The 58,158-nt window shown below is 33.2% G+C and overlaps 6 protein-coding genes across 11 annotated transcripts; 2 read left to right on the forward strand and 4 right to left on the reverse strand.

Moving 5' to 3' along the window:
• Positions 1 to 2,359: 2,359 nt before the first annotated feature.
• On the reverse strand, positions 2,360 to 4,886 carry LOC119631374 (DNA-directed RNA polymerase III subunit RPC8). 4 transcript variants are annotated; one of them, XM_038023524.1, is made up of 4 exons: positions 4,463 to 4,886; positions 4,261 to 4,408; positions 3,926 to 4,182; positions 2,360 to 3,862 (listed from the first exon to the last, which is right to left on the reverse strand). In XM_038023524.1, exons 1-4 carry the CDS (start codon positions 4,571 to 4,573, stop codon positions 3,716 to 3,718), a joined length of 663 nt encoding a protein of 220 aa, XP_037879452.1. In that variant the 5' UTR covers positions 4,574 to 4,886; the 3' UTR covers positions 2,360 to 3,715. The 4 variants fall into 4 exon arrangements, 3 of the variants coding, with proteins under 3 accessions (XP_037879452.1, XP_037879451.1, XP_037879449.1); XM_038023523.1 differs by having other exon boundaries at positions 2,361 to 3,862; positions 4,234 to 4,408; positions 4,463 to 4,885; XR_005246651.1 differs by having other exon boundaries at positions 2,367 to 3,040; positions 3,102 to 3,862; positions 3,926 to 4,408; positions 4,463 to 4,878.
• Positions 4,887 to 5,799: 913 nt separating this feature from the next.
• LOC119631324 (cytochrome c1, heme protein, mitochondrial) lies at positions 5,800 to 7,799 on the reverse strand. Its single transcript, XM_038023432.1, has 6 exons — positions 7,622 to 7,799; positions 7,191 to 7,238; positions 6,872 to 7,020; positions 6,666 to 6,798; positions 6,303 to 6,596; positions 5,800 to 6,236 (listed from the first exon to the last, which is right to left on the reverse strand). Exons 1-6 carry the CDS (start codon positions 7,691 to 7,693, stop codon positions 6,009 to 6,011), a joined length of 924 nt encoding a protein of 307 aa, XP_037879360.1. The 5' UTR covers positions 7,694 to 7,799; the 3' UTR covers positions 5,800 to 6,008.
• A 2,089-nt stretch (positions 7,800 to 9,888) lies between these two features.
• Positions 9,889 to 11,453, reverse strand: LOC119631677 (prostaglandin E synthase 2). The gene is made up of 3 exons (XM_038024093.1): positions 10,575 to 11,453; positions 10,112 to 10,518; positions 9,889 to 10,054 (listed from the first exon to the last, which is right to left on the reverse strand). Exons 1-3 carry the CDS (start codon positions 11,306 to 11,308, stop codon positions 9,945 to 9,947), a joined length of 1,251 nt encoding a protein of 416 aa, XP_037880021.1. The 5' UTR covers positions 11,309 to 11,453; the 3' UTR covers positions 9,889 to 9,944.
• Positions 11,454 to 11,550: 97 nt separating this feature from the next.
• On the forward strand, positions 11,551 to 14,201 carry LOC119631301 (myosin-M heavy chain). Its single transcript, XM_038023381.1, has 4 exons — positions 11,551 to 11,600; positions 11,669 to 11,823; positions 12,297 to 13,411; positions 13,475 to 14,201. Exons 2-4 carry the CDS (start codon positions 11,676 to 11,678, stop codon positions 14,141 to 14,143), a joined length of 1,932 nt encoding a protein of 643 aa, XP_037879309.1. The 5' UTR covers positions 11,551 to 11,600; positions 11,669 to 11,675; the 3' UTR covers positions 14,144 to 14,201.
• Positions 14,202 to 14,276: 75 nt separating this feature from the next.
• On the reverse strand, positions 14,277 to 15,576 carry LOC119632173 (uncharacterized protein F13E9.13, mitochondrial). The gene is made up of 4 exons (XM_038024966.1): positions 15,484 to 15,576; positions 15,338 to 15,420; positions 14,588 to 15,014; positions 14,277 to 14,530 (listed from the first exon to the last, which is right to left on the reverse strand). The coding sequence occupies exons 1-4, from the start codon at positions 15,557 to 15,559 to the stop codon at positions 14,277 to 14,279; spliced, it is 840 nt and encodes a 279-aa protein (XP_037880894.1). The 5' UTR covers positions 15,560 to 15,576.
• Positions 15,577 to 15,586: 10 nt separating this feature from the next.
• On the forward strand, positions 15,587 to 46,363 carry LOC119631302 (multiple inositol polyphosphate phosphatase 1). 3 transcript variants are annotated; one of them, XM_038023383.1, is made up of 7 exons: positions 15,587 to 15,887; positions 43,065 to 43,336; positions 43,401 to 43,547; positions 44,734 to 44,823; positions 45,281 to 45,522; positions 45,587 to 45,686; positions 45,745 to 46,317. In XM_038023383.1, the coding sequence occupies exons 2-7, from the start codon at positions 43,067 to 43,069 to the stop codon at positions 46,315 to 46,317; spliced, it is 1,422 nt and encodes a 473-aa protein (XP_037879311.1). In that variant the 5' UTR covers positions 15,587 to 15,887; positions 43,065 to 43,066. The 3 variants fall into 3 exon arrangements, with proteins under 3 accessions (XP_037879311.1, XP_037879312.1, XP_037879310.1); XM_038023384.1 differs by lacking the exon at positions 15,587 to 15,887 and adding an exon at positions 19,745 to 19,904 and having other exon boundaries at positions 45,745 to 46,363; XM_038023382.1 differs by lacking the exon at positions 15,587 to 15,887 and adding an exon at positions 31,622 to 32,135.
• Positions 46,364 to 58,158: the final 11,795 nt, after the last annotated feature.

Genomic DNA, 58,158 nt, shown 5'->3' on the forward strand with positions numbered 1-58,158 from the left:
CCAGTAGAAGAGAGTTATGTGTGAAATAGCACTTCGGGCAAATGATCTCCACGGATTTGCTGGAGTATGAACGTTTTGCATAAATGTATTCAATCTTTTCTCTCTCTCTCTCTCTCTCTCTTTCTCTCTCTCTCTCTCTCTATCTATCTATCTATCTATCTATCTATCTATCTATCTATCTATCTATCTATCTATCTATATATCTATCTTTCTATCTATCTATCTCTCTCTCTCACTCAATGGGGAAGACATTCCTGTCCCGTATCTTGGAACACCACCCGACATAAGTCATATTCATCTTCAAGCGAATTAGGTGATTGTATAAAGTTAGAGGTTTTATCGTATAGTTCTCGATTTGCAAATTAGAACTAAGAATATGAATATTTATTGGTCAATAAAATATCAATAAATTACCGACGGTCCTTTATTAAATTGACTTACGACAATATTCAACGATATTTGCTTTGATAGCCATTCTCGACTATTTTTTATTCGTCATTACTAAATCAAAAGTAAAAATCAATTTCTATACACACTTTGAAGGTTAATGGAATTCCAAGCACAATACATTTCAATTATGGCATTGCTCGTATTATGTGTACGTCCTGAATCGTACAATTATAAAGCTGCAAAGATCGATCGATAGACTAATGCAACTAAACCTATTTGACTTTTATTCTGAGAGAGAACAACGCGAACTAATATACTCAATTTTATAGTGATGGGTACAAAGATTAAATTTAATAGAAAAAAATAAATAAATGAATAAATAAAAAATATTTTAACTACTGCTTATCTTCTCCTAGATATAAAAAAAGACTAAAAAAATCGGATATGTCATGTGATTGCCTATAAATAAGTTTATTCACTCATCTATGAAAAGAAATATATAAAAATTTATTTTTATAAGTTTTTTTCTTTTAACTTGAATTAACAAACAAAAAAAAAAAAAAAGACATTAATCTTTTATTCAATTATTTATAGAAAAACAAAAAAACCAAAAAAAAAACCAAGCTAATTTTCACAATAAAAAAAAAGAAAACTTGATACGATAAATTTATATAATAAAAAAAGAGGGAAAAATGAGAAAAACAAAATAAATAATTGAACAAATAAATCACAAGTTGATCAGCTTTAATCATAATGATAATTATTTATAAAATATTGCATAATAAAAATAAAAAATAATAATAATATTATAAAAATTGCCCAACTGCAAAAGCAACTTACACATCAAACCCGCCCTGAAACCAAATAAATACAAAAGAAAAGCTAAAACGCTACTAAAACATATGATGACGAACCTTCACATACATATTGTAACACTCACAATAACAGTAAAGAACAACCAAAAAGACGAAAAAAAAAAGTTAAAAGCCAGAGCAAAAGAAACTTACATTCGTCTCAAAGCGAATATTGTATATATTCACCACATCACCACCTCACCTCACTATCTCACCATCGCATTACCTCAAGCAATCATATAAATAAAATGGAAAGGTTTTTGGTCTTGATGACTGCCAGATTCTCGCAGTAAGTTTCACACTTGCTCCTCGTAAACATTATATTGGCAATCGGTTATCCAATGTCCAATAAGTTGGGAAACTTGGGAAATGCAATAATTAACGAAAACAATTTCTCAGTCTCAACGAATATTTATAACAAATTTCATATCGGTATCTATGCTATAAGTTAAATATTATTTGCAAAGATATTTTCACACTTTCACTTCACGAGAAATATTTGCATATTTTTTTTTTTTTTTTTTTTTGCTATTCACGTGGCGTAGCAATCATTTATTTATTCATTTTTTGTTTGCATTTGTCGCATTAAAATAGAACTAAGTAATGCATTGCAAAATTTTCTTCATCGATTTGCAGAGATTTTAAGCATATATGCAATTTATCGGATGTTTGAAACTGACAACTATATATCTTTCATAGAATCTCTGATACCTATTCCTAGCTATTGCGAGTCTTACAATAATTTTAATAGTCCATAAGCTTCTCAGTGGTGAATATAACAAATTAATAAAAATTTTCTAAACATTTTTAATGGCAAAAAAAAAAAACATTTTATTTATTTTTATCAATTTTTTTTTTTATCAAATACTCATGTCTCTCTCGCTCTATCTCTCTCTCTCTCTCTCTCTCCCTCTGCATTAAATTCTAATAAAATGAAAAATAACAATAATAAAATAAAAAATAAATTATTCATAAAAAAGACTTAAAATAAAAAAAAAATTGAAAAAAAAAAAAAAAAAAAAAAAAAAAATACAAAAAAAAATGAAAAAAAAAATAAGAAAATGAGAAAATAGAAGTTTTGTGAAACACGACCTAAAATTATATGAATAAAAATATTGAAAATATAAAAATTTTAACGTAAATAAAAATATTGTAAAAAAAAATGCTGAAGTTGTCGTGGTTTTAAATCGAAAATGGTGGAAACAAAGGCAAGAGTGCCGAACATCTCGATTCCAAATCGTAATAACATTTATTCGCTAAATTAAAAGCCTATTGCTTTGATTTGATTTCGATAATCACTTATGCACGGTTGGCGATTTTTTCTTTGCGGAGGTCCGCCAACGCTATAATCTTGACGGACGGCGTGTAAGCAGCTTGCAAAACAATGATTCATAACAATTGTTAGGTTTTTATACCCTACACACCACTTGTAGTATATAAGGCTATATTAAGTTTGAGCGTATGGAACGACCCACTTCTTACTATACCGATAAGAATCAATTCCTGAATCCTTTTAAGCTTTCCTTTTTTCTTGTGTTTCACCTAAAGGCCACAATTTTCAAGACATTTTGATAACATGTTACAGCCCGAATATGAATGCTATTGAAAATGGTTCGAATCTGATCATTTGCCATATAAAAGGCAGTATCTTGAGAAGTCGTCATGCGAATAGCTGTGGAGCAGGTGTATCTAACGATCTCTCCTGGTCCACTATAATGATTTTAGATTTTTTTTTTTTCTAATTTGACTACACTCGTTAATTCCATAAAATTCTGCTTTGCAAAAGCATAGATAGACTATAAAAATAGAAATTTACATTTTATCGTCACAACATTGAATACGCTATGTTATATTTACAATATATTAGCATTTTTATATTCATAATCGAAAAATTGCGCTGAGGTTCGCATTAGGGAACCGATTGAATGTGTGCGATATGATCCAATAATGTAGTATTCTCTATCGCGTTCGCACTCGATTACAAAAAATGTCGCTGAACTCATGTGCGTCTTGTTTGATGACTATAAATAAGCTCGCAGCGAAAGAGGACTTCATCCACTCAGCACTTTTGCCTGCATCAACAAACTATAACTGATAGATCTGCTGATAGCAGATAATGATCTAAGTATGACCAAAACGATGCCTGAAAAAATAACGAAACGCTTTGGAGCTTTTATGTTTGCTTTGAGTTGATGGGTTACAAATCAATTCATCTCACCATGAACGTGGCTTTCTAAAAGCTAAAGTAAAAACTAAAAAAAATTTATATTTAATGAGATAATAGCGAAAACAAATAGATTTATGACGAGAATGGCGCATTTGGAAGGATATCTGAAGAAGTTTGCATTTTTTGGATGTCGATCAAATTAATACTTCAATTTATTCGAAACGAAACAAGCTGGAACTTGATACAAAGAGTGGATTCGATTCGAAAAGAACTTTTCTTTTGTTTTTTATTTAATTATTAACCATCATTCTTCGTAAGCGCCTTCACCATTCTCATCATTATCATAATCTACGTTATTTTCCTCTGCTTCTTCTTCATTGTTTGTTTCCTCGGCTTGCTGTTGCTGATCCCACCACGACAAAACACCCAATCCCGATTCGTTAATAGCAGCCTGAATAAAAGAATTATCGAAATAAATATGATTTAATCAGCACTTCTACTTTTAGTAACTTACTATAATCTTATATGGAGTTCTAGCTTCATTTGTTTGTTGAGCTGCTGAAGTACAACCTTGAGCTGATGTTCCCGGTTGTAGTGTTTCATTTTTAGGTGGCCCTATTGGTGAACTTTCCTCAAATATTTCACGCGAGACGCGAAACTTTATGGGCTCTCCTATGTCCATGAAAAGATCATGTTTACCGCCATCATCTAAAGGATACTCCCAGACCCAAGCACGTTCAGTTTCATCAAAACGTGACGGATGCTGCAGAGCTGTTGGTGGTATTAGAATATCATCGAAAAATCCTAACGTCACATGCACACCCTCATGGCTGCAACTGCGTATTTTACCCGTCAGCACATTTCCCACGGGCGGCCGGAACACTATGTAACGAAACACGACCTCCGTATGTGACGCCCCATCCCCCGGCAATATAAAAGAGTCTTTCAAAGAGACTACATCCTTTAATGCTATACATAAACCAACGTTAAGCAATACCTAAAATTGATAGTAATCTTACGTATAGTTCGTGGAGAAAGTTCTGACGTTTACCTTGTTCGCCAATTTACGGTTTATTTCATCTCGTACGGCTTCCAATAGTTTTAAATTAAATTGATCAGGACTTATGCGTACAGTATCTTTAAGTTCAGCCAAAACAAACATTTTCTTTGAAAAAATCTAAAATTACAATAACAACATTATAAACATTTGGAGGCTGCTTTCAATAGCCTTCAATGTTAAACATATGTTTTGTCGGCAAACCAGTGTTAGTAAGTGATTTCGATTATGCAGAAAATTTCTGTTGTTACATAGATAAGAAAATGATGAATCAAACGATGTTGTGTAAAATAAATTGTAATTGTACGTGACAAAATGTATGAAAGAGATGAAATATTGAAGATGAGGGCGATAAAGAGATAAAGCGACTTTTCAATATATGAGCAAAAGTCCAAATAAATAAAAGTCGTTTTTTACTTTTTATTTAAATAGTATATGAGAGATGTGAAGCGCTATTTGCATTATTTACATAAATTTTACGTTCACGCATGCAAGGTAAGAAAATCTAACGAAAATGCTTGTCAAAATTAAATCTCTAGATTTGTATAAAGCTCGAGAAAAATTGGTTAAAGTTGCAAATCTCTATTTTACATATATTAGCATCGCATTGTTTTAATAAATATTTAGATAAAAATAAAAGATAAGGAGAGACGTCACTGACGCGTCCAATGCATCCAAGAAGCAATTTTCAAAAAAACCGACACAAATGACACGAATACAAATAATTTGTTTTTGACGTTAGATTGAAACAATGGCAAATTAAAATCTTACCTAAGTGGACAAATGAATATAAAATTGCTTCCAAGGGAAAGGCACAGTTTTATACTAAAGGTAGTTTCATAAAAAAAAATTCTATAAACAAGTAGCTTTAAAGATGTTAATAATTAAGAGATTGTCTCGCCAATTAACAGAGAGGTAATAATCGAGCAATGTGCAGTATAGAAATATTCTAGGAAAAGGAATTAATGAAAACGAAATTTTCGTTGCAGTTGCAATTGACCTCAGTCACATCATTTTCACAAACTTTATTAAACAATTTTCTGTTGAGTATAAACATACACACAATAATTACGATAAATACATTTTATAAAAAAAAATAAAATTAAAAAAATTAGATTGGGCTAAGAGGCGGGGAGTAGTAGTATAACATATTTATTAATAAATAAGGAAATCACAAAGTGAAGAGGGCACGTTATGAATTTATACTATCAATATCTTGTTCTTAATTAGCGCTGAACACGATCTCAATGCTTTCAGAATTATTTAATTATTTTATATTTCGTTTGTGTATTTTCTTTATTTAAGTTTTAAATTATAGTTTCTTTTTTAAAAGTAATCTTTATTTTTTAATTGTTTAGCTTTTCAATTATCGTATTTAACAAATGTGATAACATGTTGGATATATAAGGAAGTTCTCCTTAAAACATCCTCAATGAGTGGCTTTAGCTCTTGTTGCTTTTTCTACTGCTTTTTTGTTATTGTTGCGTAATTTAGCAAATTCTCGTTTTGTATTGACTTATTATGGCATTTGTGTTAGACTTTAATCCTTCTTAGGGACGAAGAAAATTTTTCGTGATTTTAAAGTCGACCACTTGTGTCTTTTAATATAGTAAGCGAGGATAGTTAAAATGGTCATAAGCCCGACAGTTTTGATAAGCATTTGTTTGCGTACATCGTGTTCGGGCTCTGAGGTCCACTTGAGGAAGGTGGACACATCTTTGGCTAGCTGACTTGCAGTTGGTGGTGTACCATCCTCGTATTCAATGACCTGATAAGTAAAAGAATTCATATATTTGTATTTGTTCTCTAAGATAGTATTTTAAAGGATATTTACTTCATTGTATAAAACTTGAGCCATAGAAATAGCACCTCCTGGGAAATAAGGATTGTAGTATTGACCATCACGCAACGCTACACCGGCCGGGGCGTCGAAGTAGCCAGTAAGCAGCGAAAAAATGTAATCCTCACCACCTTTGCGAGCCGATACTATGTAACTTAAATCTGGCGGATAAGCGCCGTTGTTGGCAGCGCGAGCAGCCTCTTCATTGGGATAAGGTGCTGGGAAGTAATCCGATAGCTTACCAGGACGATTATAATATTCTCCGTTATCATCAGGACCATCTTTTACCTAAAATTTATTTTAAAGCAGGCTAGCAAAAACTGAACAGAAACCTAATAAGACTGAAGTTTAACTTACGGTAATGGCAGCTGCCTCCGCTTTGGCTTCAGCCTCAGTATGTGAAACACCAATTAAATTACGATAAGCAATGTATTGCATAGAATGGCAGGCGGAACAAACCTGCTTGTACACTTCGTAACCACGACGGACACTATACAAAACATTGTTCACGATACCCGGTAATTCTTAAAAAAATTTCTTTCTAATGAATATGATTTGCTAACCTGGTGTGATCCAGCGAGGCAATTATACCACTGTGGCTCCATGGCATCTTAGGTGGATGCACCTCGGTGCCCGAAGCTTCGACAGATTGCTCCAAGGCATAAATAAGTGCACCAACACCTCCGGTTAAAGCACCAATGGTAGCAAAAAGCTACAAACACAAAATACAAACAATCATGTAATACAACAAAAATCAAAATAACGCATTGAGGTTATGCTAATTGCAAAGTTGACATTTGTGTTCAATTCATTTTCAAGTGTGTTACATACGTGTATGCGTATGCACTAATATGCACTCATATGTTTCTTCACAAAGCTTACCTTCTTTTGACCATTGGTCCAAGTTTTGGTAGTTGAGAGATTATTGGCCTAAAAAGTATACTTATTAATGGCAATATTCTTAAAAAACTATTTTATAGATTTTTGATTATTCAGGAAAAAGGCAAAGAGCAAAGAAAGAAAGAACAAAACCTCAATTATGGATTACATAATATCACGGCTAGGGAATTTTTCTTCAATCACTGCTATTATAACTTAACACTTCTTAGTAATTGAATAAACAATCTCAATGATAATTCTTCTTTGATTTTGTTTGGAATCGTAAGGGCAAGAGAACATTTTAATTGATTTTTTTCTTATTATATTACATATTATTTTGCTTGGGATCTTTATAAAGATTCATTTTTTGTGATGATTTAACACTCTTTATCTCTGATGATTTTGAATAAATATAGTTTATGCGTCCATCGTACCTGCTGTAGATTCAATGCAGGTGCAGATTTAAGCAGTTTTGAACCACAAATTCTTCCTAATGTAGCCGCCATAGTCTTGGTTAAAGAAGGTACAACACGACTTTTTGGAGGAGTGAAAGAAAATTCGAAAATGTATTACGAAAAAAGTGCACCAACACTCTCGCGACGCACAAACACTTTATCAAATGCGTTACACATAATTGAGCTAATGATGCCAGACTGCTCATCACCGTATGCCATCGCAAATTAGAAGGGCTTGTTTAAAGCGTAATTACGATAAAGCATAATAAACATTATAAATGTTACATTAATGTCCGTCACAATTTTAGAGAAGAAAACTGTTATCCACTCCTCATACCATGTTGTCCTAATTATGGAAAATGCTTATTCTTACGGTGTTGTTTTGCGCAGTTTTTTAATATATTTGGGAAAATGTGGATTTCATTATTTTTATGTGGAATGTATATTCGTCATTATATAAGGAGAGCGTTGTTCCTTTCTAATTTTAATGGATCAACTCCAAATGTTTAAATGTTATCAATAGCAATTAAACTCGTTGCTTTAGATATTATTTATAGATTTAGATATTATTTAGGCAATGACGATATTTCCTACGAATACCTACATGTGTTGCTAGAAGCATTTGGCTATGTTTTCATATACAGATCGCTCTTCCATTCTCCCTCTCTGTGCTTGTGTTGCCTATTCAGATATATTCATCAGGTTTGAAAAGTTCTCAAAAGTAGGAGTATGCAACATTAACTGCCTACATGGTCGCTGGAACTTTTTCATTTTGCTATGCCAACGGCTTTTGTTAAGTTGGTCCGTTAGATAATGTTATTTTACAGAGTTGGTCCGTTAGATAATGTTAAGTTTTTGTTTTGCCGACGGCTTTTGTTAATTTGGTGCGTTAGATAATGTTATTTTACAGAGTTGGTCCGTTAGATAGTGTTAATCCTAATGTTGGTCCTTTATTTTACAGAGTTGAACCTTCTGGTCTGTTAAGTTGCGCGTTTGTGTAGGCCTCCATCATATTGTTCATTCAACACGGATCCCTAAAATGACACCCATGGCTGAAATTGAAGTTTATTCGCAAAGATAAAGTTATGGTTGAATTCGTTCGCTCGTTCGTTCTTTCTTCTTTATGAAATGTTAAACCACGAATTCCGCAAAGTGGCAATACTACAAGCACATATGTTAACAAACTGCTAAAGATTTGATTTTCTGAACTATAATAAGACGTACGCCTAAAATATGATCATCATCCACGCAGAATCTCTGCTTTTAAAGAGAATTCTTTTAAGGGGGAGACAAATTATTGCTTAAGGTTTCGATAGTCATCATAATTACGATGATCTCATTACGTTTGCAAATGTTCGCAAATTTGTTTCACATGTATTTTATTTTGAATCAGGATAAAATCAGGATTAAAATGTTTCTTTTACAGTATAAAAATCTTCAAAATAATTCAAATTGCAATAAAGGCACAAAATTGATTTTTTGATTTGTTTTGCGGATATCACTCCACGTTTTGTTATAGAGAAGGAAACTAGCATGGAATTAAATTTACTTAACAAATTTTTATATATATACATTTTCAGATTTGGACGGTAAACAATTTTTCTTGTTTTTTTTTTTTTTCATTCCTGTGATAATCTTGTACACTTGCACTTAAGGTTTTTATATTTCTTCTTTATAATTTATAATAAGCGATAAAGTTTTTTTGGTGGTCTACATTTAGGTTCCCGGTTATCAGAGAATTATGTATTTTGCCTATTTTTCTACTTTTGTTTTCAAAAATTTTTCTTTGGTTAAAAATTCCGGCAAAACAATTTCTAAATCAAAAAACGAAATATTTTGAAAGCAAGGTGTCGCAGAGCGGAACACAACAAACATAACTCAAAATGTATATGACGAGTTTAAGGTAGCTTTTCTTTGTGATACCTACACGTAGCGTAACCGTACACCAATTTCATTAAATAGGTATCGTTGATAAAGCTGGATCTTGCCAGATATGTTTTAAAGATTTAGTTGTAGAAGAGAATATTCTCTCCGAATATGTGAAACATTGACAATATTGAAATATGGTAGGTTTATACATACGGCCTTCACAGATAATATCAATTTACCAGATTCTTTTAAAACCGAGGATAAAATATATTCGATCGGTAATCTTTTAGAAAGCAGCTGTAACGAATTTAGTTTAATTTATTAATTAGCTAATTCAGAATTGTTTGAAATAAAAGACTTCTTTATAAATTTTATAATTTAACATTTAAAAATATATAAGCCTAATTTTTCAAAATACATCAAATAAAAATAATTAATTCGATACGTTTGCCAGTAACGACGGTACTTGGCCTTCAATACGTTCTCTTATTAAATTACCCCGGTTTTGCTGCACTAGTTGTTTGACATCATAATACCATCCACCTAAAAAAATTTCGTAACAAAGGAATTTATTTTCTTTTGAAAGCAAAAATTCTTTACTAATTTTGGTTTTCTCCATGCAGTCCTTGAAAGCTTGACAACCCTCCATACTGCTCAGTACGCCATAAACAGCTAAGTCACCTAAATTAGGCTGTTTCCCACCCAAGAATTTACTTTTACATTTATCCACTTCCCTCATCCATTTATTAAGGGCGTCATATATATGTCCACGCACATCGTCGCTTAAATTGTGTCGTCGTTTCAGAATTTTTGATATCGTCCACATAGCAGTAGCACCAACGTACACCATTAAGTCGCGTTCCCATTTCGGAAAATGTATATCCCATTCACCAGCTTCAGAAAACCATTGAAATGTCTCGAAAGCTTCACCCAACGATTGATAACAATTAGGTGATATCAAATGAACCAAATGTTGATCCGCCCAAGTTCGCCATTTACGTTCAGTTCTGTAATTACACAAATTAATTTTATTTTGTCGCAATTACTTGACTTCTTTTCTTACTGTTCAGTTTCTTTAGTGTGAGTTTTTGGAGTACGTTCTTGGTACATAAGAAAATATTTATTCATAATATCATGTTTTTTTTTATCATCATTGTCGAAAAACGAAATGGTTGGATAAAAATCTGCCAATTCTCCTATATCACTACTTTTATCATTTAAATAGGTAGATAGTAGAGATATTATGGCGCTGGAGTCAGTCATTTGCACATATGACCCGTTTGCTTGTTTAATCAATATCATAGGTACTTTTTTCTGGGGTGACCATTTTATATCTTGCCGCAGGACAGCGTCTACTTCCACTACCGAATATGATATTCCCATGTAATCCAAAAATGCTCTTACCTTACAACAAAACGGACAAGTTTGAAATTGAAACAGCGTGATATCTAAACCCGTTTTGTCGTTTGGATTTATGTAACGTTTTGTGATCTTAACACCAGCTGGAAACTGAGCTATACGGATAGGCAATGTCCGCTCGTGTTCTTTGTGTGAATCTTTGCCCTTCCAATTGTTGATTAATGAGTAGATGGTGCCTCCGGTAGCCCCCACAGTAGTTCCCAATAATGCTAACTTTAAAGTATTACCACTGCCTCTACCGGCGCCGCCATTACTATTACCAGCATTTGTCTTGAATTCCCTCAGTCGCAGATTACGTGGTATTACAATTAAACGCGAATTATTAAAATTAACTGATTGGCGTGCTAAAAAAATACCAAAAGTACGGTAAGCAGCCATTTCGTTGGAAATTTTGCTAAATTTTACTAAGAATTAATAAATTTTCTACGATTTCTGCCTTTTTAAAAAAATTGGCAGAATTTTCACATTGCTTTTTGACAAACTGAAATTAAGAAAAATTTCTCCCAACTGACAGTGTCAGGAAAAATCGATACATAAAAAAATTGCTCTTACGTTAAAAGTCAAGAAATGACAGTTATGGCAACACTGCTTTTTAATTCAAATTGTTTGAAAAGAAGAATCATTTTAAATTAAGTCGCTTGCCAGCTGTCGCGTTTTCTAAACATAATTGGTGAGCATTTTTCGGATTTTTTGCTATTTATTAAGTAAATGATTGAAATTAATTATCTTTTTTCGAAGTGCAAATATGTATACTCGTAAGGAACGATCTTATAGTAGTCCTGTTAATGAAATGGCTTCACCGCGAACGCCCGAAACGGCTTTGAGTTTTAGCCGCGAACTGCGTCAAGTGTTGCAGGAGCGCAATTTGTTGACTGCTAAGAGCAGAACGAAGGGTACGTTTTCCAAAGTAATATAAAAATAACTTTTCCACTTTTTAATGCTTGCCGGCAAATATTTCCTTGCCAATTTTGCTATTTTATCTTTGACCTGAGCATTGAAACTGTATGAATAGTATACGCAAGTATGCATGCGCGAATGTGCAGTTATTGCAAACAATTCCATTGGAAATCCCTCCAGAAATACGCTCACTTTTCAATTAATGTTTACGTCAGAAAGGAAGGAAAGTTTCATGTTTCGCGCATATATTCTTATTTATGAATGAGTATGCGAGTATGAGTATGAAGGAGTATGCATCATGGACGGAACGCGCGGTATCTGAGTGTAAGCCGAGAATCTATTACGGAAATGCATAGGAAATTTGCTTAAGATCCAATAACGATATTGTCCTCGATACTTATTTTGAACATTTTTTCTTTTATATTCTGATGGATGTAACATGGATGTTATTGTTTTTTCTTATTTTCAGTTTGCTCGATGTTAGCTGGAGGCACTGGTAATACACCCATTTCAACTCCTAGCAGTGAAGTAGATAAAAGACGTAACTTCCGTTTGCAGGCTATACAAGAAATTGTGAGTTCTGAAAAGACTTACTTGCAGCAGTTGGAGCTGTTAATGGAATATTTCGTTAAGCCTTTAAAAGAAGAAAAAGTTATTGACGAGACCAGTCACATTGCTTTGTTTGGTCAGATTGAAATGATCCATAATTTAAATGGTGAATTTTTGCAAGAATTGCAATCTGATATGAACAATGTGGCAAAAGCTTTTTTACGAATGGCACCTTTTTTTAAACTATATTCCGTGTATGCCTTTGACTATCGGAACGCGTTATTTTTATTGCAACATTTGGTATCGAAAAATGCGGGCTTTCGTCGATTTTTGGAAGTAAACGAATCGCGACCAGAGGTGCAGCGTAAATTAAATTCTCTTATGATTGTACCCATACAAAGAGTGCCGCGATATAAACTATTGTTGGAACAAGTACTTCTCTATACCAGTCCGGCTGACACTGACTTTAAAGCGTTGAGACAATCGGTCAAAGAGATTGAAAACACGGTATCTCATATTAATTCTTGCGTGGAAGATCAAGAAGTTACGCAAGTGTTGATTAATTTACAAAATTCCTTGGTTAATCGAACGCCGAATATAGTGCAGCCATCTCGTAAAGTTATCAAAGAGGGTGTTTTGCAGAAAATCACTCGCAATGGTGAAGAAATTAAAAGATATTGTGTCTTAATGTCAGATATATTCATGTATTGCAAAATACTAAAAGAGAGATTGCCCAATACGGCAGTGGACAATGCTTTAGAATGTTGTTGTATATTTCCGTTGAAGAAATGTAAAGTTTATGAACTTCTACCGGGTAATTTTAAAATTACATGTCAGGGCGATGGTATTATATTTAGCACCAGTGATATGCAAGTATGCCGTGCATGGATCGGATTTATACGTGATGCTATTGACTTGCATATACAGTGTCGCAAGACGTTACGCAAGGAGAGTAGCAAACGTACGCCATTGCGTAAAAAGGATGTTAAGCATTTCGGGGAAGAGTACATGTTGAGCCCCCGCGGAAAGCGCTGCGTAAGCAAAACCTATTTTATTGTTTTTAAATTGAATATCGCGTTACATTTATTGTGTTTTCAGGATTTTGAGTCAATATTTCGTAATAAAAATCGTACTACTGACTCGGAAGAGGAATCCGATCAATCTTTTACAAGCAAATCTTGCTTTACTAATAAACGGAAAAGCGTGAAACGTTCCTTTTCAATGCCATCGATGAATTCCGAAAATATAGACTTACGTCAAGACCTAAAGACTGAGTTGGCTAAAAGAATAGTAATGGAAAAGAGTATATCACGATCTTGCAAACTTTCATCGAATAATAAACTTGGAAGAGCTCGTGGTATTTTGAAAAAAAATCGATTAGAACACAACAAAATCGGTACTTCTGTGGACCATCTTGAACCAAATTATGCTTTTGCTGATCGGGATATTAGTAGCAAGTCCCGCTTTCTTGCTAATAAAGTAGATAGTAATTTGCAGAATAATATCACTGCTTGGAGCGCCGACGGTCGCTCTCATAATTTGAAGTCTAATAATAGCGATTATGTAACGTATCCGTTTGCGATACCTAAGAAGTTTCGAAATGATATAAATTCGCCGCCGAAAAAGAAACGTGTAAAATTTGACAATAGCTTAAATGCTGTTTACGAGCAACCGCAACGATTTGAATTCCCTCGACAATTAGCTCAAGCTAGCGAGCGTCCCAGTCTACGGGAAAGAATTTATGATTTTTTCGCGAAATTGTTTTAAAATTTTATTTTAAGTGCATTGTAAGGAAATTGACTACAAAGAAGGAAAGAAGAAAGAAAAGGGGAAAAAGTTTTGTAATTTTTTTTATTTATATCTTTTACTTGTAAGAAAAAAGTATTTGAAATAAAATTTTTCACTTTTTTAAACAGTTTTTACAAGTTAATTCATAAACAGCATGCATAAATGTTTCTACAGCTTTTTCGCACAAATCGTTTGCCCAGTGGCCTTCTTGTTTAAAATGTGAACCAACGATAACCGCTTGTGTGTTATAAAAATAATCCTTTAGATTATTTCTATTAACTCCGGAACCAACGATTAAAGGAATAGTTATTTGATCTTTTAGTGAAAGCACATCTTCCAGCTTAGCAGTTTGGCCAGTAGAAGTACCTAAAAATTTATAGTAAAGTTAGGATTGAAATTTTATCTTATCCGCTTTCACCTCACCTGTAACAATAACGCCATCTGAAAGAAAAAACTGGGCAGCTTTAGCTGTCTCTAGTAAGGAGAGATCATCCGTAACGGCATGTGAACTATGCTTTTTCTTTAAATCGGTAAATATCAAAATTTGTGAAGCGTCAATTCTTTGTCTATAACGCAATAATCGGCCAGCGCAGGCATTTGTGTAGCCTTCGTCCGCTATATGGCCGAAAACAAATCCTTCACACCTTATATACTGCAGATTGCAGGCTTTAGCAACTGCCATGGCTTGCTCATTAGCACTTGCCAAGATCTGTATGCCAACCGGCATAGAAGGGGGCGTTATATTTTTTATCTCTTGAGCTATTTTACCCATACAAGCAACAATTTCTGGGCCAATATCGTGGTCTTGTATATAAGGGACATCGTGCATATTTTCGATTAATACGGAATCCTATACAAACGCACACCCACACACACACACACACACACACACGCACACATACACAGTCAAACGAAAATATAAAACCGATTGCAGATAATCATAGAGAAAGCCAAATATGAAGCCGAAGTCTATAAAAAACACAAATTGGTAATAATTCTATATATTATCTCTATGATTATCTGCAATCGGTTTTATATTTTCGTTTGACTGTGTATGTGTGCGTGTGTGTGTGTGTGTGTGTGTGTGGGTGTGCGTTTGTATAGGATTCCGTATTAATCGAAAATATAAAACCGATTGCAGATAATCATAGAGATAATATATAGAATTATTACCAATTTGTGTTTTTTATAGACTTCGGCTTCATATTTGGCTTTCTCTATGATTTCTGGCCAGTTGCTCTTATAAAGTGGTGTTCCTATTTTGAATATTGCGAAAATATGTTTTAAAAAAATATATTATCGAATAAACAATTTAGTACCTGGCAAAGCTCCCACGTGCACCATACCAATTATATTACATGTTTGTTTACCAAATATGCGTGAAAATCTTTGCATTGCAAAGTACGTTTCATTAAAAAGAAAGAAAATCACACAAAGTTGCCAATCAAAAGATTATATGGGAGTTATTCAATAAACGGTAAAGAGTATCAATTAAGTTATGAATATATCCGAGTTATAGTAGTGCTCATCGAATGATCATCGGTAATGTTTTGAAGAACTTTCTCAAGTGGCAATCAAATTTTCCATTACTTAACGTTGAAATCGGTCTCTTTTAATTATATAGAGTACCAAAATCTCTAAGCGATCGAATACAAGCTGTCTCTTAAAAAACTAGAAACTTATTATAGAATTCGTTTAGCGGAAGGAAATATATAAAGTTAATGTAAGTATCATTTATTGGAAAATCGGAAAAGATTATGATTTACTTTTAATAATTATTTATATTATGCATGAATTCCATAATTGAAAGGCAGATCTTCAAAAAGAATGTATTGAAAAAGTTCTGGCAAATTATTTAATATTTATAAATATTAAGTTTGAAGTAATATATATACATTCTCCGATCACCTTCTCCGTCTTCTTCTTCTTCTATTCAGCAAATCAACAATCGAAAATTGGCTGAGATGTGCAAAAAAAGGCTCAATGTGAACACAGAGTTGTTTATTAAAGTTATGCTAGTTTTCAGATTATAGTAAAAGGTGGATGTATCTTAAATATTTCTGGGTATTACACACATCCGCACAATCTTAATACATCCTGTATTACAAGTGGTGTAAGGTATAAAACGCTTTGTAATTCCGTACAGTTCGACTGAGATAGTGATAATATTCGGATTTTATTATGATGGTACGTAGGATAAGGGACTAGTACTAGTTTTATTTTGATGTAGACTTAAGGATCGAGCCATAAATAAGTTTGAAAGATATCATAACACATATATATAGGCTTGCAAATAAATTTCCCCTAGTTTTTGATAAAAATCAATTTTATTTAACATACATACTCGTGACAAAGGCTAACAAACAAAATATTCATCATTATCTGTGATCTCTTGCCACTTATCGGGTTGTTTGCGGTAGCACTCGCGTTAGAAACTTCCTGCTTTCGAGGCGAAATAGCCATTGGTCCGACTTTGCACATCTGAAACTTTGAGGAATCTACTACATACGATTGCATCGTCCTGAATCAATGTTAATTAAAAGGAGAGAAGGAAGACGAAGAATAATCGCCAATCGGGAGAGAAGTCCCAGCCCAAGTTGAAGATAACTTCCTGGCAGTTTAACCCATTTAGAAATAGAAAAAAGGCGGGCCTGCCTTTTGATTTCCATCTCTTTGCACTTGAACGATTGTTTGTAAACAACTAACTGAATCTTATACCGTACCAATGGCAACATCTAAGTTATCTACACCTAACATTTTGGGGAAAATTGAACATGTCAAGTACGTTTTATGAAGCAACCAATTTTAATCGGAAAAAATGTAATATATGTATGTCTATTTGTATATTTTATTATATGGAGATTGTGTCAGCTTAGTTTAGTTCAGCCATTTTAATCAATCTTTCCGTCTTTTGTCGTTAAGGTCGATATGGAAAATTTAAACTTAATATTTTTATATGAATATGATCGGCTTAATCCTTTCGAATATCTTTCAAAGGCTCACGATCCACAGCAAGTTCTGATCTGAATTTTGTGCCTTGAAATCACATTAAAAACGTCTTATATATATTGTAAAATATAATTCTGATGTTTCAGAGACGAAAACAGTGTGCTTGCAAGTGATTTATTTTCAATTAAAAAAACAAGTAAAAACAATAAAGTAGGCCACGGCCCGCTATTAAGTACCCTATACTATGCTACAGTTATTCCTTTAACATATCATTTCAAAATGAGCCCTTATATGATAAATGGTCGAAAAAGTGATCCGACCCGAATTGTTTTCAATTGTGTTCGTCCTTGGACACCAAATTTCATCCAAAATATTTCAAAAATTGTAGCCCATAAGCATATATGGGGGGACATTAGACGAGCAGACCAACAGACAGTGAGTCTACATCAATTATTAATGTAGCCTTGCACCACAAGTGGTGTAGGGTATAAAAATATTTTTTTGCTTAGGAGCGTCGGGCTTAACACTTGTATGTGTTTATTGCATTATTAATTATCTATATAAATTTCGCATACATTGTCCTTAGACAAGTAGCATTGTTTTGTTGAAAAACATTTTCAATGTTTTTTGCAGTGATAAGAGAGTAAATTAAAAAAAGAAAAAAAAAGGACAGTTAGTCACGATTTCAAAATTATCTTACCGATCGGTCACAATAAACTCACCTAGTTATCTCATTTCAAAATTTTGAGTCAATAAGCGATGTGCAGTACTATTTGAAACGTTTGCCATATGTTGCTATGTAGGATTATCTTCATCACAGTCACCCCATTTGGTCGATCACTCCGATATTTGCTTTAGAAGCTCGCACGTTTAGACGTAGTAAACCAAGGTAGATCGAGACAAGCATAGAACTTATGCTTTTTCCAGGTTTTTTTTATCTCTACTACAATATTGGTTGGACTACCATGTTTCAAATGCAAGTATGGTTATGTTCACTTTCGGGTTAACATAATTGTCAAATGTAGTTTTAGCAAAACCAGCAATGTTAAGCGAACACATATCATTTCATATCATTTGAAATGTAATTCAAAAAAGGAAACAACACAAATTGGTCAGAATCGAACAATTTGTTCTTAATTAAAGTCGTTACGGGTTTTCTTTAGAAATTTTTTTACCGCATGCAGTTAATATCTAGAATCGTCAGAAGATGAGAGGTACATTAATTTTTTGAAAAAAATATTTGCCACGCTCGGAAGGAAGTTTCACAGATCCCACCAAGTATGTATATTCTGAATCGATTTAAGCATGTTCATCTATCCGGCGGTCCTCTGTTATAAGCATTCCCGCATGGCCGCAAAAAAAAGAAGCTATTTTGACTTCAAAATAAGCCGAAACATTGAAAGTTCTTGCAAGTAGGTTGGTATTAAAATTGAATCAAATCGATCTACGGACAGAGCCTACAATACCACGTGAACTGAGAACAACTCTGGTTTTCAAAAGGAATAAAAAATTGGGTTTTCGTGCATTACGCATAAACTATGGTAGACAAATGCACAAAAATGTGAGAGTAAATTCTATGGGCGAGGTTGTATATACTGAGGAAATTAGCCACGCCCACACAATATTATAATGCATTAAAGTTTAATTTTTTTCAATAGCTTTAAGAAGCGCTGGAGCACGCTCCAAAAACACCGTAATGTGTGTAAATTCCTAATCAGTTTCAAATTCGGAATGCACCTAAGCATGTCTGCCGGTTCATCTGTCCATGTGCCCTTCTGCGCAACTATTTGCTTATGGTATCTGTGGTAAATATTCGTCTGTACGCAAAAATAAAGATAACGTTTACAAACTTGCAAACGAATTTGGAATTGACCTAAACTTTTCAAAGGACACGCCTACAACGTCCCCACGTTTATATAACAAGATATGTGAACACAATTGCTTTCCGTATATTTTTGCTTATGACTCTTAAAGCGCAACACATACGCTATAAATAAAATATAAATTTTTCTACCGCGCCCACATAATATTATAGAGTACAAAAATTTAATTCTATTCCATATTTTTAGAACTTTTGCTGTGATAGGTGTAAAGGTTCAGTGGACATGTGAATATAGGTAACAATTGTAGGTAACAAATATAAATATCTTAAAAATGTTGGCATGATAGGGGTGTGTGGGAGCGTGGGGAAGGGGCCTGGTGATTTCAATCAAATCGATCGCAATAGTTGACTTGAAACGCCATTGGAATATTTTAGGGCATATCCAATAATCTTGAAGGCGTTAAATTTCAAATATAATTTAAATACCGATAAGATTTCTTTGTTAAGCTCTTTAAGGTTTATACGCCCTTGATAAGCAATCAATTGATAGATTAAATAAATACACCTTAAGATGGTATTGATATATGATGTCACTCAGGCAGGCTTTAGCTAAACAGTATTTTATACAGCAGTGGACAAAATAAGAAAAGAGAGTGTGAGAAAGAGAAGCAGCGAGAGAAGAGAGAGAGAGAGAGAGAGAGAGTGAGAGAGAGAAAAAGAAAGAGAGAGAGCTTAAAATGTTGAAAATAAAAGGGAAAAAAATACTCTTTAGACAAACGCTCAGGCTTATTCTATACGCTAGTTAGTGAACATTCTGTAGTCAATTTGCAGTTTGTTTAGTCAAACATCTCGGTCAGATTAAGTAGTATGTGGCATAAGTTAAAGCGAACAGCTTCAATTTAAACAGTTCTCTAAACGATTTAAAACGGTCAAAACGTTAGTGTTAGGAAAATCGACTATAATTAACAGGTGATAAATTGATATATGAAAATTGTTAGCAAGAAAGAAAACAAAAATCATAAACGCAATCAGATTTATAATGCGCTTGATATCTATCTTGATATATTCTATTGGAGGACAAATAGTTAATTGCTTCCTCAACATTATATATTTGAAAAAGAATGAAAAAAATAAGTAAATAAATCAATCAATAAATAAATAATAATAAATTATTAAGTAAATATTTTTGAATAAAATTTGAATATTGATAAAAATTGTTATAAATAATTTTTGATATATTAAACATTGTTTTTATTATCATTAGCACATAAATAGATGCATACAATTCTTAATAGATAACTAAACATCTATGCATATAGATGTATATAATTCTTAAAAGGCAAGTTTCAAAACCAAACTTCAAATTCATGCGACAACGAGTATTTAAAAATCATCAAGCAAGACCGAAAATTAATCAAAGAGAATATTAAAAGAAAAGTATATAAACAATAGTCGTATAGTAGGCTTATATTCGACTTAAATCGAATCTTTCACACTAACCACTTGCGATGTCAATATGTTAAAGAAAAAAAACATCTTATGTATATATATATATGAATGAAAATTTGAAACTCTTCCTGACCGGTGTGTTCAGTATTCTTATATGTACATGATAGAAGGCGCGATCATATCAACATTTTCGTTATATTCGACTATTCACCTAACCTACAATATGAATAAGTCACTTATATATATATATAGCAGTTAATATATGCTCGAAATGTGTACGTGTTGGCAGCGGATTTTTACATAGCTCTTGATTTATATTTCTATGTATTGCAAACGGAATGATCGTGAGAGAAAGATTTCGGGGGATATCGGTTCGAGGCTTAAAATTTAAAGATTATTTACAATCTTTATTCTTTATTGATCATTTTTGCTATTTATCGGTCATTGGAAATAGTTAAAGTGAAAACTTTGAAATGAACTGCAGCTCAAAACCGGTCTTTTGCCTATTGTTTACAAACAATTTTCTTATATCTCAATCGCTAAAGATAACATAAAGATATGTTTAGTTGACTGTTTTGTTTGCAACATTTGTACCTCTTCTCGTAGCTGTGCGCTCAGCATATACGTATATATAGATGGGTAGTAGGGCAACGTAAATTTTGTTCGCAACGTCTCGTTGATCTAAACGATATGAAAGATGAAATATTCTCGATGACGATGATCTTGAAATGAAATTTTACAAATTACTCCCAATCTCATGCTATCGTTTATAGCATTCTCTCCGTACGTAGTCCATATCTTTTGGTGTATTCTGTGTTCATTTTTTCCTCATAATCAAATTAAGTATAGGTCATAGATTCCTTTCAACATTTTCTTTTTCCTATTCCTGTATTCCTGTACGCTGACGTTCGAAAAGGAATGAGGTGAGCGAAGGAGGAGAAGGAGGGCAGGAAATGGCCGCAGCTTAGTGACCATCCGATTTCTAATCGAATATTTAAATTTAAATTTATATAAACTCTATATGAATTACTTTTGTTTTGTTTTGTTTCTTCAAGCCTAACCTGACAAGAAGAAAAGACGAAAGATAAAGTTCTTAAACAAAACTGTTCAAATGTTAATCTTGATTTTAAGAACTCAATTTGTTGTATTCAAATTAATTGATGGCCATTGTTAGGTTGCATTAAATATATAAATTGATTTCTACGTCCGATATATTATAGGATTTAATAATAAATTTCAAGCAAGATAAATTTCAAGCTAAATATCTTTCAAATTTGAGATGAGAAGTTAAGCATAAGAGAAAAAAGTGATCAGTTTTTTACAAAAAATGGATTTGAGATCCATTTTCTAAATCTAATCTAGCGTGGGTGATAACAACAACTTTGAGATTCAGTTTTTTGTTTTTTTTTTCTTTTTGCACAGATAGTTAATGTGTTTTGTGTGTGCTAATCAAAAGTATTACATGTATGCTCATGGAATCCACGATGTATTTTGTGTTTTTGCTTTTTTGTACGCGTTGCCAGTATTTAGCGAATCTAATGCGTGCAATTTAGTGATGTATATATATATGTATATATATATATATATATATATGTATATATATAAATATTATATATATGGAATTTTTAGGGAATAAATGACTAAATTGTAAATATTTCCTTTAACGTAATTCGTAATTTTTTACATTTTTTTATTTTAATTGCATTGCAAATGCTTTTAATTTTAAGGGTCGATACGCATAATTTTTTTAAAATGTAAAAACAGTTTAATTACACACACACATATATATATATATATATACATACATACATAAGGTTGATGATCAATAGGTGGTGTTGTGTAAAAACATATGTATATTGAAAGAATATCTTTGATACAATGTTGTTGCACTTTATTGGCTCTACTCGAATATCAGCACGTTTTATAAATAAATGTGGTTTTCATGAGGCAAATAAACACATGCATGTGCAGCGTTTAGAATAAAAAAGAATACTTACTTGACTACCTTGTTAAGTATAAATTTATATGTAATATGTATAGGTTTCGTTTGAAGTTGTGTGTGGGTGCGATAAACGTGACGCGAATAGTTAAAAATGATAAAAACTATAAAAGTCTCTCGGTCGCTTTATTAGTAAAGTAAACTTAAGATACGTGTCTTGAACTTTCTTTCAAATATTTTGTTGTACCTTTCATAATTATATGATACGATAATGATAATCTAACACAAACTTATAGATAACATCATAACAGCTCGAACTGACCGCAAATTGTGTGTATGCATAGCATAGTATAGTATAGCATAGCATAGCATAGCATAGGATAGCATAGCGTAGCATAGCATAGCATAGCATAATATCGTATATCCATAGCGATTCAAGCAAATACGTGAACATAAAATTTTAATTGTTATCTATTAAGAGGTGCCGCGCATATCCTAAGGGCGAAATGTATTTTTTTGTTTTTTTTTTTTTTGTTTTAAACATTTTTAACAATACGAACAGTGGAATGCTATCGTTAGTGTGTGTGGGTGGCACGTGGGAGATGTAGGTAATGTGAAAATGTATTTTTTCCTTTTGTTTTTCATAATGATTTAAGTACACTTTAATAGTACGCTGATAAATGTTTACCAATTTATTACGCTAATTAACGTTTAATAACTTACTCTTGATGTCATTTGCGCTTCTAGTTGACTGATTATTTTCTTAAATATTGCAAGCATGCAAGTATGGAATTTAACAGTACTTTTTAGTTAGCGGGCTTAGATAAGATAACAAAGAGACCCTCACAGACTAACAGTCTGCTGGGGCAAGTGATAAATAACATACGTTTATTATATGATTGCAAATAAATGCGTCGAACTCTTAAGCGATGCGATGATTACCTGAAAGACAGCAAAGACAAGCAGAGAAGTATTGTTTAAGAACATAGTTTGCAATTGAAATCATTTTTCATGTAATCCGCTTAAATATCTTATTAAGTTCCTTAGTTTATCATATCAAGTCATATATGCATAAGAGATCTCATAAAATATATAGTTTGACCGCTTGTCGTTTATGCGTTTATCCAGTATCGGTGTAGAAAACTAAAGTATGGCCTACTTATTCTTAGTTGATTGCAATTCCTCCTAAACGGGTTACCATGTAAAAGGCAAGCGTAAAAATGGGTCTTACCAGTGATGTATGCTTTAGAGATATCCTCGAAGATATATAAAACGTTTCTTTCTTTCTTAACACTAGATTTACGGCATTCCTCTATTTGGCGTGTTCTTGATTTTAAAAATTCAGCATAAGAAAGTCAATGTCTTTGGATATTTTATATAATATATTAATTTTCAATAATATAGTGCAACAATGTATGTATATATTTTTCTATTCTATTTTTTTTTCTAAGACATACCTACTTTTGTTATTATCATGTGATCATGATATTGTAGGTAGATTTGTATGAAAACCCTTCAATTGGACGGATGAATATTGTTAATCATCGCAGCCGTATTTAGCACAAACATTTCTTGGTCGATTAAAAATGCGACGTTGAAAAATGGGCGTGATCTGTACGCAGACACGCTCACAGTATCGAAGAAACTAAACTACCTCGGAAAACACTGGCAACTTGTTAATGTTTTCGTTTACAGTTTTCGATTCCGTAAGTCTAGTTATGAAACACTGCTGCCCAAATATTCACCAAAACCATTTACTGCGCGTCCACAATTAACGACAACAGTTTAGTTGCAACTTATTTCCCAGTTATATTCCAACGCACCTTGGAGCGGATTTTACCGTTTTAAGGGTGGGCGTGTAAGTAAACTCATTGGTATCATTTTTAGATTGAACATAAGCGTGATCATAATGAACATGTAGTTCGAAAATATCTTCATTTAATTGAGCGTTATTGATGAAAATATGAAAGAAAGTCGGTCTTTTCCAAGACTGTTTTACTTTCTTTTGCATTATGGGGCGTCTATGCGAGTAAATTGCACCCGTTTCTTAACCTCATATTTTTAGCCGGTCACTCGGAATATTTGTGTCAAAGCTTATCCTCCTATCTTCAATTTTGCTATTATGACGATTCACAAAATTTACCCGTCAAAGTGTCGTAAATCTAGGGTTAAATGCTCGTTGAACGAGCCGTGCATAAACGTTGGTTACCCGAATGGCAATTCACATGAGAGTTTGATATAATTCTTCGATTCACATATGGCAAAGAAATTATTTATATAAGGCGTACAGTCTAGTATGTCACTGAGTATATAACATAAAAAAAAAGAAGAAAAATAGGTAAATAAAACTACCGCAGTCATCATCAATAACATTTTAAGCGTTTCGTCAATCAAATTTGTTAAGTTGTTGCTTTTTTTCTCTTTTTGTACGCATACAATATGTTTTTTTTATATGAAACAGGTTTGTGATCAAAACGTCTAACAAGTCAGCCTAAGGTCTAATTAGCTTTAATTACATTTTGATGCATGAATAAAACGCTTTACATGGCGCCATAAAAGAAGAGACGCACTTTTTTTTTTTTCATTACTATTGCAGTTAAGTAGAATTGACTTCGGAAAGCTTAATGGGAATGCTTTTGTGTTACAACCGATGAACTGCGTAATTTATTTTCAAAAGTCCCCCGTACAGATGAACACGTGTCGCATGCAACAAAAAATGCCGTATAATAAAATTTTACGAAAAAATCAAAGTGAAGCGAATAAAATTTTATTTTTATTCGTTAAGAAATTATGAATTCATCGTTTAACAAACTATTGTTGTTGAAAATTTCAAATTGCCAAAAAAGCAAGAATATTATATTCGACCGCGACCGAATCTTTTATGCTCATCACCGTTATACAAAAAAAAAAAAAAAAAACAAATTAAACAAAAATTCGATACTCTATGAGTAACAAGTAGAAGATGGCGAAAAAGTGGAAAAATTAAAAATGTGAGCGTTTACAACTTTGTGTAGGCGAAGTCGATTTCTTCAGTTTTTGCCCATATTCTGCAGGACCACCCATAAAATATAAACGGAAATTGTGATCGTTGCATCTTGTGTTGTGTGCTTTTAAGTAAAATCAAAAAATTTTTTCGAAACCAAAACGTCGTAGGCTATGTCGCATCGTGGTCGTGTCCTTCGAACAATTTAGCCAAATTTCATTACTAATCTGCGCGAAAGTTGAAGTCGATAGTTGCATTTTTGCGACTAGGAGAATGTTTAAAAAGACAGACGGACATACTGAACTCGGTTGAAAATTTCATGCTGACCAGGAATATACGCATATCCCTTATGAGGTCCTCCGGGCTATTACATATCCCTTATCCTTTGATCATGGGTATGAAAGTAATAAAATCAATCAAGAGGGAAAATTAAGCAAAACAATTTATATATATATATATATATATATATTTTTTTTTTTTTTTTGTTCTTTTTTGCAATGAGTAAGATGTAGGAGGAGAAACTATTTCAAGAATAAAATTATTTTCTTATTGTAAGCAAGTATATGATACAATTATTTCATTGCATCCGTCCACACTTCCCATCTTCTTAGCATAATCAAGGACTACTTCTGTCGACCTTACTGAGGGTAATTACTTCGATTCCAAAGAATTTCTTTCCTTTCACATGACCGATATATATGTCAAGATATAATGTGATGCCTATACGCTTTATACGCATTTAACTCTTCAATGTATAGATTTTTGTATGGAAACCCTAATAATAAATATATAAAACGCCAAAAAAAAAAATTGGAAAAAGGGTTTAAATTTACCTAAAGCGGACAAATCCATTAACATTTGAGATAATTGAAGATTTATACTTACGTACGTGGATGAAAGAAAAAATATAGCCTGTGAAAAATTGTGTCATAAGCATAACAATATAAACATATATATATATATTCATGCTTAAGCATATGCACGCGATCTTAAAGCAGAAACACTTAAAAAAGACCAAAGAAAACAAATTATGTTCAGTTTAGAACGACTCCTTTGATACTTTATTTAATCGAATGTTTTCCTTCGATTTGCTTCTTTTTTTTTAACTGTACAAACATTACGTATAGAGCTAACCAACATATGCAAAACGCAATTTTTAGGTAATTTTGAACAAATTAGCAAATTGTTTTAATAATCTCAATGAAAATGGAAGCAAGAATTGAAGAACGAAGCATCACTGACTGGATAAACATGAATGATTTGACGGACGGACCGACGGACTGACAGATATTACATATATCGGATTTCTGATGTATGCCTCTGTCCCATGCAAGTTTTTAATGTATTTGCATTTTTTTTTTTTTTTTTTTTAAGGAAATTTGACCTTTGACTGGAAGCGTATATTGTGAATATTCTTAAAAATCTTTTCAGTCTCAAATGTACTTGAAGTTCATTTTTGTATAACACGTCTTTGTAATTGTTGTTGCATTCAATTTTAAAATGCCCTTGTATTTGTAGTAGTTTTGAGCAAACATAGTGAATTCGATTCCGAGAAAATTTGATCTATTTTATGCTGTCAGGACTGTTGCAAATGCCATAAGAAAGTTATTGTATCGCGAGCATTTCAAAGTTGAGTATAAAAATCATTTATACTTTGGGGTCAAGAAATTTATGTCACAGAAAATTTAAGCAACAAATATGCATAACTGAAATCATTTCTAGTAATAAACAAACTGTATTATAGACGTAGTCAATTGTTTATCCACTGTGATGGATACTTATACATAATATACATGCGTTTCTGGTCATGCGGATCGTGAATATCATAAATAAATGTATGAATATATAAATATGAATATGAATATACATATATATTTTGTTTTTTTTTTTTAAATTTCTAAATGTTTAATGGGCAAAAACATTGATACTGAAGAAGGTGTCTTTCGGGAAAGCAGGAAGTAGTATAAAATATTTTGCCTAAGCGACAAAGTTGTCTTCGAACCGCAGCCTTAATTCTTGCACTCACCAAAAAGGGGAAGGGGCTCTTACCAGTTTTGTCATTCTTTTCGCAAGATCTGCTAATATATGTGCACCAAAAGTCGATTGTAAAGTCCGGTAATATATGCGAACGAAAATTCGCTACAACTATGCGCTTTCCGCTGATTTCAATGTTAAGTATTTTTAGAAAATTGTTTCAAATTTTTAAAAAAAAATTTTTCTAAAATAACAAAAAAATTATTTGCAAGCAATGAAAGCTAAGCATTGTTTTCTTCGCGTTTAAATATTATGAAAAAAAAAAAAAAAATCCAACAACAAATGTCATCCATAATTATTTTATGCGGTTGGATGGATAGTGTAAGTAAGTGCCTTTTTAATAATATTTCTGAAGTCAATGGACGGACACCACGTCAGGAATATAAATTTCACTTGAGTTTAATCAAGAGAAAAAGAAAGAAAATAAATAAATAAATAAACGCATATGTACGAGTCTATGCATACGCATACGGGACGTATTAAAGAAAAATTTCGTTACCAAAAATTGTATCGATCTAGTTCGTTGATCTGACACAGTGTTGACACTATAAAGTCCTTTTGATTTAAATCCATATTTACGAGAATTGCGTTAGATGTTTCTAAGATAGGTGAGCGCACATGGGAAAGTTTGCGGGTTTTACTTCACGTACGATATGCTTCAGAAAATTCCTAAAAGGCGGAATTTTGCGAATGCATCCTATGAGTTCTGATGATCATTTTAGTTAGTCTGAAAGAATCTCTTTCATAAGGTAATCTTTTATTATAACGTAGACTGTCATATCGAAGGATTGTCAACGATTAGAAACTTACTTTAACGGCACTCGAGTGAAAGCAGTGAAAATTGGTCTAAAAGACTTTATGATTATGCAAGAATATCAATAAAACAAGTGAAAGCACTGTAGTAGTACACGGCCCCCCATTAAATATCCCACATCACTTTGTTTAATACAGTCATTCATGTAAATCTTTTATTTAGAATGTTCGAAAAAGTGATCCGATCTGAAACATTTTCAAAAGCGTACCAAACTTCATCAAGATATCTCAAGAATTCTAAGTTGAACGTAAAAATACAAGATGCGCAGATGGACAGACGGACAGGCAAGCTTAGATCAATGCAAAAAGCGATTCTGAATCGATCGGTATAATAAAACTTAATATTATCTCAAGTCCTTCTGGGTGTCGCGTATATGTGTTAGGGTATGAAAAAAACCTCATCTACATGGAAATGATGAGAAGGCAGTTTTAACTCTTCTAATAAGTTTGTATCGGCCTGCTTTAAAATGGGCGGAAAGACGAGAGCATGCGGGGGTGTACAGTCTTTTCCTCGATTCGACAAAGTCCTACCTGATCTTGAATTACTGCCAAATTTTCAAGCAAAAATCTTAACCATGCGTTGTCCCGTATGCCAGCACCTTAAGTTTTAGAGCCTTTAGCGTTCTTAGTAGTATTATAGTGTACCAACATCAAATCTGTTGTCAAATGCTTGATCGTTATTGCAACATTTCCAAAACAGATCGCTTACTCACTATGGTCTGGAATTCTTGTAGGCTCCGATATGTTAAACAATTCGGATAATTTCATTACAAACTAAATCGCTCGTTTTTATCAAAGAAAGAACATGAGGAAAATTCCATTATATTAACTGAATCTGCAGAAATATATGGTTAACTATAGGAGGGGAAAAATATAAAAATCACTATGTAAGAGAAGTAAGAGGTACAAATTATCTGAAATCTCACCTTCATTACTTGGACTTGGACATGCATTCTATTGAGGCACGAATTAAAATTCGTGCCTCAATGCTTTATTTATAAAGTTCTTGACCTTTGATAGTAGGGCACGGTGTCGTGCAATGACTTGAAAAATTTTTCCCTAACCGATGTTCATACCCATACTTTGGTCTTGTATTCTCGACTGCTATTGCCAATTGCCTGTACCTATGTTTCACGACGAGCCTATAAAAGCCATAACAGAATCTGTTGCAACGCCATCGGACGTTTCAGTGTAAAAAGTCTTCTAGAAAACCATAGGCACAATAGGTCCGCGTAATAAATTAATTTAACGGTCAATTGATTTTGTCATTCTTTTTTGCGGATTTGCCTTGAAGCAAAAATTTTGATTACTGACCATGTTAGTTGAATAACGAATTTCACTACTACTACTACTACTACTAGGCAAGAATATTTATATAGTTCTAGTAAGGATGAGGCAAGTGTGTTAGCGGTTTTTAAGCCCGTTAGCGGTGAACTTTTTGGACGGATGCCTATAGTTAATTAAAATATAATGCAGATACCATTGATGAAATCTCCGGTAATTATTTAGAGCTTAATGCAAGCGATATGACAAAATTTATATACTCAGACATTTCGGAGGCCAACAAGAAAATTATAATAAACAAGTGTTTTTTTCTTAATTTTATTTCTTTCTTTTTTTTTTTTTTTTTTTTTTGTTAAAATATAGTGAAATAATTCTTTCAAAATTTTTCTAGAGCATCACACTATAGATATCTTATTCATTTCTCAAGTCTTTCAATTTATTTAACTTTGAAGATCTTTCTTGCCTTTGCAAGTGATTACAAGCCGGAAAAATTTGTGTATTTTAATTATTTGCCTTGAATTTCAAATTTTCAAGTATTTTCAATCAGTTACGTTAGAGAGGCATTTGAACAATACTTTAACAATTTATATGTTTTCCTAAGAGCATCAGAGTATATCTGGAAAATACATAATTTTTATAGGAAAAGAATAAAGTGAAAGAAGTACCTATCTCGGCTTTAAGGTGAATATTGATTATCCTCTACATAGAGTTAGTTCACTATCGATAAAAATTCATATGTTTTTTTAGAAAAATGTGTTATTCGTGCTAGGAAGCCTTTGCAATGGTTAATATCCGTTTTTGGGGCCATCAGTCTTTCTGGTTTTGAAAATATACCTGAGACGAGACACATTTTCATTTATATTTTTCACCAAAGTTCACAAAACGTTTTTACAGGTGCAAACATCGTTCAAAATTAGTTCCCGGCAAATCCCACTATAAAATTAGTTCTTGCGGTAAGCGATGGAAGGCTTTGCTTTAGTAGCTTTCTCATCTGGACAATGGAACAGTTGCGTCGTTAAAATTTCGAAAACTCTATTTTCTCTAATTTTCCCACTCTATAATTAAAGAGGAATATAATAAATTGTTATGAAATTCGCTTTTTTCCGGATACGGTTCGCAACACTAGATCTTTTTAAGAGAAATACATTTGCACGTTTTCACTCCAAGACTCTCTTATTTACAATCAATTTGTTTAAGGACAGGATTATTTATATTTTCGCAATTATTTATAGTTTGGCAATACTCTCGACTTTTCAACTCTAATGTTTTTTTTTTCGATTTAACTGTTCTTGTCCGAGTGACCATGCCTTCCGCAGTCTATTTATATATATTTTTACAAACATATTACTATAACCTAAGTTCATGACTACATTTTTAATCCGTTAACTTGATTTTCCGCTAATCGTTTTCCTCGGTCGGCAACACGCATGACGCGCCGCGTATGTGAACTTGCGTTTTCCCTCTCTAGGGAATTTCTTATTTCGGAATATCAATTAATTGGAACGAACTGGATTTGGTATTTTCTTAACAATATAATCCACTCAGGGAGGATTGGTGTAAATAAAACACATGTGATGTTCGTAAATGAGTTCCAACTGTAAAAAGATAACTTTTGGATGTAGGTTGTGGGCTGAAAAAATCATTTCATGCAGTTAACGTCAATTGAGAATGCAACAGAAACATGATAACTGGCTTTTTTGCAGCAAGAATGCGACAACATGTCATATATTTCGCTGCAAAGTCAATTTATTGGAAGAAATATTCCACGATAGCGCAATCTCTAAAAATTTTTATGTAAACTTTTACTCTACGGTTATGTTGCATCATTGATTTACTCGACAAAAAACACAGACTCTCAATGCCCTTACTCATCAAGATTGTTCGCGTTCGTGTAAGAGTAAATTAATGCGGGAAAGTTGTAAAAATTACATAAAGTGCTTGATCATTTATACGAAATCATATTTAAGTAGAGAGGGCATGAACCAATATATTGAATAAAACACAAATCGATATTACCTTATTATCTTTTACCATTTAGTTAGATTAAAAAGAAGAGGAAAAAAACTTTGATTTGATGAATCGCAAATACAGCGATCAAAAAGTGAGACCAAACTGACACCCTGTGACTAACATATGTATCGAAATTTCATATCATAAATATTATTAGCGTCTCGGCTGCGTTTGCTTTCGTATAACACAAAGAGTGTTCTTTTCGATTTTTATAATGAGTGCGAGACAATAATTTCCGACTATCGCGACAGAAGCTGATAATGGACAATTTCTTTATAATCGCACGATGCTTTCAGCAAGATCTGCCTTTCGTCGATATCCGGTATGTGGTGTTGGTCGAGATGGCTTAGCGTGTTTTGACGATGATTTACTGCGTTGCTCGTTTTTGTATATATAGAATCCATATTTCATTATCAATTACAATTATCTTCATATATGGATCGTCTTGGTTTCGTTTGCAATGCGTTGTGTGAAATGAATATTTTTTAAATCATGTGGAATTCTAAAATCAATCTTTTTTACAAACAGTAGTATTTGATCTATGAGATGGCGATAAAACGTTCACTCAAATATTTCTAGAACGAAATTTCAAAAAATCAACTTTAGCAAATGCGTTCTGCTACAGTTTTGGTTCCGTATATAGCACATATTTTTCTAAGTGCGTCTGCAGCTTATTTGCAATAAAAAGGTAAAGTATGTCTTATATGCTCACTTTTATTTTCCATTTTCCAAAGCTAGGTCTCACTACTATAACACGACCGATCACTGCGAAAGTTTTTGAAAAAATAAATATAAGCCTGGTCTGCATGACCGCTAATCCTAATTAACTGTTTAGTTACTTGAAGAGAGCTATTTTAACGAGGTGTCGGCAAAAACCGAAAAGAATTTCCGGACTACCTAATAAGTATTGAACGAGGTGTCGGCAAAAACCGAAAAGAATTTCCGGACTACCTAATAAGTATTGAAGGTTCTATCATTCAGTTGTGACTGTATTTCTATCTTTAGAAAATGTAATGTAAATTTTTTGCATTCGATTTGAAATAATTTGAAAGTCTTTTTTTAGCTTGTTATTATTCATAGCTGTTAAAATTAACAACATTATCAAGTAAATTTACGTCAAAAGCCACTAAATGGCTCGTCTAATTATCTAATATATTACGATTCCTAGCCTATATAGCGCTATAGCACTATATTACTTTTGGAAATGATTAATCAACCAATGCAATCAATCATGATCAAGAGTAATGTAATATTTATAATTGCAATATATCATGTATATATATATTATGTATATATGTGCTTACATGATACAAATGTGTCTAAAGAGTGTATATGTGCGTACATCAAGCTGACAGGAAATACTAAGCACCTTGAATAATTCATGCAAAACAAGTTCAGTGACATTAAGCTGTCTCCGGGTCGTATGAATATCAAAACATTCTGTGCGTATTTATCTTTCACTATAAAATACAACTGTTGATCATCACTTACTGTTGATCATCCATCATAACGATATGATGCCAATTCATATAAAAATCTTTAAAAAGTGTTATCTATGCCCCCCTCTTGTTAGTAAAGCAAACAAAAAAAAAATAAATAACATTAGTTATAAGCTTTCAGAAATGTATGCGTCGACCCAATTTTTGTTAAAATATATTTTTGAAAAAACTACATTTTTTTGAAAAAATTTATGCAAAGCAGAAAAAAACGACTGATAAAAATTTTATATACAAAAGAGCTAAGTTCAACAGTTTAAGTCGTCACTTTCGAATTAATAATGCTTGCGTATGAGCAATTGGCCCGGTTGTGTCTTTATTAAAAACCAAAAATGTATATGTTATGTATATGTATATATTATGTATATATATATATATATATATATATATATAGGATATCGACATATACATACATATATATATATATATATATATATATATTGATAAAAAAACTATAAGTTTTTTTGAATGTGTTTTATTAATTTAGATTATTTAATAATTAATTAAGAAAACGACATTCATTTCTAAAGCAAATGAAGATCAGTATATATATATTGGTAAAAGATCAGCGATTCTGCAAAGCGGACGTAGGAAGGTAGGCCGTTAATTAACTCCCTCCGAAATCACAAAGTTTCTGCCGCGATGGCGTTCACAAGTTATCCAACAACAGAGAAAAGACCGTAGATGACGACAATGAATATTTGCTTTACACCAAGTATTTTTTAATTAAATTTGAATTTTATCAGTACATATACAGAAGCTATTGATTGACACATCTACTATGAAACCCAGCAGAGGTATTCGAAACTCTGACCTGTTTAAGCATTACCAATGCCGCATATATATTATAAGCGATGCATGTGGTTGAGTTCAATTATATAATGATTCATATCGAGCAAGTGTATCTATTATTCTTAATTTTCGATAGTATCGGCGTGCTTATATTTTTGCATATTAACTCTGCCATTTTAGTATATACTAAAACTATCCATAAGAAAACCAGAAATGTTTATATTGAACTGATATGGGGAACCTGTGATTAAACTTAGATATCAATTACTTACTCCTATATACATGTGTAACTGTGTAATAATATATTATATATAATATATTATAATATATTTTTCCTTTTTTTGTTTTTTCCTTCATATAATTCTTCTCTCTTTGATCTTAGCAGCATGCACGTAACATTACATTTTCTTTCTTTTCCTTATCTTCATAGTAGTTGAAAAATATACTATATACAAGTTTTCTGCAGATTATTGCAATAGGCGTATGCATAAACCATTGGCATTCATAAGCAATACTAGGGAGGAGGAGGAGGAGTTTGATGACCTATTCAAATATTTATGAATAATCATCAAAACATAACATCAAATGATGTAAGCAGAGTGCCAAAGAGACATGGATATGGATTCGTGATAATCACCCTACTCTTATTAAACAAGCATACTTGTTGGGAGGCACTCGAAGCGATGTTCTACAAGAAATAGTAACGTTTTATCAAATCATGCAGAAGATGTAAAGGAATGTATTTTTCCAAGAAATTCCCCGTGATTTACGAAAACTTATACACGCTTTGCCTAATTCTTGTGCAATGTAAATAGAATTGAGATCTTCAATATCTATGCTTTACGAATTGATGCTTCGCCTTAAACTGCATGTTTGTTTTTTTTTGCTTCTTAAAAAATAATAATAAAAAATAATAAAAAAGAAAAGAAAAACCAGATTGCTAAGGTTAAGTGCTTATCAGGGCCCTAATTCTAAATTTTTGAATACATTTCTTTAATCATTATCATTCTTATTCGAATATTTTGTTTTCGATTGATTGCATTAGAAAAAGAAAATGTGTGTAGTTTTGAAATTGAAGTTACAGTTAAAATGGTAATAGCAATGTAATTTCATTTTATTAGGAACTAGGTGAAGAGCAATACTTATTACGATTTAATTGGCTCTGCGCTTTCAAATTAATTGTTGTTCGACGATTGCAGATATGAAACTGACGTCTGAGAAGACTCTTTGCCAAATTGTTGCACACTTGGCGCGAATTTAATTTCATATTTAATTTCAATTTGCAAATTGAACATTAGTCGAAACTTTCCATGCTCGCCTATTAAGTAATTCGCAGAAAGCATTCATACAAATATTTATTAAAATGAGTATAAACGAAGAAAATGTGTATCACACATTACATTACACAATGGATAGCTTTCTTCTTTTTTAGAAGATTTTCGAACTAAAATAGGTATACCTGATCTGTAATATAAATTATAATAATAACCAATGTCCATTCAAATTGGCTGCTTTATAAAACGTTCTTTATGATACCAAATTTTTGCGAAATTTTGCATATATGTGGCTTGGACGTTACTGCTTGTACGGTATAAGTGTCACGTTGGAAATTGGTTTTTGGAAATTTCATGCAAAACGTTTAGTCTTAAGGACGATGAACAGTCGCATATGTCTGTCCGTCTCCAGCAAAAGGAAACGTGGAAGTTATTTTCGACTTGGTTTTCAAAGCCTGTCGCCTTCTAATTAGCACAGATTCAGATTGATGCAGTCATATTTAGCAGATCAGCAGTGCGTGAGAAAAGTTCAATTGCTTCTTGACCGTAGAAGCACGAATTTTCTACTCGGAGTCACTCGCTCTGAACGCGCCATATACTTACGTTCGCAGACACATTTGTACGTAAATCTTGTAAAACGTTACCAAAAATAATATATTTTATGACTTAACACATCCGAAGAAATGCATTAAAAGATCGTTTTGCAATTTTGTGATTTTTGCTAGTTGTGAGCAAAGGTTTCCAGGAGCATGAAAAATGTTTGATGTTCACTCTACATTACGGGGAAGGAATAGTCGAAAAGCAGCTTTTTAAACTCTTTGTTATAGCCGCGAACAGTAATAAGTAGCCAAGTGCATATCTAACTCTGCCAAAGCTGTTTGTCTAGATCAAATCAAATACTTGACGCATATAATATCCCCGTTCATTTAGTATAAGAAAATTCTTTTAGTCAGCGATTTTTGCCAAGAAGATATCAAAGTTGACAAATCTTTTTCATTAACGAATCTCGTGAAAGAATGCATTATATGAGGACGGGTTGCAAGCTTCGCAAGTTCAGTTCAATCGTCTTTGAAGCAGAACAAGAATTTCGACTTTATATGCTGTACATAATAAAAATGGACATCCGAAGGAGAGAGAGAGTGATGTACACTCTTAAATTGATTGATGAGATGGTTCCAAATCGATTGGTAGAATAGAAGATGGATACCCTATCGCAGTCCTTTTCGGCTGCTGCATATATCTCGGTATCCCTACTGCCAGTGCTGCGAGTTATGATTTTTGTTTTCTCCAAAGTCCAAAGTCTCTTTGTTTATAGATTTTCAAAGACCTTTCCAATTTATTTCAAGGAGTACCCCTTTCTCATCAGTAATCAATACACACGTATTCTTAAATAAATGGTGATGACCCACCATTTCCTTGCATCAGGAAGCCTTTTATTTTAGTTAACTCTTAAGAAATTTTTGTTTATATGGGTTCAGATTGCTGGCTTGGCCAAGTTGCGAATAATTTGCCTCTTAACGAGGTATCGTCGTCGCGAATGATTTTTCAATGAAAATCGTTGTCGTCTTCATATCCACGCTTTCAATTTTAAGAAATGATGGTTGTTATGTAAAAATAGCATGAAAATTAATAATAGATTCAGATCATTAATAACACTTTGACACACAGCGCTCACATTGCACTTTCTGTTCTTCTAAGTGTCGCCGACGAGGGAGTAAAAATTTTGTACTAAGCCAGGATATATAAAGATCACAATTTGTTGCCAGAGCATGTGATACGAGAGATCCATGGTGAAGTGAGCGAAGTTGACCCGATAAAAGAAACTCAAGCAAATACTCCACTAAAAAGTATTTATTATTATTATAAATTATTATTATAAATTAAGCCAGAGAATAAATTCTACCTCTAAAGTCTTAAAGCACTAGCATCTAAGGCTTTCGGCTTTATTAAAATCTCTACCGCACTTGAAATGTGAATCCGCGACGATTGGAGTTGCTAGACGAGACTCTTGCTTACTCGCCAGTCAGGCGGATCACTAAAAAGTAAAAGTTCATCCAACCTTTAGAAATGATTTTCATTCACTCTAAGAAAATTATACTTGGTCGTGACCGAATCTTTCATGCCGATCACCACCGTTATTCTAAAAGAGTTAAAGAAAAACCAAAACAACTAAATTTTCATATTCTATAACACTGAACGGGTGCGGTTGACTTTTTCCATTTGCAGAATAAAAGCGGAGCGGAGCATATTATATATAGTGGCAAGTAACAGGCAAAGAAACAGGCAAAGGTTTTCACCAGTTTTGTTGTAAAGGCATTGTAGGCGTGTTCTTTGACCGGGTTGGGTTATTTTCAAATTCTTTTGCAAATTCTGCGAGCGCGAGAACCACATATACTACGCAGTTGGATAGACGTATAAGTGGACATGCTTAGTTGTATTCCGAATTTGAAAGTGCCCAAGAATATATATGCATAACTCGCCCATTCTCTGAGGCTCGGGTAGCTCAGCGGCTCAGGAATTGGATCACAAGAAATTTATTCAAAATCGTTTATTATCAAATTCAGCACTTTGTTACAAAATATTACTTAAAAGATCGTCCTCCTAGCCAACGAGACGTCGCGTCGCGTCCGCCGTTCGCGATCGTCTCTCGTTGACTCCCAAACTAAACTTAACTTACTATCTTTACTTATTAATTCTACCTAATCTACTCTTAACCTACTCTTAGTCCTACTCTTATCCTACTCTTAGTCTCTAACTTTATCCTACTGTTAGTCTATCTAATCTCTAGCTTATTCTCTAACTTATTCTCTAACTTATTCTCTACCTTATTCTCTAACTTATTCTCTATCTTAAGTTCGCACTCTCCCCTGACCAGGGATGGAGAAACTGTGAGACCAAAGCGAGGTGCGACCTTGGCTCCTCACAATACATATACTTGGATCTTAGAACTCTGCTTCTGCACGTTATAAAGACATCGCAAAAAATTTAAATTTGATTAGGTTATAATATTTCTTAGGCGTGGTCAATTTTTATTATATTTGCATAGGTACCACAGCATCGACCATAGCATATATGTTTAAATTTTTATAGTATGAGCAAAAACCCATTATTTTATTCCTCTTGAAACGCACAGTTGTTCCTGGTTTACGTGGGGCTGTAGATGGCTTAGACTATTTTTAATACCAACCTAAGCACAAAATCTTCTAATGCTTTTGCCTATTTTGAAGTCAATAGGTCCAGGAGAATATTTACAAGAGACATTTCACAGACGGGCAGACGGAAATGATTAAATCGATTCAGAATTTCATGCTGACCAAGAAGGTCTTTGAGATGAATGTACCGCTCAACCTTTCGATGACGGATATAAGAATAAACAATGATCAATAAATTGAATTTAGTGAATAAATACTGATAGCAAAAATTTAAGATTCGTCCCAAACTGTACATAGTTTTCTCGTTTGTTATATTTGTTTTAACATTGTAATTAAAAATTTATTATATTATTAAAAAGTTTTTTTTGTTTCAATTCTTCTGCCTTTACGACTTTCTTACATTATGCTCGTTCTTGGCAACTTTTTCTTTAGAATTCATATCTGATCGCTTCGATTTAATCCATATATTCGTCTACTTCAATTCCGCGTGACTCTACTTAAAGAAGCGTATCGCAAGAATGAAGACATGAACCCGAATGACAGGCATGGTACATGAAAAAGTCCGGCCGAGTTAGATGAAAGGATTTTACCATCTTTGGATCACTGCCGTTGAATTGTACCAAGGGTTGAAGTGGACTGAAATAGATGTAGGAGGTTCGGGATCAGCTTGGATGGCAAAATTGATTTGACTGAATAGATCAGAATTAAGATCATGAAACTATTTTTGGGGCGGAAGTTTTAGATGTGATTTTGAGAACCCAGTTCAATTTATTAATAGTAAGATCCATAATCGATGACAATCTGAAATTGGTCATTGATTGCCTTCTCTTTTCCATATATGTTCGGTGTAAGATGCTTTCGCGTATAGATTTTTCTGCAAAGCTAGCAAAGATATTTATGGCGACGTAGTTTTGTCCGGGATTATGCTACAGAGGAGTATGCATTGATTTTTATGAGCATTGCATTGCAGAGCCAGAGAGAAAGAGCCACCAAAGTGCAAGGGGAGGGTATTGAAAAATGTGATTTATAACAAACGTGAATTTTTTTTTTCTTCTTTTCTAATAAATTTCTAAACAAAAAATTGAAATTACAAACAAAAAAAAAGAAAAAAAATTTGTTTCTCAAGCGTATTTATGCATCCGTTGTGCGTACATTGTGTAGGCATAACAACATAAGCGCCAAGAGATAATAATTATTTATAAGCAATGCGCCGAAAAAAAAAAAAAAATATATATATATATACATATATATGTAAAAGTTTTCGTATATAATCAGTTTATATATCTAAAGATTTGTTTTTTATTTTCATCTTTTTCCCCTTTTCATTACTTAATAAACAAACAATCAATATTGTTGACTTTAATTAGATGCTCATCTTAATTTCTAGAGCATTTACGATTTTCATAAATTATTTTTCGCATCTACTATCGATAGGCATATTAGGTATGTCATGTCATGCAGATTGTATTACACACAAAATGGATAGAAGAGATATGAAGGTGCAATTTCTACAAACGTGAATAAAGCATCGAAACCTTATGAATTTATGAATTATTTAAATATATTATATCGATCTAGGCTTCAGTGAGATCTATTCATTCCAAGCTTTCGGTTGCATCATCTATTCCACCAATAAGTATACGTGACGTTATAAAGCATAAATTAAAATCGAGAAATTTTGATTATATAATAATACAAGTTCAGGTCAATACGAATTTGATTCGATATAAAAGTAAGATTTGAAAGAAAAATTTCAAAAAATATTCTCAACGAAATTATATTAAAATAGGGCAAGTGTTATATTAATATATTCGTTTTAAACCTAAATGAAAAGTTTTGTTTTTGTAATTTTTCCTTCTTTTGTCAATTTTACATATTTTTCAATTATTGTTTACGCTCGTGCTGTCCATTACAGCTATTGATCTGTATATGGCTGTCCATGTGTCTGTATATATATATATATATATATATATATATGTGTTTATTTATTTAAAATTCCCATAAATTTCTGTTTATAATTTACTGCTTATGTAATTTTTCATTTATAAAATCGAAAATTGTTTGTTTTTCTATTTTTGTTGATTTCATTCACTCACTATCGACGAACGCACTTATATTGCATTTTCCAATCGTCTTGCAAATTGCTAAGACACGCAAATTTAAATATTTTCGAAATCGATAACCAGATCGTGTCATATATGTACATTGCTTGAGTAAAGAAATACCACCCATCATTCAGCCATCCCCCATACATGTTAGTCAACCTATTTCCATACGATTCGTAAAAATCATATATACAATCTACTACTCGAAAATTCTATTCATAGTAAAGCATTTATATTACCGCTGTTGTTCTTGGGTAAAGTGCACCTCCCAATAACGATATTGTAATTTTGTTGTTGCGCGTGAATGAACGAACGGCTTTTACGAGTCGTCTAATGCTGCATACAGTTTCATTTCAATTTATTTTTTATTAGTTATATTCCTCTATCTTTTTTGATCAAAGCAATTAATGAACTACACATGTGCACAGTTAAGATAGATAAACTTACGATTATAATTGTGTAAATTAATTAAATGAAAAGAATATGGAAAACAACTTTTATCCATTTTAAGGCCGATTTTGGATACCTGCCATCTCAAAGAAATGAAATAAAAAATGCAAAGAATTCATTATTAAAACTATCATGCACAATAAATTTCTTATATATATATATATATATATATATATATAAACATAAATTAATTACTGGCTTTATACTTTTACAAAAAATATATATTTTTATAACTAATGAAATTATTTTATTTACTAGTCATTACGATTGTTAATTTAAGGCGATAAGAGGTTTATGACATTTTGTCAAAACGTTTGCGAAGCCTAGAGGAGGGCTTCAGAGACCTCACAAGGCACATATATCTGTCCGTCTTGTGTAATGTGTGTTTTAAACATTCTCCTTGTCGCAAAAATATGGCTATCGACTTGTGAATTTGTCAGAAACATTGCAAATTCTTGCGCGCAGGCTAGTATTGAAAATAGATCCAGTCGGTCAAAGAACACGTCTACAGTATCACGTAAGCTAAGAAAACCTCTCTTATTAAGAAGCAATAGAAAATTGATTTTTTGCTTATTACCCGTAAACTGCAACCGATAAATCCACAAAAATTTAAATATACATTCTATGGGCGATGCATAAAATGGTAAAAATTGACCACGCCCATTCAATATTATAATCTGTTCGTTGGTCGTAAACTCATCACGACCTGATATAAATTTCTACAAAATTATTCTACAAAAATAGAATAACAGTGATGGGTATAAAGAATTCGATCACAACCAAATATAATTTTCTTACTTGTTTTTCACTTAAATCGATTCTGTTTGTGCCATGTTTGCTTTTGTGTACTATCTTGAGCGTACGATTAATCAGTTAAAGGGATTATTTTACTATAGCGATAAAATTCACTGGAAGCGTATCTGTTTAGATCATTTTTCCAACACTTTGGCAACTTTGTCAGCTATTTATTGTCGATGATATGCCGGACAAAATTATAAAGAATAGGGATGCAGTTGAGATGTTTGCACGAGTTCAGATTTTTAATGTATATACCTATTTTATACATATATGAGGTATTTGTATAATTATTTCCATTCCAAGCATATGAAGATAAGAGATTGTCTCAAGAAAGAAGAAAGGGAGGGAGGAAGGAGGGACATGTTAATATATCAGGACCGATTTCAAATTTATACTCTATTATATATAAGATAATTACGTTCCTTGAGCTGAACTCTTGGAACCGCTCACTTTTCCCCCCGCTATTTAATGTCTTATATGTAAAGAACTAATGCATTCGTATATTCTGATAAATTTCTCTTTGAGCTTATATGGATGAAGCTCTTTAACATACATATCTTATATGCATATTAAGACATAACCTTGAAGGGACTTAACATGTAATCATAACTAACTCAAATCAAAAACACCGCAGGAAATAAATGGGCACGAGTATGCATGCAACTGTACTTTTCTTCTTTTTTTTGTTTTCCTTCTTTATTATAAAAGCAAACTGAAACCAAATGTCTTAAACGGTAGTCAAAGCTAAAGATTTGTTGATGGAAGTGAAAGGTGTGTCGTCATAATTTACTTAAAGGTATGTGTGGGACGGAAAACTCCTTGAAAAAAAGTCTTTAAAATTTCGTAATACTTTAAGGTGAGTTTATAAGCGAAGAGACTTTGGATGAATACAATTATAACTCGTAATACCTGGAAGAGGGATGCAATAAATTTTTAGGTTATGTACGCAGCTGCCTGTGATAGGCTCAACTTCTATTATATCAATCGATTCAGAATCAGTTGAAGAATTTGCATAACTCTCTCTCTCTCTCTCTCTCTCTTTCTTATATGGGATGTGTAGATTTATTTTCAACATACAGTTCGTATTCTTTGGAGAAACTCGATATATTGTCTTGTTATGTTTCAAGGCTGAAAGCTATACAAAATGCATTGGATTAAACTTATATAAATGAAATCTTTTTAATTTTAATATTTCTCAACAAAAATTGATGAAAATAGTATTTTAATTTACGATATTAAATGAACGAGGAAAACTGGTATGAAATGCAATTATACATTGAGCCCCCTTCTATATAAATTCTGTTGTATTATATAACAAAGAAAAAAGTTATAATTTTTGATATTTCATGACGAAAATAAGTGTAGTGTAGACTATCTAATGGTCGGCATGTCTCGACTATAATATTTGAAATTTTTTTTTGCACAAGTATTTAAAGATTTTATAAAATATATGGTTTATAAAATTGTAGGATATTTTATGCCACCAATATTTTAACGAAAATATTGGTTTTTTTCCTTAGCTTTTATTTTCTATTTTTTGTTTTTTGCAGTCATGAAATTCTTTATGGTTGTAAGTGCTCTTTTTATTACCCTATTCGGTCATGCATTGGCGCAGTTTGACTATTGTTTTGGCAAAGATACCGAACGTTCACAAACACGTCAATTTACTACCAAGACCGCATATCAAATCATTAAAGGCACAAATATTGATAAACAGTATTTGGTGCCGCATTGTTTACCTCAGAAAATATGGATTTTTCACAGACATGGTACTAGATTGCCGTCACGGTCTATTATAGAGAAAGCGTCACGTTTGGAAGAGGTAAATAAGTTTTTAATTACCTATCGTTAATCTTTTCTTTTAACTGTTCCATATTTTCTTTTAGTTACGTGATGCGATTGTTAAAAATTATCGCGTCTTAAGAACAGCCCCAAGTACGAATGCTTTATGCCAGGAAGATTTAATTGCGTTGCAAATGTGGAAATGGAACAGCAGCATTACCCCGGATATGGAAGAATATCTAACCAGTCAGGTACATTGAGCAAAGATTTTAAAAGTCTCCGATTGAGTCGCGAATACCTCATAACTTATTAGGTGTGTAACTTCGCTTAAGTCGTTCTTTTCTTTTTCTTGTGACATTCGAAGCTTTATTGTAATATTCAAAATGTTGTCCATTAATGGACACTGCGTGTTGCTATCTTTAAAAAATACTATGAATTTCATGCGTTAAAAGCAATTGATCTTTTAAAAATAATCCATATTTGGGTGTGGTTGGAAGAATGAAAGGACCGCTCGAACAAACAATCTAAATTATCTATTGAAATCCGTGTTAGTCGTAAGTAAAGTCTGCTGACGACAGCATGGAGGGTAGAATATTGCAGGTTAGAACTGTAGACATTTCCTTAGCCGGTATCTCTATACGGGGTCGAATTTCTTCATACTGAAAACTCACGATATCATGAATTTTGGCATATCATGCCAATTGTATCAATTATTATTGGTAGCTGCTGGTAGAGTGCGGGAGAGTTTTTTTGGTCACAGATATATTGAGTGCGTAGTCGTGAAAGGTATAACACTTGCCGATTGGGCCCAATTCGCCAACCAATATCCCGTTGCTACCACTTCCCTGTATGCCTCTTTGTGACAGTCGACGTTTTACATGAATATGGGACATCCGCTGAGTGATTGGTCGTATTAAATAAAAAAAAATAAAATAAATATACCACAACCGGTCGATTCGCCACAAATAGAACCGTCAGCTTTATCGTCAATCTTAACGGTTCGCTTACTCTCTATCATAGTCATATGGCATTTGGAGATCGTGACGCGTCCATTGTTCATCATTTGCAAGTCACTGTCCTTCGAATTATGCAGGAAAAGCAAAGTTTAGCGTAATTGAGATTTTTGAGTGCAGAGCTAAACCTATTCAAAGTTTCAAGAAGCTACGTTCTGTCCGCGTCAGTGTGATATTTTATGCAGTTGCTTAAAGCTTAAAGACAGTAGTTTAAAATGGAAACTTCACAATCTTATTCAGCATTCTACAGTACTAATTACGGAATGGCGGAGTCAAGTTTAGACATCCGATATATAGCTATACATACATTCTTGCTTGGTGTGAATAGTTTAAGCGATTTCATTATACTTTTGGAATAAAATCATCATCATTATCATTTTCTCCCGATCATTTAAGTTACTCTTAAAGTTTTCCTTCTTCCTAGGGCTATGAGGATCTCCGTGGTACTGCCAGACATTATCAGAAATTGTATCCAAATGTTCTAATCAAGGAATACAATAACACCTATTATTTGGTAAGCACCGATTTTGAGCAGCCTTACATATGTTATGTTTTGCCCTTGCACGTTATATTTACTATGTTATGCTATTTTTTTGAATTGTAAAATTATGTATAGATAGATAAATGATACTTGTACTCGTACGTGTAGTCTTAATGACTTAAGATTTTGCCTACAATGGATATAAAGTCTTTTGATTAAGTTAAATTAGGTTAAGTAGGATTTTGATTTGAAACATCCCTTTAATGAGCTAAGGACAACTTTAAAGTGCAAAATCCAGCACTTACACATTTTTATAAAACTGTATGTAGGAGCTTTAAATTTCGTAGCAACATTACTAGCTTGCAAATGAATCGCGCTCAGATTGATCTGCTATAAGGATTTACGTATATTCAAGTTTAGCATATTAATGATTACAGTCTAGTGGTGGGTGGCTATTATTCCTCTAAATTTGCATTGTGGATTCTTTTAGTTTCGTCACACTGATTCTCAACGCACTACCGAAAGCTTTAAAGCTTTCACGGACAGTTTATTTGGCATGCATAATGATGCTGTAGCTGAGAAAATACCTGAGGAAGATAAGCTATTGCGGCCTTACGACTATTGTGAACCGTGGGCTGCTAACAATAATGACGATGAGAATTCAGAAGTCAATAAATATAAACGTTCAGTTCTTTGGAATGATACTTTGATGGAAATATCAACACGATTGGGGTAAGAAATTATTATTAAATGTTTCAAAAATATATTTCTTATTAGCTTCTACTTTTTAATATAGCTTTCAATACACTTTGGAATCTAAAGATGTAGAATTGATGTACGACATATGTCGCTATGAGCAAGCTTGGCAAGTAGATCGTACGAGTGTATGGTGTGGGGTAAGTACGAGTACGGGTTTGGAGAAGTTATTAAATAATTGCTTACCGCATTTTGCAGGCCTTCACTCCTCCGCAGGTCACGGTCTTCGAATACGCTGAAGATTTAAAATATTATTATAAATTTGGTTATGGTTCGGACATCAATGCTCATCTGAATTGTCGCATTGTTCAAAATATGATCGAACATTTAGGCAGCAATGCGCTGCCTAACGTTCAAGTTTCTTTTGCTCATTCTGCCGGTCTGCAAACTTTGATGTCTGCTCTCGGCATTAATAAAGACGATCGACCTTTAACGGCCAACAATTATCAGAGCATGTCCGAACGCAAATGGAAAACTTCAAATATTGATCCATTTGCCGGCAATTTTGTGGCCGTCAAATATGAGTGTAATAACGCGCCTTTGGAAAAAGAAAAGGTCATATTTTTTCTGAATCAAAACGCTGTTGATTTGGATTGGTGTCATGTAGGACTATGCAACTGGTCTGAGGTTGTGCAACGCTATGAGCATATAATCAATGCCGATTGTGATTCATATTATTGTCCAGGTGTTGGTGCCTTAAGCGCCAAACCTATTTCAATTGCTGTCACTTTATTGATGTCTGCCATTATTTACTTAATTAATTTAATTTAAAGTTTTCCTTTCTTAATGTTATTTAGTTAATTAAATTTTTCCTTTGATAAATTAAAAGAATATTTTTGAACAAATGAAAAATAACTGCACAGCACACATGATTAAAAACAAAAAAAAAAAAAAAAGTTTTTATATATACGTACAAATGTTGAATATTTCATTATCTTGTTTTATAATATTAATGTAAAACTTATTACAATTTATTTATTAAATTTTCTAAAATAAACCAAAAGATATTTTATAATTTATTTTTTAATAAATTAAATTTTAAGTGATTTTTTAAATAACATTATTTTATATAGAAAAAAAAGTATATATATATATATACATATATATATATATATATATATTATATGTATATTGTGTTGATAATAAATGAGAAAAGATTATAGAACACGTTAGTAATGTTGACCTGAGTTTCAAATTAAACATTGCAAAGCAGTTACCGCTTGGTTGTGTTCCGCTTAGGTAGCGTAGGCATCTTTAATTTTAATGGTTTTTCTGTTAGCGTTTTTTTAAAGGTTATTTCTGTTCTGCAGCACTGCCTGGAAGGTTATGGAAGATTACGTCATTTAGTATTAAAAAAATATCGCTCTTTCTACTATTGCTACTTCTACTGTCATTACTATTACTGCCGCTACTGTCACTACTATTACTTCTTCTGCAGCTGTTACTACTACTGTCACTACTGCCTCGACTACTATTGCTGCTATTACTTCGGCTACTATTATTACTGTTCCCACTGCTAATAATAAGACTATAATTTTGTTTTTCGGTACACATGTAAAAAGTTTAGTTGATCAAAATATCTATTGGCGATGTGACCCTATTTGAAAATACCTTAAATGCAACACGTTCTCGTAAGAAGTTCTATCTATAAAGGGACATTTCTGTTAGCTCGTAACCCTTTACAAGTTTCTGAATTCTTCCTTTTGTAGAAAGAGACCTTGTTTCTCTTCTAAAGACCTAATTATTGGCATACCTTATAGTATGGGAAGGAAGCAGATGAAAATCTGATGGGCAAAATCAGAGAAAAATAGTGTCTACTGGACGATTTTTCCTTTTAGCTTTTGTAATGTTTACTGAATAAAATGTAGTCGAGCATTATCATGGTAAAAAATGTGGTCTTTCCGCTTAACTAATCCTGCTTGAATTTTTGGCAAATAAATTGGAGAAAGTTTTTTTGATTATGTGGAGAGGGTTTGTGAAAAATGTTACTCGAGAACTTGCATTGATTTCGCTTTAGCTTCCGGGTCAAACTCTCTGTCTCCTCTTTCATTTAATCACTTCTGGCTTGTTTTTCTTATAATATTGTTATACAAAAGTTATTTTTCATCTTCAGCTACGACTTGAATCGTTTTGTTGCTAAACGAGAAGAATACATCAATGGTTAGATAGGGTTCAGTTTTTTCGCCTCCTTTCAATTGCCAAAATATCGGGTACGTACGTTTAGACTGTAGCTAAATTTATATAAATAACGAAACGCAGGTGAGCTGAAAATAGTGCCTTGTGCGAAAAATCTGCGTATTATTACTTTTTAAATAATAAATGAAATGAAATTATTAATAAAATTATTATCCACAGCGGAAGGTTCGTCAAAGGTGAGGATCGTTTTCTAGTTTGAGGTCATCATTTTGAAGTTGACAAAGCAAATTCCTACGTATGCTAAGAGTGCGAACACGATACAGATATTAATATACATGGTGTGTTCGAAGATCAAAACAAATTCTCAAATTCCGCGGGCTACGTACATTCAACTTGAAGCAGAATCTGATTGATTGGGCTCTGCATTAGTTTGCGAAGCCCATTTTCAGAGTTCAGCTTAACGAATGTCACGAGAGTGAAGCGCTTTTCTTTCTCATATTATCAACAATGTATAAGAGTTATTTAACGGAAAATAGTTTTTTATACATTTTTTTTTGAAATCACCCGATTGTTATTATATTACACATAAAAACAAAGTCAAAGCCGTCACTGTTACTGACAGTTCGTCTGTGTTAAAAGCTATATCCTTCGACTTCGAGGTGGAGCGCCATCAACAAATTAAGGAATATCATTACAACACCCGACGAAAAAATTAAAATGTTATGGGTACCCACTCATATTGGTTTATTGGGAAATGAGCAGGCTGATCGAGCGGCAAAGTATGCTGCTTCTGCACCTCTAATTATGAATGATGTCATGGAAAAGTTGGGCCCTCAAAGATACATTGGAAGAAAAGTTAAAGAGAAAATTACAAAAGGAAATCTACAATACCATCGTCAGTACTACTCTTTTATTAACAGTCAATTAACTCCATCTATATATCCAACAAATGCTGAGAAAATCAAGATCCAAACACTTTTGAGAATTCGCCTTGAAAAGAAGTCTTCCTCCCCAATCTGCAATTGTGGACAAATTCTCACTGTAAAGTAAATTCTCTGTGACTGCCTTAACTTTACCTTGGCCAGAAGTATTGCATTTGGAACGATTAACCCTATCGACATTCTACAATCAGCTACAGAACAGAATATCAATACAATGTATTATTTTATCAAAACTACTAGGCTCAATATCTAATGTACTTTTATAAATTAGAGCCGATAGCCTGTGTTGCTAGTGCTACATGTCCTTTTTTTTTAGTCTAAGAATTTATTTCATTAGTCTAAAATTATAATAATATATTAGTTGAACTAAAGGTAGTTTCGAGCATATCTTAGCGGTTGATCTCTTTTTAAGAGTATTCTCATCGAAAGTGTACACATTATGAAGACGGTTATGGATTGGTTACTTAGTTTTATCCTCAACAAGTGCATAATTTATGACATTTTCTTGTTTAACGTTATCTGTTATACACACTAAGGTACAAAGATTTTTGCCTAAATTATAATAATCCACGATTTTCAGATATTGCAGTTCTACAAGATAAGGCAACCTGCAATCATTTATAATAGTTTATGTTTATGTGTTCCATACGTTTCATTTATACAAAAATTAAATTATATGTAATGGTTAAATTGAGACATCTGAATGTGTTCGTTTTTAGACGAATCTTGAATTAAACTCATTGTCAAATACATGCGTTGATGAATATGTCCGAGATGAATGAACACAAAACTGTCTCTATATTCCCATTTATCTGTTGAAGCATTTCATTATTTGGTATTTATATCTGCATATGACTCTCTTTCTCTCTTCTTTGCATCCTTCTATCTATGTACGTTGAAATTGACGAACGAAACCGAATATTCAGTTCAGATATATCAATTTTTTACTGTTAAGCAAAGTAAATTCAGGAAATTTAATATACATATGTATGCATGTATTATATATTCCAATTTATGTATTCATATATGTAGTTTATTTAAAATTTTTTTTCATCTCTGAATCAGTGGAGAGCTCAAAGCTGTAATTGAAAATACTGCTATCCTACATCACTTGTGGTACAGGGTATATTAATTTAGTGCGGACGTCCGTAACATACGGAAGGACATGAGATAGACCTATCTTTTATTATACCAATCCATTCGGAATGATAATCTGAATAGATCTAAGTCTGTTCGATGATAGTCCCTCGGTCTATCTAAATTCGTGTTCGAGCTACAGGTTGCAATTTTTGAGGTATTCTGATGAAAAATTGGTAAAATGACGCGTTTTGACTCTAGGACAAACATTATTGAAAATGGTTCGGATCGGTCCACTTTTTCGATCACTCCCCACATAACGCCCTATTCTGAAAAGACGTTATATGGAAAAAGTTGTAATTTTCAAAATATCTCAGCAAAAGTGGCGGTATTTTGGCATTTTAAATTGGTATGAAAACTTTGGACCGGCTGGGGCAATTTTTGAACCTCCTGCCATATAACGAAAGCTTAAGTTCATACGACAGAGAGGTGTAATTTTCAATGCTTCATGATAAAAATTACATCATAATAGTAATAAATATAAAATAAATAAGAACATTAAAATCGGTCAAACCCGATCAATAAATACCTTACACCACATTGTCTAACATAATTCTTGCTTTTATTATAGAACAAAAAATTTATATCTTGTTTCTTGTAAAGACATATTCTTCAAGTGTGTATCTATACGGAAATGGGGCCAAAACGCAACATAATGTAGTACAAGTTTAATTCTTACATAGGGCAGCATCCAAAAATAGGTGTAGATGATCCAAATTTTGGTTTTGTTTTACTGGAAAGTTGAAAGTAAATATTTCCCATACAAGCAGACGGATGGGCATGCGAAGATATTTACCTAATTAGTTTCAGAGTTTCACTTTGATCCCGATTGCTTATAGAGGTTCCAAAAATCAAACAGTTGATCCACTTCCATTTTACGCTTTTAGAAAGAATTAAAATATCGCGTTTTTATAAGGAAATACTTTATTATCGGAGACTATGGGTCCTGCTTAAAATCACTTCATATTATTCTGCCGTTGTTGTTAACTATCGGTTAAATTTAACTTTTTAATTAACTAGTGAAACTAACTAGTAAAACTTTCTAATCGTAAATTGACCAACATTAGCTTGACTTGTTAACAATGTGGACTTTCGGTAAGATTCGTTTAGACATATTGCGAAGAATAAAACTTTGACTACGCAAGGAACAATTTGTTGTTGCTAATACGTGGTGTATCATAACATAATGATAATTACTCAAGTGACAAATGTAAGCGATGGGTAGATAGTAATGATATACTTATACAGATGCCCCACAAACCATTATGGTACCACTTTAGGTATGTTGCATAATACAATATTACAATGTACAATATTTAAACAGGTTTGTATTTACTTTTATAATGTTAAGCAAGAGATTATTTGAAAGTTTTACTCTTCATGTCTAATAGTTCATGGTTCATGGTCGAACTCCTAAGCTGATTTCCTATTATATTTCCTGAAAGAATTCCCTTAAAGTGTTTCAGTATTATCTATATGGAATAAGTAGCAAGTCATTCAACTTCTGCGTAATTCATTTGTAACAGCAACACACACCCGCACTTCTATAATTTGTAATACAATAATTGGCATATTACTGGTAAGGCAAATAGTGTGATCAAAAAGTAGTCAGATTTGATTATCACGAAGTGTTGTATTATCAACTTGTCCCATTAGGCCAAACGGTTGGTAAGAAATATTATTTGAGTGTAATGCGTCGTTTGCGTGATAGTACGCGCCTGATTTTTGGGCAAATTATTCCTGGGGCTGCGTTGATTCTTCGCGACTTTTTCATCAGAAAACCTCTAATCGTTTCGCAGTCGCTCTCTGCCTTTGATTTAAATTAAAAAATTAGTCGTAATAAAATTTCCGAAAGAATTTTTAGATTTGGCAGACACGACTAGCTAACTGACGTTCCTTCTGCTCTACGAAACTCCGTCTTTCTCTCTCTCTCTCTCTCTCTCTCTCTGTCTGTTTCATGAGATTCAAAGACAGTGCCAAAAAGCTCCATTTCAGGATGACATGTGAGCCATGTGACTCTGTTTTATTACCCGAAAGATGTGATTGTTAATAGATTGAGTTTTGTGATGCGGGTCAGTTGCTCATAAAAGGATCAAAATTTGATGCCGGCAGTGTAAATGCAAGTGTAGAATTTAGGATAAGTAAGCTATTGCTATGATATCAAATTTTCAAAGTATAACGAACATCCCGCTTATTGCCATAATATAGAGTACAATACCTAGCAGTGCATTTGAAAACACAAAGCCAAAAATCTTGCACGCGCACACGTACACACACACTTTTCCAGGGAATAAATTTATCACTTTCAAAATTTGCTATCTACGGAGCTGTGATTAATATCTAATTTACACCTGACGACACTGAATAAATCTTAAGTGCACAATATACGTTTCTAGAGACAAGCGTACAAGACAAAAAGACAGATACAACGAGAAAAATGGATTTGAATAAATTCTTTATATTATTCTTGGTTATAAAATACGTATCCACGCAGTCCGCACTTTTATGCAATAGCTACGGCGGTCATAAAAAATGTCTTCCTTTATTCATGGTGGTCTGAAATTTTCCTTCCTCGACTAAAGTTTTGACTGCTAATGCACCTCTACAGTCATTCAATCTCAATTATTTAACCTTTAAATGAACGGAATCCAGTTTTTAAGATTAAAAAAACACCTTTTCCTATTAATATCACGTGTCCCTACCTATTCACTTGAACGATTATTGATTGTGGAATGCGTTATCGCTAGCTTTAACATCCTTGGATGATTCCTTGAATATCTTTAGAGGAAAATTTACCATATTCTTAAACAGAGACATTTCTCTTGCTGCTTGCATAATCACTAGAGATATGATGGAGCGAGGGTATATCAGGAGCCCTTCAATCAAAGTATAAATATGCTTATGCTATAATCTAATAATAAAAATTGATAATAATATTAATAACAATAATAAAAGCAACTGTCGCAATGTCGTAAACGATTCGTATATTTGACTAGTGCGATGTTCTAAATCAATGCAGACATATCTGTTATACGAAATAAACGAAATCTATAAGGAAGAAAAAGTAAGTAGACTCACCTAGACTCCGTTGTGCGTATTGTGCGGTATATGGTAGTTAAATTTTTTGTTTGTGCGATTAACATTACTTTGCTCTATAGTAACGATGTACATTCGCACTCATACATTCGACGTATCTTGGATGTTAGATGGTGTGCTTTCTATCAACGCAGGAAGGAAGACCGAGACTACACTTTTTACCTCTCCTTCAGCCGATTCGTTGAATTCGATAAATTCGATTCGTAGCGGTTTTGGCGACTCAATCAGTTCGCAACGATTATGCTGAAGCTAGATCCGATTGTCCGTCGTATAACGTGAATAAGCTTAAACTTATTGACAACCGTATCGCATCTTCTGTTTATAATCTCAAGCTTAGTGATCGCATTTTCTCTACCGTTCATGCTTTTTCAAATACTCCTTCTACGACCATTAACACTTAGATAAACAATTTATCCTTACAAAATTTGTCGGATTTTTAGGCTTTTACTTTGCTCTTACCTATTTTATTACTGTGGCATATTTTTTGAAAGTGCGGTTTGTAACTAATAAAAGTAGATAAAGATAAATAATAATAAGTATTAAGACTTAAACACAAAAAGTTAAAAAGAAAAACGAAGCTGTCAAGAGAAATGCTAGTATGTACATATTACCCTGATGAATGTATCCTTTAGCCTATCTGCAAATATCCAAGGCGGTGAAGGTAAGATTTGGAGTCTGGATTTTTCCACGTTCTGCGTTCTTGGATATTACCATTGCCAGATTATAGTTTGAATTGTATTACCTGTTCTATATGTTTGTGGTTGAAAAACTGAATCAATCCCAGAAAAAATTCGAAATTTTTCGATATTGGAAAATTTGAATAACCGAAAAGCTCTCTTTATCTAGCAACAAACTTGGAAATGAATGAATGAAACGCACCAGCCAATCGTATAAAAGTAAAATTTCCTTTCGATACATTTAAGTTAAATTAAGTTAAATTCACTGCAGGCGATGAGTATTTATTATATATCGTATATTGAATATAAAGTTTTTCTCGTTATTTTACTTTACTCATTTCTAGAACATAAACATCAACTGTCGTAGCTAATGCAATTGTTGGTAAGATATCTAAGTCTTAAAGCGTAATGAAAATTAAATAAAAGTAAGACGAAAAAAATCTAACTTATTGCAGCCGGACAAGGCCGATTATTAAACATTCTACACTATTGTGCTATAAAATCGGAAAATGGTTTTGAATTGATTGGCGTGATGAGAGATAGGTCTGTTTCAAATCCGTCTGGGTGTTGCAAATTTGTTATATACCTTGCGTCACAGCCAGTGGGAGACATAAAAATTTCATAATAAATGATAAGCAAAACAAATGAGACATTGCGTCTATAACGGACGACTCACATCATATCATACGCAATTCAAATTTGTGTGCAAGCGGCCGCCACAAGAGTGTGTGTGTTGTAACAAGCTTAGGACCTTCAGATTACAAATCGATACGAACTTGGTGCAAATGTCGGTGTACGTCTTTCAAAAACTCCTATCACTAAGTCTGTGTTAGAATCTACTCCGTAGTAGCTAAGTGGTTTGCTAAGTTTCCTTCTTAAGTTTTTCGCTCAATTATCTGAGACAGAACAGACAACAGAAAATTAACTAATAAGTGTAAGTGTTTAACTACAGCAAAGCATGTAATGAAATTTTAAACGCTGTGACTTTCGCGTACTACAGCACGTTACGTTCATTTGTTTTTCTTTAAATATGTGGAATCCGGATTTAATAATAAGTCTTTAAGGACACCATTGCGCTAATTTTCTTATTGCTTATCTAACATATAGTAATTGAGACCTTGGGACACCGCTTATTGTTTCATAATCAATATCGTTTAGTTTGGCGTTAGAAAAAAAAACATGACTTTTTTTTTAAAAGATTGATTTTCATCTATATGCGGCATCAAGAAAGTTTTACTAGCTATGCAATATATTGCATCTAGGGCGACTTTATGGCATCGATAGGAATGTACGAAAGAACAAAACAGCTTGTTAAAATCATGCTTCTCCGAATTCGTTTTTTATGTTCAACATTTTGTTGTTATTCCAATTTCCAACAGTGACACTGGCTGCCTCAGCGCTCGTTAAATTGAAGAGGCTTTGCGAAACTGGTGATTAAGTACACGTAAAGGCATCAAAATGTTAACGAATGGAATTTCTGTCCAATATTTAACGTTGCGTCCATATTACTTGCTTATAATATAACGTGTTCGGAACTATGAATCCCTTGTTTGACGGGCGTTCACTTTACATCAATTACTAACTATTAAATATACGGTATTTCATACGAATTCAAAATGAAACGGTTGAAACGGTTGAACTCAGTTGAATCACATACTTCATTGCTTCATTTCTAACAAAGTTGCATTTGCTTAGCCCTGGACCAATCAGATTACTCCAATTAATGTTGCATTTCACAATATTTGCTATTAACATCCTTGCTAGGTGATGGGTGGCCTGGGTGTTTTCTGTCTTCCTTTGAACGGGATAGTGGCCATAAGACAGAGAGGAAGAGAGAATGTGCACAATAAAATAGGGCGAAAGAGCGATAAAGCGAATGCACCGTCAAATCTTGTTCTGCCATTTTCTAATATGAACTGCGCTGTGGGAGTCTGTCTTCGAATGGTATGACACAGGTAACTGGAGACATTCAGGGAAGTAAATGCAGGCTTTTGAAATGCAAGCGCTCTGTATCGATGGACTCGTACTGTATACTCTTTCAACCTGAAAACAAAAAAGGGGAAATGGAATAAAGATTCACCTTTAAATCCTAAAAGGAATTCAAAATTCGGCCTCGTGGGGGAAACGAACGCTTTTGCGATGTTCGAAGTCGATTTCGTAATGTACTCGCCGCGGAGGAAGATATTCTCCTTGATTCACATCACACATCTAAACGAACGGCCTTGAGGCTATCTTCACTAATTCCCGAATTAACGTCGACTGAGCATGGGGAAGACAGAGGACGGAAAAATGAAAGTTGGACAGAATCTTTAGGCGTCGTGCACGCGCGTGCAAACTACCTGCGCACTCTTTGACTCAGCACGGCCTGATGTTGGTCGCTAACGCAACAAGTTGGATGAGTCCTCGTCACCCACTACTGACAACAGAAACTGTGTCGAACCTTATAGCAACGTTCGTACTCGCAACGACTTCGAACATTCAGGGGACGCAAGGAACAACGAGCAGATCAAAGAAAGGCAGAGAAAACTGGACTCCGTACTAAATAGAGGCGCAGAAAAATAAGGAGGGGCGTCCCTAGGATGTACTATCTTGAACGCTTATCAATGCTGTAGATCTACGATGACGGCAATTTACGAGCTTACTGATATAGTAGGCAACGCAAATGACGCAATGAATGTCGCTTGCACTGACATAAAGGACACTTTTGATGACATGTCGTACAAGGCCATTGAAACAGCCTTTGGCAACAAAGATATTCCAAATATGATAACGAACATGTTGAATTCCAACATAATTACCTCCGACTTAGATGCGTCGACGTTAACTCTCAAGGACATTAGAGATTTCCCTTAACGGGAAATGTAATTTAGCTTCTGGCTATAAATGGCTTGTTAGATAAATTAAACGAGCTGCGATTAAAAAAGTTGGATGATGCAAACGATATAGCGACCTCTTAACTTGCGTTGGCTTATACAACTCTTAATTAGGTAAATGCAAGTAGCCTCACGAATAACGCACAATTGGTGCCAGGGAAATCCATATGACATAAATCAACACAAAATAGTTTCGGTTTCTTGCTGTGGAAGGAGAAACTTAATAATGTCCTCGGAAATGACATTGCGCTTACCTATATATCTAGGAGTTGAAATTTGATAAAACCTCATGTGAATTTCATGTGGAGTGTTGAAAAACTCCATAGATGGGGTCGTATTACAGGATTGAAAAATAGTCACTATCCCATTGGTTCAAGGTAATCACACCATTAAAATCTGCTTAGGATAACTTAGTTTTAGAACCCGGAACAGAATATGTGGTACAAGATTTCAAAAGACTTCATAAGCGGGCCATGCCTTTTTCATATTTTAAGCAAAAGTCTACATAGTTTTTTCATCTGCCTCTAAACGTTCAGGGCGAAGACGATGACGGGGAGAGAACATTTGCATTCATTTCGACATTCAAGCCACGCTAAAATTTCTAAAAAGCCATACAACTGCATCCGGGATTATGGCATAGTGCTTTGGCATTTTCTAAGAGGCGTAGTATGATGTTGCAACACAAAGAGATGGATTTGCAAAACTCCATAATCTAAACGAATAGGAGCTTAGATGGGCGCGTTAGACCATTACCATCATATGTCGTTTCAATATATGCTTTCCCAGTTCAGTGTATATAAAATCATTAAGGTAATTAAAGAAGTCATTAGGTTGTATTACTTAGCTCTACTGCAAGTAGTAAAAACAGGTAAAAATTTATAGCTTACTTTATCTCCGGCAGCAGTTGTCATGTGATAAGTTTTGCGTCAGGTAATAAACATACTCTCACTGTGTCCCATATCCTTTTACTGAACGATGCTTTTTAGAAATACACCTAACATAAAATCTGCTTTTGCTTGCTATTCTTATTGGGCTGAGAGATCTTCTTGACATTTGAAAACGCTCATACAGTGCACATGTGCTATAACGTTTCCAACAGTCATGTGCTTTATTACGCTGAGCTTCCACTATGAAACTAATGTTCGAGACTGGGTACGTGCATGAAAGATTATTTTGTCTTTCAAATGAAATTTGATTACGTAATTTTCGTACTGTCAGGTTTCAGTAATTGGTACTTGCAGCCACTCATTGCATACGATCTAATACTTTGTTTTTGCATTTTGATAGCGAAATATTGGATTTGAATTTTTATAGGTGTTTTTACTAAAAAAATTTTTTATATTTTTGAAGCTGCACATATCGGCAGCGTGATACACACGATGGATAATCACCACTTGTGAACAAGTTACCGCAAGCTTATGTAAAGTCAGCCAACGTGGTTAAAACTTGTGCACTTCCGCAATTAAATGGTAAATGTCGAATAAATCAGAAGATAGTCAGTCTTCTCTTTTCGCTTGGAATCACAAATTGTCTTAAAGAGTGAGCTTATCGCTGTGTTTGTGTCCTTTTATTGATTCAGATCTTTGCCCATAGCCAGAATTAGATTAAATTTCAATTTTACTACTTATCTCTAAATTGTTTTCAAAATCTGTGATTACAATAGTTTTCCATGACGACACTTGTATGAACGAGCACAAAGACGAAATGGTATACATGACAATTGCATTACATCCACATTTATAGACTCCGCTC

Source organism: Glossina fuscipes, unplaced genomic scaffold (assembly GCF_014805625.2).
Source record: "Glossina fuscipes isolate IAEA_lab_2018 unplaced genomic scaffold, Yale_Gfus_2 1, whole genome shotgun sequence".
In the NCBI taxonomy this organism is placed as follows: Eukaryota; Metazoa; Arthropoda; class Insecta; order Diptera; family Glossinidae; genus Glossina; species Glossina fuscipes.

Coding starts and splice junctions, on each gene's coding strand:
- LOC119631374 (XM_038023521.1), bottom strand. CDS start 4,573: ATGTTTGTTTTGGCTGAACTTAAAGATACTGTACGCATAAGTCCTGAT. Junction 4,409..4,462: donor ACCGTAAATTGGCGAACAAG/GTAAACGTCAGA, acceptor TATCAATTTTAG/GTATTGCTTAACGTTGGTTT. Junction 3,863..3,925: donor GAACTCCATATAAGATTATA/GTAAGTTACTAA, acceptor TCTTTTATTCAG/GCTGCTATTAACGAATCGGG.
- LOC119631324 (XM_038023432.1), bottom strand. CDS start 7,693: ATGGCGGCTACATTAGGAAGAATTTGTGGTTCAAAACTGCTTAAATCT. Junction 7,021..7,190: donor GGACCAATGGTCAAAAGAAG/GTAAGCTTTGTG, acceptor TTGTGTTTGTAG/CTTTTTGCTACCATTGGTGC. Junction 6,597..6,665: donor CGGAGGCAGCTGCCATTACC/GTAAGTTAAACT, acceptor AATAAATTTTAG/GTAAAAGATGGTCCTGATGA.
- LOC119631677 (XM_038024093.1), bottom strand. CDS start 11,308: ATGGCTGCTTACCGTACTTTTGGTATTTTTTTAGCACGCCAATCAGTT. Junction 10,519..10,574: donor CACACTAAAGAAACTGAACA/GTAAGAAAAGAA, acceptor GTGTAATTACAG/AACTGAACGTAAATGGCGAA. Junction 10,055..10,111: donor CATGGAGAAAACCAAAATTA/GTAAAGAATTTT, acceptor AAATTTTTTTAG/GTGGATGGTATTATGATGTC.
- LOC119631301 (XM_038023381.1), top strand. CDS start 11,676: ATGTATACTCGTAAGGAACGATCTTATAGTAGTCCTGTTAATGAAATG. Junction 11,824..12,296: donor TGCTAAGAGCAGAACGAAGG/GTACGTTTTCCA, acceptor TCTTATTTTCAG/TTTGCTCGATGTTAGCTGGA. Junction 13,412..13,474: donor GCCCCCGCGGAAAGCGCTGC/GTAAGCAAAACC, acceptor TTGTGTTTTCAG/GATTTTGAGTCAATATTTCG.
- LOC119632173 (XM_038024966.1), bottom strand. CDS start 15,559: ATGCAAAGATTTTCACGCATATTTGGTAAACAAACATGTAATATAATT. Junction 15,015..15,337: donor TCTATAAAAAACACAAATTG/GTAATAATTCTA, acceptor GCGTTTGTATAG/GATTCCGTATTAATCGAAAA. Junction 14,531..14,587: donor AGATGGCGTTATTGTTACAG/GTGAGGTGAAAG, acceptor ATAAATTTTTAG/GTACTTCTACTGGCCAAACT.
- LOC119631302 (XM_038023383.1), top strand. CDS start 43,067: ATGAAATTCTTTATGGTTGTAAGTGCTCTTTTTATTACCCTATTCGGT. Junction 44,824..45,280: donor ACAATAACACCTATTATTTG/GTAAGCACCGAT, acceptor GGATTCTTTTAG/TTTCGTCACACTGATTCTCA. Junction 45,687..45,744: donor GTACGAGTGTATGGTGTGGG/GTAAGTACGAGT, acceptor CGCATTTTGCAG/GCCTTCACTCCTCCGCAGGT.